The sequence below is a fragment of the Antrostomus carolinensis genome, unplaced genomic scaffold, assembly GCF_000700745.2.
Source record: "Antrostomus carolinensis isolate BGI_N321 unplaced genomic scaffold, ASM70074v2 scaffold6657, whole genome shotgun sequence".
NCBI classification, from domain to species: Eukaryota; Metazoa; Chordata; class Aves; order Caprimulgiformes; family Caprimulgidae; genus Antrostomus; species Antrostomus carolinensis.
In genome coordinates, this window is record NW_010326516.1 from 1 (window position 1) to 58,827 (window position 58,827).

Consider the following 58,827-nt stretch of genomic DNA (forward strand, 5'->3'; position numbering starts at 1 on the left):
AGCCCCCAGTGCTGCCCACTCCGTGCCCCTCGCGGCCTTGGTCCCGGCTCTCATCCCGGCCCAAACAGGAGTTACAGGTTGGATGCAAAAGCTGCTGAGGAGGTTATTAGTGTGTTGAATAAAACAACTCAAAGTGAAAGATCACACTAGACAGTGGTAGTGGTTCCCGCTGCTCTTAAGATCTGTGAGTCAGCTCTGCTACAACACAGCTTTTAAACAATAAATAACTGTATTTCCTCATCCAGTAATAACCTCTGGAGTCTATCCAGTACATGTAGACCACAAAACCTTCCCTCACCACAAACTGTCTGAAGTAATAGCTGAGGACATTCAAGAGTTGACTGTCGGTGTAGATCAGATCATGCCGTTAACCATCAGTGTTTGAAAACCAGGCACAAGTGGAAAGGACAGGCAGTGTCCAAATAGTCAGTGTGTCCCTGCAGGAGCCACAGCTGCCATCTCCAGAGTTTCAGACTCCATGAACTGTTGGTTTGAAGGTAGATCACCCATCACTTGTGTAACTCTCCTTAAGGAGAACTTTGCCAAAATTCTTCCTTAAATTTTCCGAACTAGCTAGAAGTTGCTGTTTGTTCCAGAAGCACCCCCAAATAGGTACCTGGTGTGGAAACCAATATGAATGTGCAAAGATGTATAGTGAAGGCATGGGGATCCTAAAGCTATTTCAGCTGTGATAGCAGTCTGATTGACTCAGCAACCTGCTGACCGACATGGTGGGCTGTATCTGCTGATTAGCATACATTTGATGAAGAATGCGACTATATTATCTCTGAATAATTAGCAAGGTTACTTGTTAATTGGAACCTGCACTGATGTAATTTCCATGAGAGCTAGTAGTTGCTAGAGGATCTGACAAGAGAATGGAGGAGCAAAGTGTTTTTTGTTGTTGTGTTCATGCTTAACGTGTTAGTGCTGTATCTTGCCTGCATAGTTCAGCGCTGGATCCTTGCAGGTGTAAGGAAGATATATCATACTCCTGTCCAGCAAATGCAAAGTGGACTGCTGCTACAGGACAATGCTGGCAAATAGGTGTAGTATGCTGCTTGGAAAACTAGGTTGTGTAATGGTAGTTTTTGTTTTGGTTTGTTTTTTAATTTATCTTTAAGTTTAACTTTATCTGAATGTAAACACGTTATTATATTTGCAGTGTGTGTGCAAGGTAATTCTTACTGCGATAGAGAGTGCCCGTTTTCTTCCGGGTTATGTTGTCTGGGGAGGAGTTCATGCTCAAGTGAAAAAAAAATAATTTTAAAATCAGGTTTTCACATGGTGGATTAAGAAGCAGGAACTAATATAGAATAAACTTTAAAATATCTGGTGAAGAATAAGTAACTGGTAAAACTCTAACACAGTGCTAACAAAGCAGTGAAGTTTGACATAGCTTGAATTTTTGTAACAGAATATATTAAGTAGTTAGTGATAATACCATATTGGTTTTTTAAGGCACCTTTCAGCCAGTGTTGTAAAATCATTTAACAAGTTTACTCATGAATTCATCTCCTAATCCTACAGTGAGTTATGTTTCGGTCTCAGTTACCCTAATCTGTGCTGGCTCCATTCCCTCCCTTTTTCTTCCCTCCCCGGCCATACCACTCCTGCAAGTGATGAGTCAGATCAGGGAACCGATCCAGCTGAAAATTAACCAATTTTTTTTGTTGTTCTCGTTATGATCAGTTTGCTGACCTGAGTGATGAGATAGGAACACAACTGAAGACAAAGGCAAGCCTGTTTGCTTGTCTTAGTTACCTTTCACAGGCCCACCTCCTCCTGTGCCATGCACCCCATTAGGATTTGTGGACCAGCAGTAGGACAGTTCTCCCAATACAGGGAAATTCGGGGTTGATGAGGCTCATTAGAAATTTTTAAAAATGGGTTTGGTTTTTTTTTTGTGGTGTTATTGCAGTATGTGTATAGAAATGTCAATACTGTAAGTAGTGCTTAAGCATGTCAAAGGTTTTAGGAAGTGATTTTAAATGATTTTGTTATAAGTGTCAGTTTTCTGATGCATATGCATGAGGAAACACGTTTTTGCTATGCCTACACATGGATTAGCAGAAAATAGATACAATTTGGTGTCACCCTAAGAATGGGGACACTTTCGTGTCTGTCCTTGCAGAGACAGACATTGCTCCAAGAACTGACTTCTGAAGCTGATGAAAAGGGGTCAGAGCTGAACTGGAGATGGAGATTGGGCTGGACTGGACTAGACATGACAGGTCACAGTCCAAATGAGTGTGGGAGAAGAGACAGTCTTCTGTTAGAAGACACAGTTACACAAGTGTCACACATTTTTCCTTGTATCTCGTGCAGTTTGTGGGAGTATCTGAACCTTTCACAATATTGCTCTGCCCGTGTTTTTAAGTGGATGAGAGTGTCAAACAATTGCAGTTGTTGAGCGTACAGGGTCGTTCTCTGCTGCGTGAGGTAGAGATGCTGCTTTGATTGTCTTGATCAGTGGAGTAATGCTAGAATAGCTTAAGAGGAGATGGAGTATTTATGTGTATACGTTTGAAAAATTAATCTTTAAGTGTATAGCACATGCAGCAAGGTGAGGACATTTTAAACCAGCATGTTTTCTTAGGTCTGGCAAAACCCAGTGAAACCGAAATGAGTCCAGGTTTACTTAATGGGCTCAGCACAATGACTTTTAGAATGAGGGTTATTTAAAAAAAAAACCCCTCTGTGTAGCCTGTTCGCATGAAAAAAATCTTACTGCTAGTTGCTTATGTTTAAGTGAAGAAAAAAATGCTACCATATTACATGTTATAGAAATTACACTTCAAAAGACAGACTCTGCAAAAGCGTTGCAAAGTTAAGCTCTCCAAAGTCAGGGAATTTCAAAACACAGGTTTTCCAAAACACGTTTTGCCCTTCAGCATTGCTCCTTTTCTCTTCCTACAGCTCCAAATCCTTTCCATTTTTTCTGTGAAACCAGCTGCTTCCTTCTCCTCTGTCATCCTGGGCACTGCTGTTGTGGTTACAGGTGCTCAGGTTTTCCAGCAACCAAGTGCTTTTTTTCAGGTGGGAAGAGGACCGGAGAGGAAAGCGGTGTGTAGTGTTGAGATGCCACAGAGACCGTGGCTGATGAATGCTGACAGGCTGCACATGCAAAGAGGATGAGTGTTGGAGATGTCTTGGCCGAATGGGTAGATTTCATGGCAGTGAGAAAATGTTGAGGGCAACTTTGCCACTTCCTTGAGAAATTTCAAATACAGGCTCTAAAAGGTGGAGGGAGCTAGGACAGAGTGTGTATTCTCCCAACTCACTTCTTAAGAAAAATAACCTCTAAAAAAAAAATCAGTCTTAGCTGCCAAGCGAAATGATGCTCTGAGAAAAAAGAGCTAGTAGAGATTATTTTGTTTTTTTAGCCTTGGCAAAGGGTTAATTTCAGAGGTTATGAGTGGCACGTTGGAGGCAGGTAAGAGACTATCAGATTTTTTTGCCATTACAGAGGGAGCTTTTTAAAAAATTCTTCTTTAATAAGAAAGGTGTCTTCTGAGATATGAAGTGTGCATATGTTTAAAACAAAATAAAAAAGGCAGCACCACTTCACTGCTGCTAAAAGACCTTTCAGTTTTTTCATTTTTTTTTTTCTCCTTCTCAAGAATCATCATTTCTGTAGGATATGTACTGCTGTAAAATGTGTACTGTTATTGCTCTTCAAAATGGTCAGTATTTCACTGGAAAAGTCACAAGGAAAAAGGACACAATTAGAGGGTTTTCTGTCTTTTCTTTCTGAATTATACATGTTTTCCTAAATCTTTTTCTGTGGGGATTTTTTTTTAGTGAAGGAACAGCTCTTCAGGTTGTAGTTAACTCCAAGAATTAGAGTTGAAAGTCCAACTCTGGTTTAAATTCTTCACAAAACTTACCTCATAATATCTAGCAGATTTCACTGTGTTTGTAGTCATAAATGGATGAGTTAAGAATACTAGGAGGAATGTTGCCCAGCAGTTCTATTGTTGAGGTTACCACCAAGATCCTTGCAGATACCATCTTCATGTGACGCCTATATGGAAACTGACTTAAAAAGCACTAATGAATTTAAGTTGGGAGTCCTCAAAGGGCTGTTGTCATGAAAATAAAAATAAGTAAACATTGCAGATTTAGTTGTCTTTTATCTAATATTTTTATTTAACCCTTTTATAAAGTAGTTAGGCTCTCTAAAATATTTTGTTTTTTAAATGTTTTATTTGGCTTAATTAAATTTATTGCTGGGATTATTCTTAACTATTTTTAAAAGGCTTTAAGCATGCCTTCTGTGCACGTGTGTTAAAATTAAATTGGTGTACTGTTAGTGTATTTTTACTGTTGTAACAGGAAAAGCATTCTGACTTTTTTTAAAATGAGCAATCATATGTATAATCAACTTGGTTAAAACTTCCTTCCTGGTGAGTGCAGCACTTCCTTTGCATCTGGATATGAGGGTGAGCAAGAAAAGCAGAACAGCTTAAACAAAGAAAATTTTTGTGTGAATTCTCTTCCTTTAAAAAAAATAGGAACTTCAGAAATTAAACAAATGAATCGTCTTCAGCAATTCAGCCTTTATTTTATAAGCAGGTAATATTTCCTTGTGCTTTGTCAGTTATAGAGGTGGTGTGTCTGCAGTCGTTGCTTCCGGAACTTGAAAAAATAATGTTAGTTAGCATGCTGTGTTGTTTCAGTTGAACCTTTTAGATTTTTATTTTCTTGTTTTGTTACCTGATAAGGCATTGTTACATTTGTTTTAGTTTTTCCACTAGTTAGAGAAAGATTTTACATGTCAAAAGCATTGTCTGGAAAAGAAGTTGAGTATGTTGATGTAACTTAGCTTGTGCGAGCGCGCTCAATCAACGCTGCCTTCCTCTTCCAAGCTCTCGGTGAATAATTTCCACTTTAATACTGTTCAATGGGGGTTAACTGTGAGCAACGGCATTTTTTGTTTACTGAAAGCTGTTTAGGTAGCCTACTTGTGTTCAAAGTTGTTTTACGGGTGTCTTAGGTGTGATTTGATGTATAGGGTAATACATCAGCATCAGTTTGGGAGTTTTTTCTTGGGTAACGAACTGATAGTTTATACTGGGCGTGTTTACTTTTGAAACGGATGGCTGTTGTCAGTCTGGTGAATGGATTTATTTAAAAGAAGCACATCTAAGGATACTAGACTTGAATTTAGATGCAAGTTAAAGGTCTGTCTTCAGAAGTAGTCCCTGACTTTTGAATCCTAAGTGCTTGTTTTGATCTAAGTCCTTCCTCATCACTAAAAAGAGAGGCAGAGGAAAATGGCAATAGGCTACCTCTATCCAGTCTGCAAATAAATTGCTTGTTTTGTTACTTTCTGTCATTCCTGGAGCTTGATGGGATTGCATTCTGTTCATACACAGCAGCATGTCTTTTGATTTCTATGAAAATCCACTTATGGTAATATCAGCAGCATCAAAACAGATGAGGCAGCAGAAGAATCAGTGCTTGATCAAATAGAAGCAAGAACAAATCAGTACGGAGTAAACATGTAGTCAGGCTGCTTATCCTCAGTGAAATCTGGGAGGGCTGTTTAAAAGTTCTATTTTAATTAATCACTGGAAGGTTGTTTGTTTTTTTATATATTTGGTACCTCTGAAGGGGTTTATGTAAGTCAAGTATTTATAACCAGCAGTTAAGGGGAAGGGGAAGTATAAAAAGCGTATACATAGCAGAATTCTGACTGGCCTGTGACTTTAATTAAGAAGTGTTAAAAAATAAGAGTAAAGAAAAATATAAATGAGAAAGTAATCAAGTATTTGTATGTTTTGCTAGATTTCTTCTGGCATGGAGTTGGGGGATTGTGAACAGCCCGTTGTTATGAGAGAGGAAAACAAACGAAGGAGAAGAAGAATGAAACCTCATTGTGCATCAAGTAATTTGTCGTCCATGGAACTGATATCCATTGAGTTCATTTTACCTACAAGCAATAAACATACTAAAGTACCAGAAATGATGTTACTCGAAATAGCTGGCAACTGTACAGTTGAGCAAATGAAAGCACAGATTTGGATGCGTGCAATAGAGATGAGTCAAACCACAGACTTCTACCACACGTTCACTCCAGATCAGTTTATTCTGCAGTATCAGAAGAAAGGGCAATGGTATGAAATTTATGATAAACATCAAGTCTTACAGACATTGGACTGCATACTGTACTGGAAAGTGTTACAGAAAAAGGTAGGCAAGATCTATGTTGTCCAGAAACAAAAACCATCAGAAGAGGTTCAGGAATTTCAGCAGCAACTTAACGATTTAATTGGTTACGATGTCACTGATGTAAGCAATGTGCACGATGATGAACTAGAATTTACGCGTCGCAGATTAGTCACTCCACGAATGATAGAGGTAGCCTGTAGAGATCCTAAATTGTATGCAATGCACCCATGGACTACATCTAAGCCACTCCCAGAATATTTATTTAAAAAGATCACTAATAATAACATTTTCATAATCATACATAGAGGAACAACTAGCCAAAAAATTAAAGTGTCAATAGATGACACTCCAGATACAATTCTCCACAGCTTTTTCACAAAAATGGCAAAGAAAAAGTCTTTGATGGATATTCCTGAAGATCATAGTGAACTGGATTTTGTTCTCAGGGTTTGTGGCAGAGATGAGTACATTACTGGAGAGACACCAATCAAAGATTTTCACTGGATAAGACAGTGCCTTAAGAATGGGGAGGAAATCCACCTTGTCTTAGACAATCCTCCTGACCCGAATGAGGATGAGGTTCAGAAGGAAGAGTGGCCCTTGGTGGATGACTGTACAGGAGTTACAGGATATCATGAGCAATTGACAATAGATGGAAAAGATCATGAGAGAGTCTTCACTATCTCTTTGTGGGACTGTAATAGGAAATTTAGGGTGAAAATAATTGGCATTGATATCCCAGTTTTACCGAGGAATACTGATCTTACTGTGTTTGTGGAGGCTAACATTCAACATGGGCAGCAGCTCCTTTCACAGAGGAGGACTTCATCAAAGCCTTTTACTGAGGAGGTTCTGTGGAATATTTGGTTGGAGTTTGATATCAAAATCAAGGATTTGCCTAAAGGAGCACTCCTGAATCTTCAGATATTCTGTGGCAAAGCACAGGGACTGTCCACAAAGACGAACCTTCAGTCACATGAATCCCCCAACTCTGATTCAAAATGCAAAACTCAGCTTCTCTATTATGTAAATCTTTTGTTGATAGATCACCGTTTCTTGCTACGAAGTGGGGAGTATGTGCTCCACATGTGGAAAATTCCAGGCAAAGGGGAAGAACAAGGAAGTATCAATGCAGACAAGCTCACCTCAGCAACAAACCCGGATAAAGAAAACTCAATGGCTATCTCTATTGTGCTGGACAGATATTGTCACCCAGTTGCCTTGCCCAAGCACAGGATGACATCAGACCCCCAAGGGGATAGGACACGAGCTGAAATGCCCAACCAGCTTCGCAAGCAACTTGAAGAGATCATAGCAACTGACCCACTTAACCCGCTTTCTCCTGAGGATAAAGAACTGTTGTGGCACTTTAGATATGAAAGCATAAAGCACCCCAAGGCGTATCCTAAGCTGCTTAGCTCTGTGAAATGGGGACAACAAGAAATAGTGGCCAAAACATACCAGTTGCTAGCTAAAAAGGAGGTTTGGGATCAAAGCACTTTAGATGTTGGACTCACGATGCAACTTTTGGACTGTAACTTTTCAGATGAAAATGTCAGAGCAATGGCAGTTCAAAAACTGGAAAGTTTAGAAGATGATGATGTTCTTCATTATCTTTTACAGCTTGTGCAGGTAAGGTGTATTTGCATTCTTGAACTCTACCTTCCGGGAATATTTGCATTTCTCCATCATCATTCCTATCTTAGTAGGTCTGGTTAGTAATCTCTGGTTTTGATGTCTTCAGTCAAAGCAGTGGTAGTAACGGAATTAACCCAAAACGTACTTTCTACGTTTTGCCTTTTGCCTATGTTGTTATTTTTATGTTACCTTTGCCTTGTGAATTTGCATCTTGCATTTACAGTGGTCGATTTTTCTGGAAATTGTCCAGACTAGCACAGCTATGATGGGAGCAAATCCTAGCTGTGCTGTCTCTAACTGTGTTCGTATCAGATCTGAATCACACAGCACTGAAGAATTGTTCATCGGCTTTACCAATAGATTGGAAAGAGTGTAGACAGAAAGAAAGTAAAGACAGATGTTAACACGGGCAAGGCCTGAAGGAAAATCTGGGGTTGGGTTTTAGGTCAAGAATAACAGTGTAGCTACATAGCATGTTGCAATGTCTTCAGTCTTGTACTGTTGAGGGGACTAAATTTATCTAGAAGCTTCCAAAAATTTTTAAAAAGTGAATAAAGGGTGGCTAGAACTCCATAAGATTAATTCATTCTGGGAAGTTGGGTGAAAAATTGTGTTTTTAATGGCAGTGAATCACCGCTGTATCGATTTGAAGCGCTTTGTGTGTGGATCTGCCAGCTGAAATGTGGGGAAGGTTTATATCAGTGATACAAGAAAATTGGTTTGTTTACATTTTCGCATTGCGGTGCTGGAGCTGGGCAGCTTGTCAGCGGCAGAGTCACGGCTGATGGCTGATGAAAGGTGTAACCCTGCGGTTCTTCCTGGTAAATGTGTCCCCTGAAGCAAGGCGGCTCCGCAGGCTTCCCACACCCAACAGGGCTCTGGTTCGTGTGGAAAGGCTGTCGCCCTGCTGAGCAGGAAATACTTTATTCAAAGAATCAGAGGACAAGATTGGCATTCAAAATCATTTTTAAATTTTTTTTTAAAAAAGGAACTGTTGCAGCCAGGGAAGCTGTGGGATGGGGCTTTTAATTTCTGTAGGTTCAGAGAAAGCCCAGGTTCCCAGGAAAATGAAGTTAGTATTTCAGATTTTGCTGCGCATCGGTAGTGCTTTGAACAAGGCCTTTTTAGCTTTGTCTTTGCTTGTCTGAAGATGAGGCTCCCCAGGCAGAATTTATGCACTTCTGCATTAGCCAGAGGAGTCGCTGCGGTTACTTCATTGGGCCTCCCACGTAGCTGCTGCTATATATATGCTTGTCTTGTGAGCTCTTGCTGTCTACATGTGGCTCAGCAATTTTATTCACTTTTGTATCCAAACTAGAGGTTTGGGATGGTGATTGGTTGATATCAAATTGCCTGAGAGAATGGGGGAAATACTGGGGTTTTTCCACTTGTTTTTGAAATTATTTGTCTCCAGGAAGTACAAATCTGGAGTGTTTTAAAAAGAATAAATTTCTCTAACAGTGAATTAAATTACTGTTGCATAAAATCATAGTAGTTTAACTTCACTGTGTCAATTTTAGTAACAGATGTAGTAAGAAATTAAAAATTTGCCATCCCCAAAAAGGAAAAAAATACTAGATTCTGACTTTTACCTCTTTGCTGCTTCCTTGTCTTTCCTTCCTTGGTTAACAACAGAGCATAGGCCGTCAGCATCCTGCAGCAAAGTATTGGTACCACAGGGTATTTGAAAATCTGCATTTTCCTTAGGGTGAATGTCAGCCATTCCTCTGCCCTGATGAACACATCCAAGATGCCTGTCCTGCAAATGGTCATCACTTTTCACATGCATGCCTTCATGAAAGCTTTATGGCTTACTTCAGTCTGCACAGGATATTCCAATTTACCCCCCAGAAAAGTCAAAAATCAAACAAACATTTTTATTTCCCTCCAGGTTTATCCCAAATAGAAGCAGCCATGCCAAACCTAATGAACTTCATATATAGGTCTGTTGTTCTCTGTGCAGTTGATAAAACATGGATAAGATAGCTAAAATACAACAAAATCCACTGTAAAACAAATGCCAGCGGCTGTGCTGCTTGTATATGGCAGTGAGTAAAGCTTTTCTCCTGCTGAATTGACAAGGCAAAGGTACGTGCAGGGACCTGATGAAGTGCCAGCAGACCTTTTTTAATGGCTGGCTTTTATTGTTGCTATTCAAATGTTGATATTTGACTTTTTGAAGAAAAAAGAAAAATGGGATTAACTTTTTAAAATAATTATTTCTAAAACATAAGCATAAGAAGGATGTTTATAAACATTTTTCTAATATTCTTTTATGTTAAAATGTATTTGCAACCTTAATATAAGGAGGTTTTGTTTAGAAGCAATGGCTGGTTGTTTGGCTGTATTTCATTCTTAAATTGTTTTTTTCAGGGATATGCACTGAGAACATTCAGCAAACTGTATACTAGAATGAGGTTTTTAATAGGCTTTCTTGGAACTGTAAGCAAATCCATTTGAATTTGTGTAATACTTACTGCTTTTGGGTGTCTTATTGCAGTGAAAATTAATTTTTATTAAAAAAACCTCATAATCTCATACACAAGGTAAAAGGATCCATATATTTTAAAATCAGTTTACATTTGTGAGTTCTCATTATGTTTCCTAAATAAAATGGTGTTGCTTGTGGAAATAAAACAGTATTGCAGAGAGGGTCAGGACAGCTCTTGCAGAATTATGGTGCTGTAGAAGGGCAAGTCTGGTGCTTGGCTTTCTTGTCTGTCTTAGCCAGCAGCTGGAGAGAACAGGTCTTTGTAGCATTTTTATAAGTTGGTTCATTCTAGAAGCTTGACTGAAAAAGCTCTATTTTTTTTTCTGTTGAATGAACCCACAGGACTATTTACATTTCAGAAATAGTGTTGATATTTTAATAATAAAAAAATACAACTGTGTGCTGCAGTACTTCTGAGAGTTTATAAAACCCTGTGATTTGTTTGATGAATTTAGTAGACCTCTGCTCATGGCTTGGTGGCTTCTTTGCAAGCTGCAGACCACAGTGATCTTGAAAGAGCCATTATATTCTGTTGAATAACTATCGCTAGAGGTTGGCATACTTTGTTGCTTCTGAAAGCCGAGGGTACTATGTGCTCCCGGCTCTCGGCACATCGCTTTGTTTTCCCTCAAGCTCCCTATATGTCTGTGATAGTTTCCTGGCTCTCTTATTTCCAGAACCTGAAGCCATTCACCAAGCCCCCTCAGTCCATGACACATTTTGTGACTCTATTCTAGAGACTGTGTGCTGCTTATTTCTTTTTTCTTGCCATGGGATATACATGCCTCTCTTTCCACCCCCCTCTCCCCGCCATTGATCTTCATACAAACCTCCTATAAACTTGAGTCCCTCAAGCAACAGGAAAGAAGCTGCTGGAATAACCACTTGAAGTAGGCAAGTTCCCTGTCACAGCCCAGTACCTGGAAGTGTGATAGTTTTCTGGTAGACCAATTCACTTGCTTTTGGGATGGGCAGGGAGAATAACAGCAAAAAATTTCCAATCCTGACACTTCAAAAAAGTCGTTTACTTTTTGTTTCCACCCTTTTTTGGCAGTAGCTGGGAAATATCTGTTGGCTTGGGTGGAGGGGAGTGGCTGTTGGAAGAGGAAACTACATCTGTGCTCACAGGGTTATTAAAAGAAAAAAGCAAAAAGCTCTGGTGAAGTCTTCCTCTTAATTGTGCTCCATTAATACAGGATATGCATCAGAGCCTTTATTCTATTTTGTGGTTCATTTAGGGGATAAAGGCCAGAATGCCTGAGGTAAGGTACTCTGAAAAGCTACTCCTGTATCCCATCCTTGCTGGGGAGACAGACAGTGAACTGGTGCCTCAGTCCTGAAGTGGTGGATGTTGTCAAAAACCAGTGCTTTATTATTGAAAATTTTAATTAAAGAATAATTGCAAATACATAATTTCATTTGTCAGTAATAATTTCAAGCCTTGTCTGTGTCAGTTGGACTGCAGACTGTTTTCTGATCTTGTGGGGTTTTGCTACAGCCCGAGAATGATGTTGGTTTGTTCACGTGCCTTCATGAGCTCCGATCGGTCTCACTGGTTAGCTACTGCCTGTATTGCTTTACTTGTCGCATTAATAACAGACCTGAAAATAACCTGTTCCGCGTAAAAAGTGCTTCTTGAATCAAACACAGAGAAGCTTTGCTTTGTTTTTTTTCAACTTTGTTTCCTCAATCGACCTGTTTTGTTACACATTTTCTCTTCTTGCAGTAACACGCTCTCTAGATGTCATCAGTAAAGTGCAGCAGGATCTTAAATATGCTAATAACATGTCTTCTATGTTTGTATTCCTCAGGCTGTGAAATTTGAGCCATATCATGACAGTGCATTAGCCAGATTTCTGCTAAAACGGGGTTTAAGAGTAAGTATTTCAAAATACAGCCAACTTATGCTAAAATTACTGGCATTATTAAAACCCTTTGTCAAGAAATGCATGCTGATTTTAGTTTTGGTGGTTTTTTTTTTTCATCTCTAGAACAAAAGAATTGGCCACTTCTTGTTTTGGTTCTTAAGAAGCGAGATTGCCCAGTCTATGCATTACCAACAGAGGTTTGCGGTCATCCTAGAAGCCTATCTCAGGGGCTGTGGAAAAGCAATGCTACATGATTTCATAAAGCAGGTTCAAGTAATTGAGTTGCTGCATAAAGTTACGATGGAGATAAAATCAGTTTCTGCAGAAAAGTATGATGTCACTTCTCAAGGTATTTGCTAACGGGCATTTCTTTGTAATAATACTGTTTTTTCTCTTTGGGTGTGAAAATCTAGGTAGCAAATTGTTGTGTTTATTTTGAAAATTCATGGATAAATTACTGTGAAAGGGCATCATTATTACTTCTTTAAAAATGCAGCGTAAGTTGATAGTGATTGAACCAATAATACATTTATTTGCTTGTTCCATCCCAAAAGGGGAAGGATACCAATGTCATAGACACACAATACATTACTGTGCTTTGGCTTATCTTCTTGAACATCACACCACGCAACTGGGAAACAGCTAAGTTCTTGTACATAACCCTTAGCTGAATGCCAGCACTGAAGAAAGAAAACAACCCAGGACACAAATATTAACTGGAAATAAAGAGAAAAAGTGACATGTGCCAGGAAACACAGCCTTACCCTAAGCAGTCACTAAAAGACTCTTGGCAAGAAAACTGGAGAGGAGTCCAGTACAGCCTCTCCTAGGCCATGAAAGTAGCTGGTGGATCAGCAGTGAATATACAGAGCACATCTCTGGGGCTTTGTGATGTCCTGAATAGGAGTTCTGTGAGGCACAGATGTGGTATTGTTATTTCTAGTTCCTGTAAGCACTGCTTTGGAAACCACAGTGGGGTTATGCAATGCCTGTTTACCTCTGGATTTTGCCTACTTTTTTTTTTTTTTTTTTCCCCTCTCCTCTGACTTCCTTAAAAGCCTGTTTGTCATCATTCCTGTTAGTTGCTTGGTTGGTATTGGGAGTAATTGTGAGAAGACATACGCCAGTATCCAAATTCTAAAAGCTGTAGAGAGACCAGCTCTTCCTGCGTGTTCAGCCTGGTATGTTCCAGGCCAGGAAGTCCTTGGTTCCGAGTCTTTCCATTCTGGTTATGTAGAAGTGGTTGTGGTGGTGTTTCAAAAGAAACGTGAAGGAAATCTGCATTTATTCTTCAATATGTAATGTAATATCAGTTACCACATAGTGTGAGTTAGGGGACTTACTGAACCCCCATATAAAATATTGTTTCTGAACAACTTTCTAAAATTTATCTTAAAATGCTCTATAACCTAAATATATTTTATCAGAATCCCCTGTTTTGGAAATAAACTTTACAGCCTTGCAGATGTACCTGTCTGTAACAGCCGTGGTTTCCATAATACATTATCTTTGAAGGGTATGTAGGCAAAGAAGTTTCAAGAGAAAGCAATCACATTAACACCCACCAGGTTTTGAAGTTAAAGAATCTTTGTATGTAATGTACAGCAGAACATTAAAAGATTACTTATATAATTGACATTTTCACTGAACAAGGCTTCCTGAAGCTGTGGAGTGTCCTACTAATGCTATATCTAATTTAATTTATTCTCAGATTATTCGGGATATGATTTTTCCTACAGGCACTCTGTACTTCTTAGACTTTAAAAAATGTATAGCCTATAATTTCTTCTTAGGTTTGGTTTGGTTTTTTTTTTTGCCCCATTATTTCTAGTGTTCATAGTTGCTAATGCCTGGATGTTTCAAATGGTTTGATTTCATTCTGTCATGCAACCTCATCTAATTCTTGTATATATTTTTCTTCCTCCAGTATTTGTGGATTTTTTTAAAGAATAAATTCCTTCCTGTTAGGTCCATACTAGTCTAATAGCAATCATGCTGTCAAACTGTTTCTTTCACTTTTCATTTAGTCTCTTTGCTTATATTTGAACATAGTGAGTAATACTAAGTAAATAAATTCTTAAGATCATAATATTACAGCTTGCATAGGATTATCTGTTTTCATCGCCACTTTATTAGATGATTTGTCTCCCAATAATGTGTCTATGCAGCTGTTTCTTCTCTTAAAATGAAGAGCACTTTGCTCTTAAGCCAGATCAACTTGAAATTGTTTTAGCAAATGCCTTCAGTCGCATTTTAAATCTGCTAATTCCTGATCTTTTCTGGCTTCAATTGGTTGGCATAAAATTTTCATATTACATTGCATTACAATGAGGAAATTTACTGAAATCAAGCTACAGTAGTCTAGAAAATCAGTATTTACATTTTAGAAAGCTGTTTCATGACCCATGTTACTACAACCTAGGGGTTTTTTTTGTTCTGTTTTGTTTGTTTGTTTTAAAGATGTCTAATTATAAAGTCCACTTATAAGCTCCTGTGTCTTGCTGTCAGATTTATTTATTTTTTAACAAAGGAGATACCACATTGGTCGTCTGGCACTGCTATGTAGTTCTTTTCTGAAAACCTTTAGGGTAAACATTTGTGTTCTGTGAGTACTCAGGTAGTTCTTTTGGCTTGACTTTCTTAATTTGATAGCAGCTTTTGAAGTGTCTTTGTTTTATGGACATGAACCGCCCATGCACGCTCACGACCCGAAAGGCCAACCATATCCTGGGCTGCATCAAAAGCAATGTGGCCAGGAGGTTGAGGGAGGTGATTCTGCCCCTCTACTCCACCCTGGTGAGACCCCACCTGGAGTGCTGTGTTCAGCTCTGGAGTCCTCAGCACAGGAAAGATAGGGACCCGTTGGAGCAGGTCCAGAGGAGGCCACAAAAATGATCAGAGGGATGGAACATCCCTCCTGTGAAGAAAGGCTGAGAGAGTTGGGGTTGTTCAGCCTGGAGATGAGAAGGCTCCACATAGACCTTATTGTGGCCTAAGAAAGGTGGGGACAGACTCTTTGGCAGGACCTGTAGCGATAGGACAAGAGGCAACAGTTTTAAACTAGAATGAGGTATGTTTCGACTAGATAGAAGGAAGAAGTTTTTTACAATGAGAGCAGTGAAACTCTGGAACAGGTTTCCCAGAGCGGTGGTAGAAGCCCCATCCCTGGAAACATTCAAGGTCAGGCTGGACGGGGCTCTGAGCAACCTGATCTAGTTGAAGATGTCCCTGCTGATTGCAGAGGGTTTGGACTAGATGACCTTTAAAGGTCCCTTCCAAACAAAATAATTCTATAATTGTATGATGTTATGATTTTGTATATTAAGTATCCAGGTTCATGTCTAGCTTTTGCATTACAAATTTTTTTGCTCTTTAATTTTTATCTCCAAAATGACTTGAACATGTATGTGCAGCCTCTGCTGTGTAGCTGCAGTTTTTTTAGAACAGTGTTCAGGTCTTTGACTTAACCAGGGGTAATACCCAGTGTATTGCTTATGCTGCTGACACTTGCTAGCTGAGATTAACAAAGTGCATCATATGTCACATAATGCCTGCTGTTCTAAGCTGAAGATTCAGAAGCTTGAGGTTTTATGAATGAAAAGATTCAGTTTATATATGAACATTAAAATTCTTGATCATATAAATTTACAGCAAAGTTTCTTCTTACTGGAATGTGAGATTAACAAGGCTCCACTATGAAACCAGTTTTATGAGGATAGGAAATTCAGTATCTGTGTAGTTGGAGTCCTTATGATTACAGTGTAATTGACTTCCAAGAATTCAAAAGCCATGAGTCTGTCCGTGAGAGCAATGAGGTAGGTCAAAATGATACTGGAAAATGTGAGGTGCTTTTAAATGCCTCCTCCTTCTCAACCTTTGGGGTAGATAATTCAACATTTCCTTGACAGTTATTAGAGCAAAATAGTTTTTGGTGTGTTATGCTTTGTTTTGTTTTGTTTTTTTAAATGAAAGGTGATATTTTAATGTAATCTGAGTCTTTCGAAGAACACCAAGCACTGTGCAGTGCTTCTCACACCGTGTAAAGGGCACATGACTTGTGAGGTGCTTGAAGACTTTAGGTATCTGAAATAGCCCTGACTGTTAATAGTGCAAGTTAAAATGTCTTTCTCCATTCCTCAAATCAGGAGATCCTTGAGGAAAGCAATTTAAAAAGTAGCTAAATGAAGGAGGTTTGTAGCTAAATCATGGTGCTTAACAAGTTTGATTACTTATAACTTTTTTGCCTTCCAACTTTTAATTTTGTTGGGTTTTCTTACTTTTAATTGCAGTTATTGCACAGCTGAGACAAAAGCTTGAAAAACTACAGGGCAGCAAACTTCCAGAAAGTTTTAGAGTTCCATATGATCCTGGGCTAAGAGCAGGATCCCTGGTGGTAAGTATATTCTGAGTTTCTACAAATCCTTTTTGGAAAAAAAATCTCCTATTTGCAAGTATGTGTCATTTGGTAAAATTTTTTTCTAATATGTCTAAAGGTCTTATTTCATTGTGAATATGATGAAATTTCATAGACTCAGTAGGTTTTTGTTTCCAAAGCTATTAGCATTTTTCTAAATGTAATGACATGCCACCATGCACTAAAAGAGTGCGACAACCCATAAAATCCTAATCATTAAATGGCAATTATGATTTTTCCATTAGTTTAATCCAGGATTTAACTACATAACTGACATTTTTTACATTAAATACCTGTATAAAACTTCTATCTGGCTTAAGGGACTTTGGGGTATTCAGTTTCTGTTCTTCCAGTTACTTTCTCTATCTTACTATGTTTCATATCTGTTATTAAGGTTTAGGTCCAGACCTTCATCTTACTAACAAAAATACCTACCGTAGCTATTTCTGTTTTTTCAATATCTCTATGTTGCTTTTATTAGAAAATACATTAAGATTTTGTTAGAAATACAGTAAGAAGCACCTGAGTGTTTCTGTGTTGCTGCCTCCAGTTTTGTGGAGAGATTGCAGTGGTTTACGTCGACTCAGAGATTTAAACGAGATTAATAAATCAGCAGATGTGTAGTGAGAGGGAATTGGCTCACGCATCTACTGTGCAATGTGAGGTTTGGATAAAGAAGCACAGTGAAGATCCTTAGATTCACTTGATGTGCAGCAAGGAGCCTACAAGAAAACAATCCCTTGATTTTTCTTTTAGCTAAGGACAGACAAACCATCCAGCCTAAGGAATTGCCAAATAGTAGGGTCCTCATTTGGATAGCTGGTATTAGTTGTCTAGATCTGGCATGCTTCTGTTAAATAAACCTGTGCCTTGATAGACAGGCTATAAGCTAGTCTGTCTTCAAGCTGAGAGATTTAAACACCTCCCACTTGGGCATGACTGAGGTACTGTCAGTACAGACGTCAGTTAAAACAGTTTACTCAGAAATAAAGAACTTGTGCTTTCTTAAATATTGTTTTCTTGATTGTATTTCTTTCTGTTTAGTCTTTGGTGTACAGAAATCACCAACTGCATGACAAAAAGTGGATTTCAAAATAAAATATCTTTCTGGATCTTCTAATTTTCCTTCACTTAGGAAGTATGCAGCCCTACCAGGACCTTCCTAGATGAAGGAAGCAATAGATTTACAAGGGAATGTAGCTATGTCCAAAAATAGATGGGTTAGAGCCTTTTATTTTTTTCCCAAACTATATGAACAAAAATATTTGATACAACAAACTGTATGGGTAAGCTTTCATTTAATTTCAATTCTAGCAAGTGCTACCTGTCCATAATCTTCAAACCCTGACATTTGACTAGTCTGAACCAAATATTAGAAGCAAAATGAGTGTTTCTAGTAAGGTCAAGGTTTTAACAACTTCTTTCCTTTTTAAAAATAAGAATGGTAAAAACTGTTTTGTTTTAAACTACCAGCTTTGAACCTCAGTCTATGAAACATGAATATTCCAAAATACTCTTCTCTAATGTCATCAGTTCTATCACCTCTTAAACACTAGTTTGCAATTGCTTTTATTATTTTAGATGGCTTTATTGTATTTAGTAATGTTCAACAATGAACCAGGAATTCCAGACTAGAAAGTACTACATGCTACAGTTGTATTAGATGTAATTAGTTGAGAAAACATTTGAAATAATGCCATTTCAGTAGTTTCAGTGCTGAATTTCTCAAGATTAGAAATATAATAAAACTAAATAGGGAATGTATTATTTATTTTATAAAGGATTATGTTTAATTAGTTTCACAAATGCCATTTTCCCTATGAATCTGAACGATTTGCCGAGGGAATTGAATCAAGCAATCTGGAATAACTGAAGTTGCTATAAGTCACAAGGATGGATGATGTGGTAAATTGCATTGGACAGTGATTACATTCTGGTTTTGCAGAGTACCTGTCAGAGTGCTGTTGCGAGGGTCCATTATTTGCCAGTTTTGTCAGAATCTCTTATTTGTGGTTTAAAAGGGTTTTTTTTCTGTCTGAAGCATATTTCCAAGTTAAATCCAGTTTCAGGGAGTCAAAGCATGCTTTTTCCTTTATCGTGGGCAGTGTTAAAAGTTGTGCAGATTCAGTGAGGCTTTATGTGGCAATTGAGTATCCTTCCTTACATGTGTTTTCAGTATGTTTCTTGTGATACAACTGGTTGGAAGTTGGTAAACTACTCTGTAGCTGGTGTGTAAAAAGGCTAGTTGTGTTGATATTGGAGTATAATGGCTAGCAATAAATGTGCCTTTCACAGATAGAAAAATGTAAAGTAATGGCATCTAAGAAGAAACCCCTCTGGCTTGAGTTTAAATGTGCAGATCCAACAGCTCTATCAAATGAAACCATTGGCATAATCTTCAAACATGGAGATGACCTCCGTCAGGACATGCTTATTTTACAGGTATGATAGCTAAAATGTATAACATTAATGATGTAAATTTAAAAAAATATTTTTAAATTGTTTTACTTTTCAGAAGTGTGTATACCTTATCTTTACTGTCCATGTGAAATAGGAGGTTGTTCTTTGTCTTTTAAATTGTGTATGCCAAGGCTGGCATCAAAACTGGATCTTCTTTCTTGTACTACATTTTTTTTGTGTTACTGTGTTTCGGGTTAACCCCAATGGGATGGGGAAAGAGGGAAAGGAAGAGTAAAAGCAAAGAAAACTTGTAGGTTAAGATAAAAATTGTTCAATAAGCAAAGGAGAAGTGGAAGAAGAGAGAAAGAAAACAAAACAAGTGATGCAAAGGCAGTCACTCACCACATCCCATGGGTAGACCAATGCCCAGCCAGTTCCTGCACAATAGGTGGTTAACCTACCTAACCCCCGTCCTCTCTGTTTTGTTGCTGAGCACGACATCATTCAGCATGGAATATTTCTTTGGATAGTTTGGGTCATCTGCCTGGTTGTGTCCCCTCCCAACCTCTTGTCCACCCCTAATCTATTCACAGTGAGGCAGAGTGAGAAACAGAGGCGGCCTTGACACTCTGCAAACACTGTTCAGCAATAGCTGGAACATCAGTGTGTTACCAGCATTGCTTTGGCCACCAGCCTAAACCACAGCACCATATGAGCTGCTCTGAGGAAAATTAACTTCATCCCAACCAGACCCAGTACATACTGTTACCCTGTTTTATCCTGTCATGTGCCAAACATACTTCACATTTTTGTGTTCTAGAGAAGGAATCTAATTTAGTGCAAGATGGCCTGTTTTCTGATGAAGCATTTTTTATCATTTTTTAATGCAATGGGTGAAGTTACAAATGAAAAAGAAATGGGTAGGTAGCATTGCTCTAGTAATATTTCAATGATTGTTCTGCCAAAGTGCTTTGTTAGCACTTTTGGGGATATTTATGGGAGAAAATGGACATAGTTACTGATGTGTTCAATCTCAGCTCATGTAGAAATCATACAGTGTATTTATTAATACTTTATAAACAGTAGAGATTGTCTGGGCACAGGACATATGAGGAAATATAAACCCTGGTACTGTAACTGATAATCTTGAATGGCTGCACACTTTCTGTATTTATGTCTTAATCTGTAAAATAGACAAGTAGTTTAGCCCCATCTCAGGAGTCTGGGTAGTGTTATTTGTGTGGGGAACAAGTAAATAATGTCCAAATAATTTTAAATAACTTCGTATATACATTTGTTTTTACTAGATTCTTCGAATTATGGAGTCCATTTGGGAAGCAGAATCCTTGGACCTCTGTTTGTTACCGTATGGTTGTATTTCTACAGGGAACAAAATAGGTATGTGATCACACTTCCTGTAGTTAGAAATTCAAAATGCCATAGTTACAGAAGTTGCGTAGAGGGGAACTATTCTAGTATGCACTGTAATCCTGAGATAAACAGCAGTTTATTACACTTCTTGTGAGCAGCCTTCAGTTGCGTCTTAGCAATGGTTTCTACCCTTCTGATGGCTATCCTTCAACTGCAGCACTAGTTTCACTGACTGTGATTCCTGTGCAAGTCCAGCTGCTTGGGTCCTGCTGCAAGTTTCTCTTTAACAACAATATGTGGTATAAAAAAGCAGCGAAAGTGAGCGACTTATTTAAGATTTGTTTTAATGCGTTGACAAGAATAAAATTTAAAAAAAGAGTTAAAACAGCAAAATGTTTATGTTTTTCTCCTGGCCTAAAGCTTCATACCCTATACTACATAGCAGCAACATCATTACTCAACAGGATGCTCAGGCAGTATTTCTCACTGCATTAGTTCCTGCAGCACAGATGATCTATTTTCCAGAATTCTTAATGGGAGAAATCAAGTAGTTGCTTACAAAGCTGTTCTGGAGAACAGTGTGATGGTGTGTAGAGCAACATGATCAGCTCTGGAGGAGTCTGGTTGCATCCAGAAATGCCAGGCTTATGTAAAATTTATACATCCTGATGGCTCCAAACTGACTCTTTGTGGTTGGATATGCATATATTATGTACCCTGGCACATCTACATTGCACAGTTTCCTAGAATCCTGATAATACAGAATTGACTGTAGAGTCAGTTTCGCAGAGTAGTTCTTGAATGATTGGCTGGAGGAAAGCCTCCTCAGTGTAGAAAAATTGTCCATGCCCAAATTAAGCTGTTGTGCTGAGAAAAATGCTTTGGCTGGTATGAACAGTGTGTCAGTGAGGCACGTTAGCCAGTACAGCACTGCCATTTACTTAAAGCTTGAACGTGTGTAAAAATTAGCAAGTTTGTTAATTCCTGTCATTGGTGTAGCTGGCAGTGTGATAGTACCTGCTTGGATTGGTAAAATAATGATAATATAAATATTGCTATGTGTCTCCCATGATCTCCAGCTTGTTAGTTATTTTATTTTTCAGCAATATATTTTGATTTATAGATTGAAGAAAAATGAACTGAGTCCCAGTAAAATTAAGAACTCTTTTTAATATATATCTGTCATGTACTTCCTCTCCAAAATCCATTGCCCCATAAAATTTTTATCCTTTCTTTTGACTTTGAGGTATCTCAACAACGCAGAAAACTGAAACTCACCGATAAAATACTTGGTTGTATCACACAAAAAAAATTATTTTTTTCTAATATAAGTATTTTAAAGTTAAAGAAATTGTATTGATATAATTCTAATAATAGAAGAAATGGGACATTATATATCAAAATACAAACTAACTGTAAATATAAGGAGGGTTGCTTTTTTTCTTCTCCCTTAGGTATTTTATAACAAACCTAATTTTTTAGAGAGATGCTTAGGATTTAATTTAATTTTGTTTAAAATCATCTTAAGACAATGTAATATATTCAAATAATGGAGGAAGCTGAAGGAATTCTGCCAGTGCTCCTAGCATTCTTATATTCAAGTTACAGGCTTCCATTATTCTTTCATGAATTGACTCCCCGTTCTTTTATCTCAAGGAAATAATTGTTTATTTTCCTGTACGCATGGGGGAGATGTAAGAATTTACCACCCTTTCAGCACCACAGTAGGGGCGTGGTTGATCGCATAAAGACTCCTGTTCAGTTTGCTGAGAATACCTGCAGCCTGAATCGATAATACTCAGTGTGGGCCACTTTGATGTAGAGCTTAACACTTGTTTGGAACAAAACCATAGTGGCATGCAAATGCTCTTTCACAATATTTGTATGTGGTCTTCTTCCAAGCTTCTCCTTCCCTCCCTCTTAATATTTCCATGGAACTTGGGATGGTTTCTGTGTATTAACACAAGGACAATACCCCATTCTACACTGAGCACAAGGAAACAGCCAGGTGTCTTACACCTGGGGCTGCATCCCCTCCTGTGTAGAGCTTTCTCAGTCTGTTGAAGACATCTGCAGTCAGTGCAGTTTGCAGTTTTGGAAACACCCGTCCTCTCCGCTGTTGCTGCCAAATAGACCTCTGTAGGAGGAACTTTCTTTGCTATGTATTACTGGTAAAAGTTCATACCCTATTCTCTCTCCCTTTGCCGTGGCCATATGTTCCTGAAGCAGTTATCACTGCTTACTATGCTACTGCCAAAGAAGTTCAGGCTGGCACTCGGTATTAAGAGTCACTTGCTGTAGTACTGCAGATCACAAAACACATAGCATAGTGCATGTACTGCCATGCTTCTTCCCAAATGAATACAGCCCAGCTGAGATCCTCTCTCCCAGTTACCGAAGACTTCTCTAGGACTACCCGTACATACCGAGAGGCATGTCTGTATTTGGAAGGATTCGCCAGTAGAGCTCTACTATTCCAGCAGATAACTTTTTACCACGATACCTTTAAAGTATTTACTTGGGTAGAATAGGCTGCCCAGCATTCTGTGTAGGTTTTATACCACTCTCTTGGCAGTGCAGTGGAGAATGGTCAGTAAAGGGTTATCATTAGCAGCTGCTTTAAAATCTGGGGACTTTTCACACTAATAATTAACATAACTTTGCTGGGAGAAGTTTTAAATGCAAGGGGAAGCCAAAGATGCCTCCTGCAACAACTCTCCTCCCTTGGAATCAAGGAGCTGTTGGCCAGTAGAGGGAGATTTGTGAGCACAGGCAGGGGTAGGAGAAGCCTTTTCAACAGCTGGAACATGATCTGGAGCTTATTCCCAGGAGGAAAACAACAGCTTGACAAGCACAGACCAAAATGCAGCGCTTTTTAAATTGGTGGTGTTGGCAGTGGGTTTTGGAGGTCATATTTCCACAATAGTTTTATTACAAGCAAATCCGGGCCACTGTCAAGACAGAAGAACTACCTCCAAGGAGTATTCAGCCATGAATTCAGCCATGCGTGAAAGGCAAGGGCAGGAAGATGTTACTGCATTGTTACTCTGTTACTGAAAAAATTGCACGTAATTCAGTAACAGCAAAAGGAAGGGACTGTGAATAGATAGAAATTCATCTGTTCCAGAGAGAGAGTCAAACTGAAACCAAATCAGAAACTGCTTTGAATTGTTTTGGGGAGAAAGGGATATTTTTGTTTGGTTGCTTGTCTTTGAGCTGGAGCTGAAGCCAGGCTTCTACCTAGAAGACACTGTTGAACTTGAACCAGAGGAAGAAATGTAATATTGTCAGTTATCAAATAAGTTCAGCTAAAATCTGACCTTCCCCCGTACAGGCATGCCCAGTATGAGGGCAGACTGCATTTGCTGGTTTTGGCTACCGTGCAGAGTTGTGTTGCAGCCTCTGCTTCTGCTTTTCTCTCTAGCTTCCCCTTCGTTGCATGCCATGTTAGTATAAACAGTGCCAGTCCTTGTTTCTGCACCACATTGCTGTGATGTGCTGATTTGCCTTTGCGAGGATCTGTTCAGTTTAGGGACAGCCCCCTGGGCCCCAGCAGCCAGAGCTTTCCACCAGCAATCCCAGTGCTATATTTCATTGTGTACTGGTGTTTCTGAACCCTTCTGTGCATATGCACACTGGTGGGCCAGCTCAGTTCCTCTGCCACAGCTCTGGTGACACATGAGTCCCCAGGCTGCTGCACTGCTGCAGCTTCTCTTCAGCTCCTCAAATTCGTGAACTTGGAGAGAAGTTGCTGGGAATGTGAATCGTACCTGGGCTTCTGCAGAGGATCAGGACAGGGGGTAGTTCCTCTCCTTGGGAAAAGCTGTATACAGAGGGTCTCCACTCAGCGTGTGATTCTTTCCATTTTAAAAGGTTTTCCATTCTCATGGAGGAGGTTAAGATGCCAGGCTAGTTACAAGATCTGTCTGGTTTCAGCTGGGAATGAACAAGAACCACTCATGCTTGTAAAAGAAATTTCTGCTCACAATCTATGAAGTTCTGCAGCTGACTTAAAAACCACAATTTTAAATTGAATTTTGCATATTTTTATTAGACTTTGATATAAATTTAATAACTTCTTCTGATGTATTCCTTGTTTTCTCTAGGAATGATTGAAATTGTGAAAGATGCTACAACAATTGCCAAAATTCAACAGAGTACAGTTGGCAACACTGGTGCATTTAAGGATGAAATACTAAACCAGTGGCTCAAGGAAAGATGCACGATTGAAGAGAAGGTGAGTCCTTTGAATTTTTAAGTAGGATTTTCAAATACACCCTGCTAATTTAGGAGCACAGAGCCCGTATGGTTGTGTTTGTGTTACTTACATGAGTTTGAAAAATCCATTCATTTTCCCTTTACTCAGCCACGGGTGTCTGTGAAGGAGCTTTAGCATCCAGCTGATAGCCAAGCTCCTGAGAAACAAGGTGCTTTATAGAATCATAGAATGGTTTGGGTTGGAAGGGACTTTAAAGGGTCACCTAGTCCAACCCCCCTGCAGTGAGCAGGGACATAGACTCCTTTGTCAGTGGTATTTGGAAGTGATCCATGAAGAGCAAATTGGAAGGACATCTAAGAACACTGAAAGGCAGTGTGGTTTTAGATTTAAATACAGGTTTAGGGACTCACAACTCCTTTGCTTAGGTGGATGCACTGACCTACTAGAGTTTTCTGTCAGCTTCTTTTCTCAGAAAGCGCAGACAGCTATGCGCTTATGTTATTTGTGCCAAGGGATAGAGCTGGCTCTCGCAGTGCAGCGAGTGCAGTGCAGGGCTGCGAGCTTAAGCTCGGCTGTGCACCGGTGTATTTTATAAGACAGTGTGCCTAACTGTTGATAAATACATGTCAACAGAAAGGCATATGACTTTGAGAATGACTGAATTTAGTTTCTAGCGTTGAAGCATTTAACATCTCTAAGATTTATTTTTAGTTTCAGGCAGCTGTGGAAAGATTTGTTTATTCTTGTGCTGGATACTGTGTGGCAACCTTTGTACTTGGAATAGGAGACAGGCACAATGACAACATTATGATTACAGAAACAGGTGAGTTATTTTTTGAGAATTTCATAGAAGAAGTGGGGACTGTCTATACTTCACTAGATTTATCTTTCATTTTAATAAGTAATGCATTTAACAATGAATGAAGAGACACGATCCAGTTCTTTCAGCCTTGCTTACAGGTTAAGGTCCTCCTGTGACATTGAAATGTATTGTCACCCCTTTTGGCCTTCATATAGGCTCTAGATATTTATCATTAATAAAGCTATTCTTTTTCAAGGATGAGTTACAAACCAAGTAATGAGGAATGTAAAACGAATTTTTTTTCTACTGTCTAGATCTAAGATCTAAAAGCCAAAAAATTTTTAAAAGCAGACAGCTGTTCCCCTCTCTGAAGTGTGGATGTTTTCCTGACAGTGTTCAGTGGAACTGTTTCTGTGTGAGAATTCAGATGTTACTGGATTATTTTCACTTCCAAGGAATATAATTGTTTTATATACCTTTGTAGAAAATCCTAGAAAATAAGTGTACGTGGAGTGTATTGGTTTTGGTACTGAAGTCTGTGTGATCATTGCAATCCTCCTGAAAGAACTGCAATTTTTTTGTATTACAAACTTTGTGAATTATTTCTGTAGCTGCACATTGTTTCATCCTCAAAGTTACTTACCTATGGCAGCCCCAGAAAGGACCCCAGTATGAGCAGTACTTACAGAGGAGTCTTAAGAAATTCGCTTCCAGTTTCATGATCCTCTTGCTTCACAATTAGTCTTTACATAATTCTAAGAGACTGAAAATACTTTTGGGCTTAGTTAGATGGCTGTATATTTAATATTAATCATATTATAGTTAAAGTTTTACTGGTTGAAGACTAGAGAGAAGTAGTACCCTGAAGGCAGAAATGAGCTAATTGAAGACAATAGTAAAAAAGTTCACCAGAAGTCCTTGAGGAAAAGAAGACAAAGAACTGCTTTAATTTCAACATTATATATAATATAATCCAATGTTAGTGCCCATTGGCAGAAAATGAGGGACAGGTCAGCAGAAAGGGAAACAGAGGAAGAAATGTTATTCTGTTGTGGTCAGGAGCAAGTTTGCCGTAGAGTATTTAACAGGAGCTGTCTTGAGCAACAGAAGCCAGAAGGATGTCAGTCTGAGAGGTCTGCAGAGAGTGTAAGATTTGGTAGGTTGGGAGGACTGGGAAACTGGCTGAAATGCTGGAACATCTGAGGACGTTCCACCTATGGATCACTGCTCAGTGTCATCTTAGATCCTTTGATGTTTTGTCTCTTTTTATACATGTACCACTATTACAAATCTATGTTTTTAAGTAACCATACTCTTTGATCCTTACATCTTGTCTGCCAGTGAAAATAATAAAGTAATCTGAAGAGCAGCAGCACAGACTCCAGTCCTGTAGGTGTAGCAGTCCTTAAAAAGGGAGTTTTTTGTTGCATTCCTGGGAACTGATACCCTACTACAATCTCAACGTTATTGGAAGTATGACAATGCAAACTTATTCTGCGCAGTACAGCGTGGTTTAGAAATGGTTAAGGAAGAAGCATGTGTGAGGAAGAAGCGTGTTCTAGTGAATGACATTAGCCAAGGAGCTGGATAGTGACAGGATCCCATGGGTATTTGAAACATAATCCATAAGCCTTTTCCATGTAGTGATGTGCTGGGAGCTGATCGTTATGGATCTGAGGCACAAGCTTTCCTTGGATGATTTTTGAAAAGCTGTGAGTATGTTTAGAAAATACAGCAGTTCTGCCAGGCTTTTAACAACTGCCAAAGATAAAAAGTAACTTTGCAAAGAGGACAGAATTTTATATTTTAAAAAAAGAGAGAAAATAGTCTTTTCTGCTGATCAAGAGAGTGATTATATATACTGCAAAAAATAAGTTTTACAATTACTGTGAATACAAGTAAGTGTTCTTGGCAGTTTATTGTATTTGAGCCTAACTATGACAACAACTTCTTCTCTTTATGAAGGTAACCTTTTCCATATTGATTTTGGCCATATTCTTGGGAATTATAAAAGCTTCCTTGGAATTAATAAGGAAAGAGTTCCTTTTGTGCTGACTCCAGATTTTCTGTTTGTCATGGGGACTTCCGGAAAGAAGACAAGTCTCCATTTCCATAAATTTCAGGTAAAGTGTGAATATCTAGCTGCAAATAAATTAAACAATGTTTTTTACCCTCTGAAATGAACATTAGTTCCTTAGTTTTCAAAGACATAGGCTCCTGAGTACTGTGGTAATAAAATTTACTAAATCGTAATACAATTCTGGGATATTTTAGGCTCAACTAATAGCAAAAATGATGCATAGGATTATGGGAACCAGAATTCAAACATCTACAAAGCCACATTGAAAGGCTTCAGTTAGCAGCAGACCAGACAGGCAGTCCCTTCTTTGTTTCTTGTTCCTGCTTGAAAGTACTTTGTAGAGGGTTTCAGTATTTGTGCAATTAGAGGAAACTCATAGCACTAAGCAGGGCTTTCTGCTTAGCACGAGCGGGTGTGAGGCATTCCTCAGATGGCTTTGCCAGTGTTATTCCCTCCTGATTCTGCCCTCCTGTTCTGGGGCTGGGACTTCTGCACCTGAATAGAAATCTGCAGTGGCCCATAAGCAATGTCAGATTCTGGTTTTGTGAAGTGAATGGACTTAAAGCTCTGAAAAAAAAAGAATGGTGTTAAAAATCTATTCCATTGTAGCTTCCATTTGAAATTGAGTCCCTCTGAAAAAATTGTGATTTTTTTCAAGCTTGTGTAGGACCTGGGCGAGGAGGGGAAAAGCAAAATTCTGTTTAGTATGTTTAATGAAATGGCTGAGAGCATGGCTAAGCAGAAGTAAATGGATGTCTGGAGAGTTATTCCTGTGCTCATCTTTAGGGAAAGTGCCTGATTTAGAAAGCAGGCTCCTTATAATATCAAAACAAAAAGTCTCATCCAGAGAGAGTCAAAGCAAAAGCCTAACTTAGATGTTCTGGATTCCTTGTGGGTGAACCAGTCTCTCTGTCCTGGTAAGGAGTCTGGGTTTCTACCCTGAGTACCTAAGTAAGGTTTTTATTGTTGCATAGTGAATGTGTCCCTTTGAACATATACACTGTACAGCAAATAACAAGGCTGTTGTCATCCTTGAGCCCAGACTTCTGAAAATAACTAAAGAACCAGATGCGACTTTTGAATCTTTGTTTTGCAGAAGGACTGGCTTTCTCACGGTGCAGGTGTGTTGAAGGGGGCTTGTAGCTCAAAAGATGTAAGAGCAGAGTGGGTTTTGCTATGGGAAGGGAACGCTGAGCCTATGCCCTCAGAGAAGCCTGTGAGCTGGGCTGCACACAGGAAAGACGCTGTTGCCACAGCTGTAAGCCATGTGCAAGTGTGGGGCTGAAACACCTATGGACTTTTGTACTCCATGGTCAGAGTACAAAAATAAACAAAATTCTAGCCTCACTTTTCATCTGGCTCATTTCATCGTGTTTTCTAATATTGAGGGATTCATTTAGCGTGCCTGCTGACTCATTCATGTATTAATGGAAAGTCTCAGCATTTATCCTTCATTAATTTTTAAGAGCATCTCTCATTAATTTGTACTTCAACTACATTAAAATAGATTGTACTTTAGAGGAATCCTTTGGTTTTTACAGACTTTGGTGTTTTTAATATTTTAAAATATCTACTTTAAAAAAAAAATTGTATTTCTTTGTCACCTATAGGATACAGTCCATACAGATGTGTTAGCCATAGCTCATTATGCAGGTGACAGTGGAGGTTAATTAAACAAATAAATTAACTGCAACAGAGTATAGTTTGTTATTAGTGAACTTCTAAAGCTGTCACTGGACTGGCAACTTCTCTGGAACTAGCAATAAAGCTGATTGTTATTAGCTCTTAATCTAAATTTTGCTTCCCTTTTTGTTTGCGTTCCTTATGATGATTTAATGAAAATTAGAGGCCAGAAGTTACTAATGACATTATAGAAATGCTTAGGAGGAAGCAGTATTTGATCTTTTGTCCTAATCACAAAAATGTATTTAAGCATGACTTAATCTGAGAAGACAAGTGTTTTTCTGTTCCATCTACGAATATGTGGTGGCATTTCCTTTCCAGCCTTTGGCTGAAAACCATGCAACTCTTTTATTCCTACGTGCATGCACCTTTTTCACTTCTTACTTGCCTCATCTAATATCTTTGTAGTCTTTTGAGCTTTGTACACCTACCTATTATTAGTTTGCCTAAAATTATCTTTGCTAGTTTTTGCATTAAATTTTGAGTGCATTTTTATTCAGAATATTTATTTAAGTCATTATTTTTTCATTACTCTGCTGACTTGATAATACAGAAATCTGTATTTTCAGTACTCATCAAATACTTCTTTAGCATTTGTTTACAAAATCTTATATATTTGATTCCCAAATAAAGGTGACAGAAAGCAGGAAAGTGTACAGTTCATCACTGAAAAATACTTATTAGTAGTATACTCAACAGGGAAGGGATGGCCCATGTAACAGAACTCGGACGCTATACTATAAAAATGCCTGACCTTTAGGATCCTAATACTTTGGACAGTTTCAAGCTCTCAAAATAATTATTGTCTATAGGACAACATAATTTTGGTTTCTCCTCAGCTCCTCTCATTTTGCCTATGGCTTTAGATTTGTTGGTAGTTTTCTTCTGAATCCCATGGTAAACATCTACATATCCTTGACGCATACGTATGTGTTATTTTTGGTTCTCTCTGCCTCTCTCAGAAGTGTAAAAAGTAGTTTTCTTGGAAGATTAATTCAAGATGCCATTCAGTTCCTGTCTGAATAAATAACTGTAAGAGGCAGATACAGATTTTTTAAATCTCCTGAATTCCTGGAAGGACTGCCTTTGAGATGCAGTGATGCCAGGTTCTTGACTGCATAATTGTTTCTCTGTCTCAGACACCCGCAGTAGTGAGATGCATCATCCATAGATACAGAAATGTAAAATTTCCTTTGATATAACTACAAAGAGTTTTCATCTCTTTCAAGGGAACAAAACACACACTAACTCTTGCGACAAGATTTCCCTGTTTGAAGTTGATAATACATAAGTAGAATTTCTTCTTTTTTTTTTTTTTTTTTTTTTCCCCTCCCTGGTGTCATGGAGAGAAACTAATGCTTGCGATAAGATGATGCTGTTTTCTGTTGTAAATTGTGCTTTGTGTATTGCAATTTATCTTCTGCTTTGCTAGAGCTAAACTAACATTAGAGTTTGTAAGTATGATCTTATTTCAGGACAGAATTTATCTGGAAACAGAGTGAAAGACTTAAGGGTGCAGGAAACAGGAAAAAAGAAACCCTACAGACAAGAGCTTCATCATATCATCTTCCTTCCTTAGTATCTTCCTAACCTGTCTGGTTGGTTGACCTGGTGTTGCTGATGTGAACAGTGATAGATGTTAAGATCAGCTGTACACTTCTTACTGCTTCTAAGGAAAAAAAAACACATACACCTTGTCAAAAATAAATGGTGGTCTGGAGGGCTGATGAGATTTGGTGGAATTTTACATTAAAATATTTGTATTTCTTAAGGATTCTTTAATAATTTCATATACATTTGTGGAAAGGTTAAATTGAATATTTAATTGGGTAAAAAATTAGCATTGCTTCAGCTTTGGTTTTAATAGCAACAACCTTACTGGAAATATTTTTCATCTTTTTACGTTACTGCATTGCAGGCTTAATTTAACTTTCTAACTTCTTCATTGCATTGTCTTCCTTAAGATGTTATTTGTAAAAGTAAATGTGTAATAAATTTAATATAAGAAATAATCATTTCAGTTTATGTATTAGTCACTTAGCATTAAATATTCTTTTGAGAAGCACTGCATGTTTTTCCAGGCTGCAGAAATTTAATTCTTTTAAAGGTTATGTTGTTAAGTGTGAATTACTTATATATGGAAGTGAAAAAACTATATATAAAAAAAATAATCTACAGAATCCAGTGTGACAGTACATAAACATAGAAGTCCTACAGCAAGGCAGTGTGCCTGAAAACTAGAGCTGTCAGCTGGAAAAAATTCTCAGAACACCAAGCCTGAAAAATCTTCTCTATTAAATAAGCTGTCACCTCGGCAAGCTAATAGGCGTATATATAAAATGAAGAACAGTCCCCTGGAGGCACGGCTTTATTCAGTATCACTTGCCAGCCGTGGTCTTTAAATGGGAAGGTACCAGTTGGAAAGGAAGACAATGAATTATTGCTGTCTCTTTTAACAGCCACAGAAAGAGATTATCCGACAGGGAAATTAATTTGAAATCTTCGTTGAAGCTAAGGTTTTATGCTTTAGTAATTAATATAATATTATCCAAAAGAACCTTTACTTTGTACACCAAAACAGTGCTTGTTGCCCCAAGGTGTGGTGGTAAATAAAGTAATATCGAGCAACAGATGCAGAATTTTGCTTCACGTTTCTGCTCAGGTGAATGAATGGCTCTGTTGGGTCTCCTCGCTCTGACGCACGCGAGTGATGGAATAGCTTTGGTTAATGAGAGTCCTGTGAAATTCCTACGCCGTGCCTCTCCGTTCACCTCATCAATTAACAAAAAATTCTTCTCTTCTAGGACGTATGTGTGAAGGCTTATTTAGCTCTTCGACATCACACAAACCTGCTGATCATCCTGTTCTCCATGATGCTCATGACTGGAATGCCCCAGTTAACCAGCAAAGAGGATATTGAATATATCCGGGATGCACTGACAGTAGGGAAAAGCGAAGAAGATGCCAAAAGGCATTTTCTTGATCAGATAGAGGTTTGCAGAGATAAGGGCTGGACTGTGCAGTTTAACTGGTTTTTACATCTTGTGCTTGGAATCAAACAAGGAGTAGAAAAGCATTCTGCTTAATATTTTATGTAAATTAACTGTGGGTGTGAATAGGAGGTTAGTCAATGTACACGTTATTTATGAATTCTGAATAAATGAGCAGTCAGAATTGCCTTTACTTTGCTGGCAGCTTAAAGGGATCTTCTAAAAAGGCAAGGACTTGTGCTCTGCCCCTGCAGAAGATCTTCCTGCAGTTAAGTTTGGTTTGGTTTTTTTTTTAATATCTAATGACATTTCAAGTTGCTGGATTCTTTTAACTAGTTGCTTTGCTGATGTGGCCTGCATTGTTCTTGTTTTCTTTAGTAATAATTTCAGATAAATATGAAGGAGGAATTTGAGTAAGATGATAACTTGCAAATTCAGATAGAAATCCCCTCTGACACTGCCTTAGTTGTTCATGAGGTCAGGCCCTTCAAAAGCGAAAAATCTATTTAAAATCTATGGTTATACTGAAATCCCTGTAGGCTATTCACTTCTTTCTCAGGATGGCTTACACTCAACGTGTTCTTCACCCACATCCTTCTCTTTTGTCCCTCCCTTAACACTGTGTCCTTTTTGGATTTTTAGTATGTTGTCAGTAGCAAACAGCTTTGGCTCTCTACCACTAGGCTCTACCTTACTATTATCGTAGCCTCTGACACAGACAGCTGAGCTTGACTGTCCTGACAGGAAAACTTTGTAGTTACCTGGAAGTTCCTCAGGTTTGAACCTAAAATTATGAAGGTTTAATTTTGAAAGTTTTTTTACTGTACTTTTTAATGGGGAATATCCATATTATGTTACAGATTATATTCCTAATGTAAAGTTACTAAAATTCAACCTGTATAGTAAAAGCTTTGTAGAAAAAGCAATGGTACTTCCTTATTCTTCAGAGAAAACTCCTTATGTAAGAGTAATTGACATTTTACCAAATATTTGAGAAACCCAAAGTATTTATTCTTTGGTGATATATTTTTCAGGATATACCTAGAAGGAATTACATGTAATCTTTGAAATTGTGTATATTTTGCTATTTATTTTTAAATTCCTTAAGAGACTATACTACTGAAAAGCTATTTATGAAAGAAAAAAAATCCTTATCTTTAATTTCAATATTTAAACTTAAAAGAGGAAAAAATGGGCAGTGTTAAGTAAAATTTTAACTTCTCTGCTGTAGGATGTCTGCAAATCATCAAATCTGCCTATGGTAGGAAAGGAAAAAATACATAGCATGAATTAGTCTTTGACTTGAATTATTATGGTATACTTCCTGCTAATTGATTTTTACCAAAGAGAGAAGATGGCTTACAATATTGCTTTTTTTGCACTTGTGCCTGTGTAATTTCTTCTTTCATTGTAGTGTTACATGGGGTTTAATTTACATATAAATGATTAACAGAATTTTTAAAATTCTGTTATCATTTGCTTTGATCATTTCACGGAACTGTTAAGATTTTAACTACTGCTACCACTGTTACTACTGAGTGTATTTTTGAAGGATTTTTAATAAATGTACTGTAATTGGTGTCTCATTTATGAGATACAGCCAATCTATTCTTGAAATTTAGATGTTTAACTGATTACTGTGCACAACTATTTTTGATGTATATGGTAGACTCTAGTTAAGGAAATATAAAAAGTTAAAATGTAGACTATTTTGTTGTTCTGTTACATTATTATTCTGTGCAAGATATGCTTAAGCCCGTACTAAAATATGAACTAAATCGTGAACATTGTCTGTAAAATGATATTTTTAGATTTGTATTTTATAAATCTGAAATAAATTCACATTCAATTCATTTGGTTATCATTCATGAATATGCAGCTTAGCCCAAAATACACATAAATATTTTTTATCCAGTTACTCACAAGACTGTGTAATCTTAGTAAGAAATTAGATTCAAAGTCTCACTCGGAGGAATTGTTTTAGTTCTATATTAACAACTCTATACGTTGTCAGATAACTTAAATTTTAATAGTGTATAGTATTGGAATTGCAATTATTATAATTGAAAAATGTGAATAGAATATTACTGCTTGCTAAGAGCACCGTATTCATTCCTCGTTTGTTCTATAAATAAAAATCTGAAGATTTTAGTAAGTTCCTAGTTTTAAAAAGTAATTAAATCTTCTAAATTTAACTCCAGCATGGGGAAATACATGCTAATCACAACTTCAAAGGGAAATGGCACTCTTGAAGCAGCCTCCATTTGTGGAAAGAGGTCTATGAGAGATTTGCACTCAGAGGAAAGCAGTTTAGTCCTGCACTAAACTTAGACTGATGCCTTTTTTCAGCAGTTTACAATGTGCTATTGTAATATTCTATACACATATACAATGTGAATTGTATACGACGTTTGTTACAGACATCTGAAACACCTCTGTGCTGAGCTAATTAGACTTAGTTCGTTGCTTTCCTTGCCCATGAAGCCTGCGGTTGGGCTGCCTGGGCAGTGCTAAGCTGCCTTGTGTCTGTCTTCCTTTGAACACCTCTCTGCGTCAGGCATTGGGTGTTTGCCAGACTGACTTTGGGAGATAAAAAGTAGCTGCCATGTCTCCTTTTTACCTACAGAACAAGCTGTGAGGCAGCTTACTGGCACTTTATATATAAATAGCTGTGCTTTCATAAAGCTGATTTTCTGTTGGCTTTCATGTGCCTCTGGAAACCTCCACCCACAACTGACTTGGTTTTTCTGGCAAGCCCTGACACACGGAAGGACAGCATGGAGATGTGGTTTGAGGCAGTCCAGCTTCAAGGTGCAGTGGAATTGCTTTTCAGGTGCAGAGGTGGGCAGGAGTACACATCTGCCCATCCCAGTGCAGAATATAGCCACTGCTTTCTGCAGTGACAGCCACGTACCCAAGGCCTTGAAAGCTGGAGATTCAGCACCGCTGCCACTGCCGGAGCAGGAAGCTGAACCACATCCTGCGTTTGGGCCTGATGTCTTCCAGTGTGTAAACACACCAGCCCTTCAGAATAGCTGGTTTATAGCGGCTATAAAACAGGAAATGTAAATTAGTCACTAACCACATTTTTCACAGGCTCTAACACAGCATGCAGAGAGAGAAAAGTACTAGATTTTCTGAGTAGGTCTCAGTTGCCATCCTTGTCCCCTGTTAGCCTTAAGATGATTTTTTTATTATTATTTTTAAGGGCAACTTTTTCTTTAAGATGTATTATATTTTCTTGGTAATCTGAATTCACATTACTACTGCACCTGACGGTGAAAATTTGAATCTATTCTTCGAGTCAGTGCCTCAGACTCGATTGTGACTTGACATATACTTTGATTCCAGCAAGATCATTGAGATGTTGGTTAGCAATGAGTGTGTCCCCAAGGCTCCAGCCTAATTATATTCCGGGACAGGAAGAGAAGTTGAAAGGGAGCTAAGGTGTACAGCGTGATTCTATTTAGATCTTCATTGAATACACTGTTTGCACTTGTTACAGGTATTTAATCTGTCATTAGCAGAATATTTAGCCTTATTTAACACGTATTTAGCAGAATTTCCTCTAAAATGTGACCAATGATACAGAAATACAGATATGAATAACTGACAAGAGAAAGATATCAATGGAAATTTTAACTCTTTTAGGGTCTTTTTTCATTACAAAGCTTCTTCACTGTCTACTAGCAGCATTCTGCAAATCCTCGGTAGTCCCAAGGATTTTATGTAGGTCACAGATTCAGTGCTGATGACATTCAAACACAGTTTGTGTAAAGAAGCCTTGAAAATAAGAATTTATTAAAATTAAAACCTAGGGTATCAAACCATCTGCAGGGTCTGGTGGGCCCTTTGACTATCCCAGTAACACTGAAGTATTTGAAAAATGCTGATGTGCTTAAATGAATCTTCTAATTGCAGTTTACACAATATAAGTTGAAAACAGCACTCCAGAAATCATCTCTTCTCCTGGACAGAGGTCTGCAGGAAGAGGTTCCTGCCATGCTCACCCCACTCTGCATTTTGGAGGTGGAATTGGCCAGAAAAAGTACTAATATATTTTTAAACTTTGTGTCACATTTACAGAACATAAGATTGATGCTGGAGAAGAGAAAGTAGTTTGTCTGCAGTTGCACTGTTAATAATAAGGACTGAGATACAAATGAATGGTTATAACCCTGTGAGGTTCATACATTGTTATGTCATTAGAGAAAAGAGGCATTGGTGACCCATTCTAGTATGATACAGGGAGATGGTCAGAAGGACATGGCTTTTCCCAGCTTTTTGAGCATCAGTGGGTCTCTCCTACCCAGCAAGAGAGAGGCTGGTGTCCTGCCTGTTGATAATGAGCAAGTGGGCACTTGACAGGAAAAACTCTTTCCTTCCTATTCCTGGGTTGGGGGTTTGTTGTTTCAGGGGGGGCACAGCAGCACTTGACATGGCAAGAGCCCTCCACAGGCTGGGGAAGGCAAGTAGGCAGCGTTTAGAAAAAGATGTACCATTTCTCAGGTGATCTCCTGGGGATGCAAAAGAAGAAGCTGTCACTTTGGAAACAGCAGCAGTGCGGTGCCAGAAACAGATACCAGTTAATTTTAGCTAACAAAAGAGACCTGCTTATGGCAGAAATGCTATATCTAGTAAGTACAAGCACATCCCACACTTGAGTGCAATCTCTCTGGTGTTCAGCATTAGGAGTCACGGTTTGCAAGTGCTGGTCATGCTCTCAAAGCTGTAGTGTCTCTGGTCAGAGTTTATCACTGATCCATTTTTCAAGTGCATGAAGAAACAAATGGAAAATAATAATCTGTGGATAGCAGCATTTATTGAAAAGATAAAAATTGAGTAGGTAGATACACAAAGAAAGGTCACATCTAATGTAATGAAGAATAACCAGGCAAGATCCCTGAAAGGAGAAGGAGAAAGAAAATAGAAATATTAGTGGCCCATAGTACAAAATAGTTTTAAAACTACAGCTCAGACTTTGTACCAGATCCTCCTTTGCCTTTGAATATATCTTTCTTTATCAAGACTAATTATCCTGCAAAAAGCTATGAGGGCTGTGCCTGTTTAATAACCCAAGAAGTCTGCTGCCACAATGCAGTTCTGTGATAAGAGTTCATTAACAATTCAGAATTTTGCTCAGAATATTTAGTGTTAAATTACCTGAGGGTTTGGGGTTTGTTTTTTTTTTTAAAAAGGCAAAGAGACAATTAGTCTTGTGCTTCTTCCCTAGACTGACCAGCAAGTGTCTGAGATTGGCATTAAACTCATCACATGGGGAAGTTGTTTCCCATCATGATGGAAATGCATTTTTCTCTGAAGCATTTGGAGCTGGCCCCTGTTGGGGACAGGATACCGGCCTGGACAGACTCTGGTCTGATGCAGGATGGCAGCTCTTCTGCTCAGCTGTCAAATGTCTCTGCACAAACGAATCTCGGTGAGATAAACAGGTCTCCTCAGGAAATGCTCTCCCTCCAGCCAAAGTTATCCTTCATTTTGATGAACTTCATGACAACATCTTTGTTTTACAAACCTGCTTCTTTCCCACAGAATATGTAGTATTTTCCACACTTTATGAAACAGTAATTCTGCCTGCCTGGAGAGAAAAATACCCAGAGATCTCAGTAACTTTAAAGCAGTCTGAAACCAAAACACTCTAAGCAGGGACCTTTCAGTTCGAGGTGATGCCTCGTGCAAAGGCAGGCAATTATTCTTCATACCACACAGACCTTGTGTTCTAGGAAGATACTAATTAGCTAAACATTAATTTTTCAGAGGACCATTTTTGAGTATCTGTCATTGCAACAGCACAACCAAAGCGAGGGTAAACAGTACCTTCTAATAAGACCAGAGACTTGAAGGTCCTGTGGAAACCGAGACCAACTTCGTGGGAAGTAGGTGGCCATTGGGTGCAGCTGCATCTTTCCCAGAGCAACGGGGACCCAGTGGCAGTAGCCCTGGCAAAGGCTGGGTGTAGAAGTCAGGGTTTAAGTGCCAGGGTGAGCTGTGTGCTCTGGGTCTTCCAGGCAAGGGTAAGCACGTTGCACTGTAGGCCAGACCAAAAGCCATTTGATGACAGATTCTGCTTCCACCACTCAGCTTTTCTGAAAAAGGAAAGGCAGACCCCTGACACTCCGTCTGAGGAAGGAACAGCACCGCTCACCCTCCTTGAGGGCTCTGAGTGCACAGCCAGCACCGCCAGCAGGGTTTAGACCTCAGCAGATAAGGTACATTACTGAAAGGACGCTTTCACAGGATTCAACTGCTGTGCACAACTTTTAGATTGGATATGAGGAAGAAATTCTTTACTGAAAGTGCCCAGGCCAGTGGTGGAGTCTCCATCCCTGGAGGGATTTAAGACTCAAGTAGACATAGTGCTGAGGGACATGGTTTAGTCAGGGACTTGTCAGTGTGAGGTTAATGCTTGGACTTGATGATCTTAAAGGTCTTTTCCAATCCAGGCAATTCTGTGTGATTCTGTGTGAACTGTAGTTCGTTAACTCAATGTTAGTTAAGTGTCCCTCTCAGGGATTTGAGGAATGTATCTCTTGGAAGACTTTTCCCTAAAGTCTTATGTATTCTCACTATCCTTTTCTTATGCTCCCCCTGCGTTCTTCTGTAAATGCTAACGTGAACTCTTTCAAGATTAGTGTGTGCTTAAAAATCGTTATTTATCCTTATATAAAAGCTCGTTTAGTTTACCCTGTCCTGTGGAGTTCCATATTCCCACAAGCCATCTAAACATAGACAACAATGTATAGCATTAGGATTTTAAAAAAGAGCAAGAGAACTGTTTTCACGATGTTAGCACCAGAAAAAAGGAACCAACTGTCTTCAAGGGGGCTGACAAGACAAACACAAGACCCTCACCCCAAATTTGAGATTAAAAAAAAACCCCTAACTCATCAAGTGTATTTTGAGAGTGTTGACTTTTTTCAGTCCCTTCTTTTCCTCTGTCCCCATGTACACACAATCATCTTCTGAAAACCAGCTGTAGATGCGCAAATAAATACACGCCTCTCCATGGCTGCTCCCATGGTGTCTCCTCTAACCCTCCATCACCCCTCCAAGAAGCTGACCACCATTCATTCCCTGCTCTCTCTTATTTCTCTGTTGGACTGCTTTCCCATAGGGCTTCATAGTCCTTTTCTATACGAGGCCTACAAAGTGCACCTGGAAAAAGAACAATGAACATCCAAGAAAAATAAAGCATTCTTCTTCTACCTTATGTTTCCCAGTAACAATTTACATAAGCTGCAGAGGTCTGTATGTGGAATATTCTTACAGTACCAGCCACTCACATAAACGCTGGGAAAAACCCAACCTATGCAGAGTGGTCTTTAGTTACAGAAAACTTATCCTAACAGTCCTTAGGTACTAGGTGTTATCAGGACTATTCAATGAGAATAAAGACAGTTTTTAAAATAAAAATAAAAACTTGCGCTTTTTTTTTCTTTTTTTTTTGTAATTAGTAGGTAAAAGCATAATGTGAATGATTATTCCCTGCTGCTGCTCAGGATCTTCACCTCAGTTCCTCAATTCTATTCTCTTGTTGCTGATGCTTGGACTGCAAAATCTAAAACCAGAACAGTCCGTCCACTTCTTATAGCCACAAAATGCACAGCTGAATGTTAGCAAAAGAACCAAGTGTCGAAAATACAGGTAACTAGAAACGCTGTCAACACCTGCACCAGGAGAAAGTTGCTAAAACTCCTCCTGACTGAATCTCTTTAGAAAAGGAATCTAACAGCAAAAGAAATCAGGAAAAGCTGTGCACATACGCTTTGAGGTGCAAAGCACTGGAAGACCAAGCTTTCCCAAGTGTAACGCTCTGTGTTCACCCTCCTGACTACCATTACCAATGGGCTCAAGGTGGAAAAGGAAGTTTATAGTGAATACACATTTGACTGGAAAAGTGGAGAAATCTTAATGCAGTTAGTGCAGTAGTAACAAATACAACCCTTCTCCAGAATGACCAAGACTCAAAAAAAGCAATAATATGGGGCCACCACAGTCTAGTTATCCCAGCTGATGTCATGTATGCTTCCTATCCAAAACTGTGATCAATCTAGCTAGAGGCATCAGCAACTGGACCTGTTGAGAAGCAAGTTAGCTACTTTCAGTACTCCTTATAAAGCAATACTTCAGAGACTGCCCTTTAGTGTACAATTTTCAGAAGAGATAGGCCAATGAAAAAGACATATGGAAGTCTTTATCATAATTGCAATGTCCTAATTTACAACAGCATCAAAGACAAAGCACAAGAAATATCTGTTAGTGCTATTTACTAGATCAAGAGAATATAACCTGAAACTGAATCACAGGAAAGCAATTAAAAGCACCGTTTAATCAAAAAGACGTAAAAACCACAGTACAGATGGTAACAACCTGCCAGGGGTTGTTTAAATACAGCAGATATCACATAGTTCACAGCAAGACCTCCCAAAAACTTAAAGGCTACCACAACCCTTGAAACACAACTTAAGCACCACTAGAAGCAGACAACTCGCTGGCACCAGTTCGATGAGAACAGCACTGTTACAGGGAGAAGCTACCTGAGCGCAGAGGAGGGCACAAGCATCCATATAGCAACGTTTCCGTTCAAACAGGGAAAGGAAATATTTGTAGATGTCAGAAATTTCACACATCCACAGAGCATGATTTAAAAGACATGTGGCATGAAAACATGTAGAAGGCTATTTAAAAAAAACCCTGACAGAAGGCTGAAGAAAACCCCAACATTTAGAGAAACACAAACAGATAATTCCCCCAAACTGCTAAGTGCCTACTAGAAATGAAGATAAAATGAGACCAATGAGACAATGAATCTTTTAGGACAATCAGTCCTTTAGGAGAACTTAAGAAATCTGGTTAACTTGCAGAACAAAGTATTATTTGCTACCAAAGACTTTTGTAAGGAAGAAACAAAGTTAACTCTAGAGTACGGACTCTGCAGAAACAGAGTACCTAGTCATTACAACTAAAATACCTCCATGGCTGTGAAAAAATATATTCAGGAGACCTTTGAGAATGGCACACACAGCGAAAGATGGGCTGTGCACTTCCCAGCAAGAATGATCAAAAATAGACTGTTTCCTTTGTTCAAAACACCAGAACCAGAACTCAAGGAGCTTGACAGCAATGCCCAACGCACGCAACAGAGCGCAGCAGGAGTTGGCAGCTGCACTTTCTTAGCTCAGAGGAAACCATTACCTGCTGGTAGCTGATTACTATGGTAATTTTTTTGAACCAAATCAAACTTGGGAGCTGACAATACAGCAAATTATGCTGTGACAGAGTCCTGCGTAGCTCCCAGGCTGTGAGGGGAGAGGTATACAATGCAAGAAACTTTGATCTTCAATATATTTTCATGTCTATGAATCCCCTTTAGTCTCTACAAATTGCTGGGATCAAGATGTTTCTTGTTAATTTGCTGTGTACTTTTTCCTAAACTCTATGGTTTACAAAGCTTTATACCAAGAAAAAGCAACCACCTGGCACAGAATGGGTGAGAGTAGGAAGCCTTACGTCAGCCCAGTGGAAGAACCCAGCCCCCAGTAAAGCACATGGGCTTTATTGGTGTCACTGGAAGCCTGGCTGCCTGATTGAGAAAACAACCTGCAAAATGTTTTTCTGACACTTTTACCAGCACCAAACATTAACACAGTGACTTGTTGAACTGAGTATGAGTAAGTGCAAGAAAGAAAAGGAAGGTGCTATCTGCCACTTGTCTCAAAATTTTACAGCAGGATCTAGTCCAGGAATCCATCTGTGCTCAATGAATTTCTTGATAAAAAAGGTCTGTAAAAAATGGACAGTTAACAGTGGAGATGCAATAAGACAAATTCTTGCTAGAGTCTGCTTTCACTCCAAACGACAGCAAGGCCCTGAAACCTGAGAGCTGGTCTGAAAATCCCTTGCTGTAACTTAGTTTCTTGACTGTTTTGCCCAAATAAAAGCATATTTTCCTTAATGCTGACCAGGAAATCTGTAAGGAAAATGTCAGAAGTGTTCCTGTAAAAGCAGGAGTGTGCATTAGCTTACTCTCGAGTGCCTACCCTCCAACAACTGGTTTGTGGCTTGCACTTTTCTTAATGCTACTTTATTTACGGCAAAAGGGCTCCATTGGAAGATGCAAGCAAATACCTTCCTGGCAGATAAGTGGCCCAGGGATGGTTTATGACTTGGAGAATGTTCATACCCATAAGTCACCATGTGGCAGTGTTTGCTAGATAAGTGATCTGCAGTGAGCTTATTCAAGTAACAGTCAACAACAAACATCTGAGGGATTTAACAGATCTGTACAGAATGGATGTTTCAGACATGCACAACCCGCTCTCTGTATTATCCTTGGCCCAATGGACAGAAAGCTGAGAAAGACACAAAAATAGTCAATCAGCTACTAATCAAAGCAAATGAAGGTTGTCAAGACCTTCCCTCAGTTTACTGAACTACTGAAAATAAGCAAAAGCTGTGAGTTGTTTCTAAAGCCAAGAGTTATTAATTAACATTTGTTCACTGGAAGATGAGCTAAAAATTGTACTGTGACAAAAAGTGTTAAATCACTTACAACTTCCACAAGAAATGTCAGTATTGTGACAGGAACCCTAAGAAGAGGACCTGTCCTCACAGTAATTAAATCAGCAGAACAACCTAATTTTTATGCACAAAGAAGGGAAAAAGGAAACTCCTTGCTCTTAGTCGTGCAACAACCTGCCGGCAATACTGAAATCATGGAATCACAGAATGTTAGGGATTGGAAGGGACCTCGAAACATCATCTAGTCCAACCCCCCTGCCAGAGCAGGATCACCTACAATAGGTCACACAGGAACACATCCAGGTGGGTTCTGAATGTCTCCAGAGAAGGAGACTCCCCAACCTCTCTGGGCAGCCTGTTCCAGTGCTCTGCCACTCTCACAGTGAAAAAGTTTTTCGTTATGTTTACATGGAACCTCCTGTGCTCCAGCTTGCACCCACTGCCCCTTGTCCTACCATTGAACATCATTGAGAAGAGCCTGGCTCCATCCTCCTGACATTCGCCCTTTACATATTTATGAACACTATTGAGGTCACCCCTCAGTCTTCTCCAAACTAAAGAGACCCAGCTCCCTCAGCCTTTCCTCATAAGGGAGACATTCCACTCTCTTTGTGACTCTGCACTGGACTCTTTCAAGCAGTTCCCTGTCCTTCTTGAACTGCGGGGCCCACAACTGGACACAACAGCAAATGAAGAGAAAATTCATGCAATATTAGCAAGCCCCAGGAATATCCTGCTTAGAAGAAGAAAGTCCAATGCAGCCAACTCAAGCACAGCTTATTTTTCATGTTTTGGCTATAGCTACAAGAGCCAAAAGCAACACTTGCTTCAGATGGAAGAAAAGATTTAAATGCCCAAGCAAAGGATTATGGTACATTTTTACAATGTTTTTAAGAATATCTCAAAAATTCTTTTGCTTATGAGGATATGTGACAAGACACAAGCAAATAGTAGCATGGATTTTTTAAGCAGGGAACAGGAAAATAGAATCCTCCTTAATCTTATTTCATGTGCCTTGAGCTGAGTTGTTCTGAGCAGAGCATGTGTTTGAAAAGTTTTGTTAATAAAAAGCCTGATTAGTTTAGCTCATCACATATGGATCTCCATTCCTTCACACAGCCTGAATGAAGGCAATAAAATCATGTTTACATTGGGATATTTGCCTTTTTTTTTCTTCAAGAGGTAATTTCTTTCACAGTCCTGCTAACATTGCTATATATGCAAAGCTTAGGTACAGAGTAAATTTCCAGTTGAGAATGTAACTTAAATACAAACAGTAGATGACCAAGACCATCATTCCCATAGGCAAGGCCTTCTGGGCGAAGGAACCTTGGATGATCTTGTTGAACAGTGGATGTTCCTGTGGCCAATTTGAGGTAGAAGTAAGATAACTCCATGGTATTACTCCACTTCTTTGGGAGGTTCCTGATGCTGCTGTTTCACAGGGGGAAAGACAGAGGAGGTGAAATTCCCACAGTGAGTGTCAGGGCTCATACTGCCTTTGATCTCAGAATCAAAGGTTTTGAATTGTACATAAGCCATGTGCCCATTGCAGATGACAGGCAAAGAGGGTTTTGATGAGAACAATTGCTGTTGCTTTCTGGATCTCTACTCTCAGCACATCTGGGAGTATATGTGCTTTAGGTAGCCAGGACAGGACATGTCACCAGGGTAGCAGGAAAGGAGGCAGCTGCACCTGGGGTTCAACAGAACAAGGAGACCAAAGTTTTGGGTACCAAGCTATATATTAAAATAGCCAGCTTGGTAGGAATCCCACCAATGCCAAATCATAGTAAATGAGCTCTAGTTCGAGCTGCAACAGCGCAGGCCTGGGCTTGGGAGCAGGATGTACTGTATCCAGAGAAAATAGGAACAGCAAGATTCAGAGCTGGAAATTCAAAGCCCACTTCAACCACGTCTTCTTCAGCTCTTGGAAAACAGCCTCGGTAAATCTCTAGTCACATCATCATGACAATTTTCCCAGCTTGTTGGCTAAACAGTGCCAGTACTAAATATAGACCTCTCTGGCATGCCAGCAGGAGCTTGCCAAACATGAAGGAGAGCAATTTGTCCTTCCTGAGAAGACACATGCCACCATCAGGCATACGGTAACAAGCCAGAAACAATTCACCCTAGAATGGCAAACAGCCCACTACCACCCTCAGCCTGATGTATTCTCACACTGCCATGTTATCGTACTTGTAACATGGAAGATAATTAGGACATTTGAGGGCAGTATTTTTTTTCCCAGGTAAGAGTCACTCTTGTAAGAGAACTCACTGAAGTGCAAATTTAAAAAGTAATGTTTGAAAAATCAGTGAGTAATCTAGTGAATCCTCACACCATGTTTTAAGGTTCTAAACCCACAAATGAGACTGCTCCACCTCCAGCTACTTTTAATATATAAACTGATATGGACTAAGGTCTGTGACAAACAGATTGTCACAGCTGTCAGAGTGGGTCACACAGAAATGAGCTGCATTTGAGAGGGAATTGGCTTATCCTTTAAAGAACAGGCCTGCAAATAAAAAATAAACTGTGGAAGACCTATTCAATGTAATATATGGGTTTACTTTGCTCAGAAAATGAGCTAATCCTGGGGAAAAAACAAAAACCAAAACCAAAACCAGCAGTTTATTTGTGAATCTCTTCTGATGGATTATATCCTAGTAAACTCAGACAGTCTGGTCCAGTTTTTAGTAGTTTACTCATCAACAAGGTCCGAGAACAGACTTTAATCTAACACAAAGATGTGACATTTCTATTTTTGCAGGACCCCTGATCTTTCCCCCAAGAAAACTAATCAGTTGCAGTCTTACACTGGAAATGGATTATTTATAAAAATACTTCTGAGAAATAAAATGTTAGACTTCCCTCCAACAGTGAAAGTTACTCAGGCACAAAGGTCCATAGGCACACATCTACTTACAAGATCATGACCTAGAAGAACAGAGGAAACCAGTGAGATCTGGAGAAGGTAATTGCTCTGTTATTCCAAATACAACAAATCTGTTCAGAGATAACCACAACTAAGGAAGGAAACCAGCACTGACTAAAAGTAGGTCTATACATACATAAGAGGAAGGCTCTTACAGAGTTTCCCATGTAAGGAGCTAAAATAGGTATGTTCAAAGAACCATTGTTTCCAGTTGAAAAGGTTGAGGAGAAGGAGAATCAAGTGCACTGGAACAATAGGAAGGGTTTTTGTATTGCCCATTAACTTCTCCATGAGGGAACCACCAAGATGTGCTAAGCAAAGAGCTTTGCACTGGAGAATTTTCATTTCCAACCTATAGCTAGGGAGTATCTGCCACAAACAACAGATAAGAAGCAAGTTAGGAAGTTAATTAATGATTCATGGAATCATCTTTCAGAAGGAAAATCAGAAATGTCACAAAAGGAGCACAGGGCAATGGGACCAGCAATTCAAAAGTGTAGATGCCCTTTTGCAGGCTGAGAACTACTAGTTGCAATTACAGTAGCTGAGATGTTTGAAGGATTCAGAATTATGGATCTTCCTCTGTGGTAAATACCTTTGGGTACAAACAGCCTTGAAACTGGCCAGGTGTGGCAGAGACCTCATGCAGGGTCTGGTGACACCAATTGAACTGTCTTTGAATCCTGGAAGTGGGGTGCTGCCTCTTCTAGCAAACTTAAGTTGAAGATCAGCAGAGAGATGCTCAGAACCAGGGAAGTTGGTGTGCTAGGTAGAAAAGGGCCAGAGAAGAGATTTATGGGTTTGGGGGAGAATTTTCACCCTTCAGTTGCAGTAGTGAAAGAACAGACAGATTTCTACGGCCTCTTTCAATATTCTTTAATCACTGTTGAGCTGTGAGTAATGTTACCCTTTAAAACCTCCTTGACATGTACCCTGGTTTTTAGCTGAGTGCTCTTTGTCTGGAAAACAGCCATGAGGCACTCACCCTTATCTCAAGAGTGAGACAATCAGTATTGTGGTGTCATGATGTGTTCATTCTCTTTAGGTTTCATATGTACGAGCTGGATTTCTTGGAATAAAAGTGGTTTTACTGCCCTACCGTGTTAGAAATAAAGATAGTTCTGACATAACAATTTTTTTCAAGGATAAGGTCATCTTACTGTGCCAAGGAAACTCTTTTTAAGGCCACAGAATGAAGTTATTCCAAAAATGCACTGATTTTTATTTATGTTAAAACACAGTTTTCAAGCTTTCTATCTAGCCCAAGGCATTGTTAATATTGACATGAATACATACTTGGCTTCCAAACAGGCCTGCAATCACTGTAGCTCATCTATATTAAATACAAAAACTCTAAAAAACCTCCCAGTTGTTAAGACATCACTGCAGTCTAACCACTTAGCAGGAGGTTCTCATCTGTTTTCAAAACAGATTTACAGTGGGTTTCAGCTGTGGTCACTTCTTTAAAAATCACAAACTTGTGCATTCCTGGTTGTCCTGTTTCATCAGAGAGTGAATAATCTTTTCCATGTTCGAGTTATTACCATTTTAGTAGAGGAGTTCAGCCTCATTTTGTAATTTCTGTTGGGTGAGTAATTCCTCCTCACCCAAGTGGTCCTATTTAGTTCCCATTTGAGCAACAACTTGCAAGATCAGGACCTTTCACCCTCAGCACTGCCCCTTTTTAGAGTGTAACTATTTTTATTCTGCAGCTTCCAGGAACAGAAATGTTGACATCTAAACAGAGGAATGCCAATGGTTGAGACACAAAAAGAAAATAAAAGCCATCAATTAAATTATGTTGACTTTTTTCAAGATGTCATACTTTTAAATAAGGATTTGTTTACACAATGGAGTAATTTTAAAATATCTACATGTTTTAAAAGTTAAAATCTTAAATGCTCCACATTTAAAATGAAATAATGTCTAATGCTTTACTAAGTAGCAGACATTTTAAAATAGTAGATAGTTTAGTAATAGATATTTCAGTAATAGATATTTCAAAATAAATTCTAGCATTTATTAGTCTGTCTCCAATAACATGTTTTTCCATGAGGATTTAGAAGAACTCTTCTTACATTTCAATATATCTACAAGCAGAAATTAAACCCTTCCAGGGACAAAATCCTTACCTCCTCCTTAAAAGAACTTGGGTAGATGTTAAACTGTACTTGTGAATAATGAAAATATGGAGGCCAGTCACTAGTCATGTACCCCAAGTGTCACCCTCTACTAGGGTGCCTCTATGTTAATGATCTGTGTGGTGGGACAGCGTGCACCTTCAGCAAGTTTGCAGAAAATACAAAACTGGGAGAAGTGGTTGATACATCAGATGGCTGTGATGTATCGGTTGTGTACATAAAACACTGACAGGACAGGAAAGGTTTTCACCGCTTGTAAAATGTAGCTATAATCAAAGCCTGCTATTTTCTGTGAACACAAATCAGAAGGCTCCCCAGTACAAGAGAGACATGGAGATACGACAGGAAAGGTTTTCACCGCTTGTAAAATGTAGCTATAATCAAAGCCTGCTATTTTCTGTGAACACAAATCAGAAGGCTCCCCAGTACAAGAGAGACATGGAGATACCACAGTGAGTCCAGCCAAGGGCCACTACCATTAATTAAGGGCTTGTAGCACCTGGCATACAGGGAGAGGGTGAGAGAGCTGGGACTGCTCAGCCTGGAGATGGTGCCAGACTGTTCGGTGATGCGCAGTGGCAGGGCAATAGGCAACTGGCCACAGGCAACTGACCTGAAATATACAATGTAGACAATTTCCAGAGGTCCCTGCCAGCCTCAGCTGCTCTGCAATTCTGTGATTTTTCCCTGTACTTTAAAGACTATGAGACATTGTTCTTATGCCTTTTTCACCTCTAATTAAGTTACTATTTCACAGGAGAAAATAATATTAATCCAATAGGACCTCACCCCAACATCTTCTGCAGTCGGCAGCAGCTTTCAACCAACTTCAGTGAGCTCTGTATCGGTTGTGTACATAAAACACTGACAGGACATGAAAGGTTTTCACCACTTGTAAAATGCAGCTATAATCAAAGCCTGCTATTTTCTGTGAACACAAATGAGTTTTACTATGATACAGTCAATACTGGGTCCACACTGCCCTCCATCATTTAGGAGTGTTGAGCCACTTCCATGGCAGAAAGGACAATGCCCAGCTGCACACCAAAGCTTCCCCTCACAAAGGGAGGGCTGCCTGGGAATGCAGAAGCCTGCAATGCTGCACTCCCCTTGCTTGCCAGCTTTCACTGAGGGCACCTCCACTGCCCAAAGTTCACTGCTCTTACTTTGGCGATCAAACACTGAAAATCTCAGTTGCTAAGAAACCCAAATTTACTTGGCAACTGGGCACATTAGAGCCCACGACATGATGAGTTGCAATTCTCCTGGATGGCCTCTGAAAGGATACAATGCCTTTCAGTCCCAGGAGAGTCAGTATGCTGCTGTCTGCCTGCCCTGCTCTGCCTTCCCTTCCCATTCCTTTCCTCCTGTATTGCCACTCAGCTGGGCTGATGTCAAGCAGGGAACAGTGCTGCCTGCACCAGATATGTAAGAGCACACAGAGGTGCAGGTGGAGAACAGGTCTGCAAGGAGTCAGTCCTTCATCCTAGTATGTTATGGTACTCCCTTCTCTCTGCATCCCTGTGTTGAAAGGACAAGAAAGAAGGACAAGAAATGGTGGAGAATCACAAAGACATGTCTCACTTCTGGGAGCACACATCAGATTTGCAGAGGTGCCTGATCTGGACCTTCCCAGGACAGATGAGGAGACCAGTACAATCCCAACCCATGTTCCTTCCCTCCCACCCTAGCTGCAGTCATGACTGGGCTTATCTATGTATCTTAACCCATGCAAAATTGATTCTATGAGGAGGACCATGAAACTAGGTTAGCACTTTCTGGATTAAGGAAAAGATCTCAGCTTGGTGAGTATCACATTGGAAGCTGGCCAAGGCAGCAGTGTGGTACTGATCACACACTGAGAATCTATCTGTGCTCTCTATAATCATTATCCTATTCTACAATAAGATTAAGACCAGTTGGACCTTGCTGCCAGCTCCCACAGGACAATCTGGCTGCCTAGTGTTAGTAAAATAGGATATCTACTGCCTGCATCTTCCTCTTCTATTCCTGTTCAGGAAATGTGTGAAGCATCTGTATTGCAGTCTTTCCAGTCACACCTTGAGAAGGAGAAAAAGCTGAGGACTTACTCTGAAAAATGGCTGGTCCTGCCAGGGCTACAGTTGGTCAAGGGGAATTTTGTCACCAACAGATCCCTACACTTCTTTGCTTGCATTCCGGCTGCATTCCTTCTTCATCACCTTCAAAAAAAGATAAAAACAAGCATCTAATTATCGCAGACCACCAAAGACAGAGAGATTCTCCATGAGTGATTCTTATCTTTCAAAGTGACTGGGGCAATTTCACTCCCCTTTCTTTCTTCTGGAAAAGGCAGACAGGCTATGTGTTGAAGTCTCTGCTAGTGTTTCCACCCCAGTGGCCTGTCCTAGGACCCTTAAGAGTGGGGCTACCAAGAGAGATTTGGATCTTTCAAACACATGCATTCAGGAGAAGGAGGGGATATGGTTTTGAGAAGCGGGAAGATCCATATGGACTTTGGAAGCTGTGCTGTCTGCACAGACCCATTTGAGCTCAGAGGTCCTAGGATGCCTTAGTTGACTGCTCATGACAATCTATACAAACTATGAAAAAAAAGACTTGTCTTATTCTCAGAGCCAGGTCTCTTAATAGGCACCATCCTTTGAGGTATTCAGAGTCCAAAACTTAAAAATACCTGACAGGCCAGAGATGTTTCCAGGGACAAGTTTACAGCCCTTGCAGCTCTTGATTATACTTATTTTTTTCCTTTTGTTTCCTTTCGTCTTTGTTTTGGGAGGAAAGAAGCAGTCTGCAGTCCATGCCTTGTGCAGATTTCTCTTGATCCATTGATTCAGTAGACCATCTTTGAAAACAGTCATTTTGAAGGCTGACTGGAAAGACAGCAGTGTACCTTTCCTTGGTGGGAGTTCATGGCTTTTCAGGGAGAGATACTTTGGTGCAATGAATTCTGTGGAAGGACCTGGTGTGGGAGGCTCCTCTTGACTTTGCCAGTTTAAGACGCTCCACTTCTATGCCACTTCATGGAAATCTGGCTCCCCACAGGTGCCAGATTTCAAAATATTTCTCCTCTTTCTTTCATGAGATATATGGCTTTGGAAGACTACAAGGTTGTCAGACCTTGAGAGGGCTGATTTTTGCCTGGTGCCTGTGTGAGTTAAAAGGTCTAAACAATGGTACCAGTTGAGGAAACTTGCTAAGGAAAAAGTGTATCATTTGCAGCCTTGCAGTCTTGCTTCCTGACTCATTGCCACAGCAATGGACCACAGTTTTGAGATGTAGTCATTAACTCAGACCCAAGGAGAACCTTCTCGCCTTCCCGCATCTCAATAGTCCATGTGCCTTGCCAGCTGCTACCAAACCCATCTGCTCTGGTCCAAGTCCCTATGGGACAAGGAAGCTGTGCTGTCATCTAGATGGCAGAAGGTTGATGGAGGCAAAGGTAGTGGGGCAAAGGGAGTACCCTGGCCCTGGATTCTTGCTATATGTGTTATGAGGGGAAGGGTATAACCCTCTCTGCAAACATTCAGGCCAAACTTCCAGGAACAAGCTCACATTTGAGCAACCAGGTATAAATCAAGGCAGACAGAAGAAGTAGGAAGGACTAATGACCTAAATATCTGGCCTCGAGACCACATTTCTTCCTTTCCCATTTGTTTGAAGGCTTTGCTAGACAATGCTGTGAGATAAGGGTAGGGCATTTATGAAGGATATAATTGTGCAGGTTCTGTGGTCCATGTACTGCAGATGAGACGGGGTTGGGGCAAGTATTAAAGTGTCTTTTACACAGCACGCTGCAAGGTAGTTTGGAAGAGGTCTTCTCCAGTGGTGCCCCATTTATATGCAGACTGGGCACACGTAGGGCACTTTGTAAAGGACTGTGCTGGAACTGCAACTATGTCTGAACACAAAAGACCTTGACTGGGCCTTATGGTAACCATATAACAGGATGGTTTGTATGGATGTAGGGACACTGTCAAATTGATTTTAACACATAAATAAACCCTTAAAGTAAATGAGAGAAAAAAGTCCATCAAGTGAAAGTGATCTTAGGACAGAAAATTATGCTGACCTGGAAAGCACCATGCAAATTTGAGTGGATATGTTGACTACGAACAATGTCCTTACTTAGGTAAGTTTTCCTTTTGGGGCAGGTTCCAAGGCCAAATATCCTCTCTTGTACAACAGATGCATTATCAGCTTGAACTTCTCCATACCTCCTTATGCAACTGTGATGTTGTAAATCAGTCTGAAGCCTGATGTGTGCTGGCTAGCCCCAGCTTATGGATGGTTTCTACGGATTAATCTGCTATCAATTTGGGCAGCCTCCAAATTGTCCTGCAATGTAGGCCCAGAGAGAGGGATTTCAGCAGAACATCACCATCTCCCCAACAACCGCTGGACTCTGTTGCACTCAGCAGAATCTGAACAAAGCAAAGATTCTGCCCCGTTGGCTCCAGATGCAGCTATGTGCACACAGTTGTTAGGTGGAGTGAGCATGAACAACAGCAGACCCTAAAAAAGGAAGAAGAACCAACTGTTACTGCCAGCGTGGGAGCCTTTTGCTAGCTTACATGGTCACTCTTCTAGCTCCACATACGAAACTGTTGTCCCCAGCAAAGGGGTTCAGTATCAGCAAGGATTACTTACACGATAAAACATGAAAAAGTACCATGGCAAAAGTACTTGAATCTGAAAAAAAGCACACTTGGAAATAAATAGGGGGCACTGGGAAATCACATTCTGGCAACTGCACAAAGTGTGTGCATTTCCCATAGAATTGAATAAAAATAGATTTTGTCGAAAACAACGATAAAAAACTCATGGGAATGCATGTCTGGCACTGTTTATATTCCGCTCCTGGGGCTAAAGTTGGAATATTGAAAGGCTGGTGCAATTATGAATTTTAGTTTAAAACTGTAAATATTTCTGTTTCTTAAAGAAGTATAAAAAATAATCACATACTTTCATTGTATGATCCATAAGTCTACATTAAATAGCCAGTCTTAACTCACTGCAAGTCAGTTAAGATACTTACATTGCATTTGTAGAGTTATTAATATGATGGGGTCTTTAGGTTCTGTCAAAATAGAACTAGTAATGCCATATACATATATGTGTATCTGTGTGTATTTATTTATACATGTACACACATACACTTATATGAGAGAGAGAGATAGAAAGACAGTCGTCCTGTTCCAGAATCTGTAAAGGTCATTAGATTTAGATTATTTTTTAATCAAATGCACATTTACAAATTCTTAAAAACAAACCATCCTGAGATAAACTGGAGACTTGGCACTTCAGTGCACAGCTCTGAAGCATCATTTGTCCTTTAAGGTCAGCTGGTTTGAATTAATGCTTGTCTCTTAAACACAGGCACGTGTCTTTCCTCACAGACCAGGCAATACCTGAACCCCTCTTGTCTGATGCCACACAAAAGTGTCTGTCATACAGCCCAGCACGTCCACCTACCCACCCAAGCTGTATGTAGGTGTGCAGAGACACCGAAATTGAGAAAGAAACACATCCTTCGTTAGGGTGAGAACGGTGCTTTTACTCACTAACACTAGTCTCAGTTTTCACCAGGATGAAAGTCTGCAGGAACATTACCACTGCCTTAAGGTTCAAACCCAGGAAAATATTTCAGGTGATGTTTATGTGTCCTTTTTAACTAATGCTTATGCAGATGCTTTATTCCTCCTGCCAAGAATAAATACTAATTTATTCAAGAAAATAATGAGTAACAATTACATCGGGGGGGGGAACAAACCTAAACCAAAACCCCAACAGTTAATATCCACTGAAAAAGTTGCCTCTTCCCTAGGAGAAGATGTCATTTAGACCGACAGACTCCACAGCCCTGAGCCCCTCCTTTTGGAAATTAGCTCCCAAGAAACCTAAGATAATTCTCATAATAGATTTGTTTTAAGGAACACTGGCAGTTAATGAGCCACGCAAGGCACAAAAATGTAGGGTTATTCTCCATCCAACAGCTACTTCTACTCCTTTCCTCCCTGTTTTTGTCACACAGCAGATGATTTGAAGATTTCAGATCTAAGCTCAGGATTTATAAGAAGAAAAGAGGGTTTGCAGAGAGAAAGTTCATTTTTCAAAAATAATCAGAATCCGCAGCTCCCTCAAGTAAAATGAAAAGCAAAACTATCCATTCACTATAGCTCTTCTGCATTTAAATAATACCCAAGCATCCACAGTGGTGACAGTAGGTTTTTAAAAGCATATTTGTACTATCATTTTCTCACTATTACTTCATATTTCATAAGATTTAGGAACTATTGTACCTTTTGGGATATTTGTGTGTTCCTCTAACACAGAGGTTTGACTTTCCAAGAGAGGATGTTGAGCAATATCTGACAAGCAAGACCAATACTATTCTTTGCCTTAAAGGGGCTAAGAAAGGAACACAAGACTATATAGACTGATGTCCTTCATCACATAGATCCTTCAGTATAAGCCTCTTCTACTGAGCATAACAACTGCTTAGATAAAGGCTGTGAACTCTGCCAGTCTTTTCACCTCAAGCCATTTCCTTCAGCTTACAAATAATTCCTGTGTCTCTTTTCTGCACATCTCCTATTTTTCCATATTCTTTTAAACATATGAACACCAAAACTGTAGGCCACACACTTTTACTGGTCTCAAGAGTGCTTTACAAAGGGAAGACGCCCCATTCCTATTTTCAGTCTCCCTCTTGAAACAACCAAGAATTTCATTAGCCCCTTTCTCTACAGAATTACCCTGGGAATTCAAGTCGAGCTGTTTCTCTGTTTTGATCCCTGAACTCTTTTAGAAGCACTGTTTTCCAAGATAAAGTCCTTCCATCCTGTAGAAACATCTTTCTCACTTTCTTCTGAAGTCAATGACTTAATAGGTAGCTGTGTAAAGAAAGATTTTATTTAAATGGACAAGTTATCCAGACTGTTCCACACTTTCCTGAGCTCACCAACATCGCTGTTCTGACTGCATCTTGTGTCATCTGGAAATCATATCAGCAACATTTATACTTGCTCCTGAGAGATTGCAGGAGGTGTTGAATAGAAGCAGTCTACTGTCAATTCCTGGGGAGCTTCTCCATATGATGATGATTTTCTGTTGTCAGCTACTTGGAGAGATGTCTCTGTTAGCCATTTAACAGGTTGTGTTGACAGTGTACAATGCCATTTTTATAAACAGAGTAGGACATTGTATGAAATAAGATCCTCAAAATAGCCGAAGTCTACTACATCTACACTGTCAGTTTATCTCATTACTTTTAAAATGAGAAGGTTTACTTTTAATGGCAAATTCAACACTCACTAAATTGACTTTAAAAAATTCTAGTCAATTTTTTCTGAAATTACAGGTGATTGTGAGTGCCATTCCAGATTTATGCTAGGCAGGGGAAGAGTTAAGTGTTTTGAATCCACAGAACAATAAGCAAGGGCAGAGAAAAGGGTATGAGATGGAGAACAGGAGACTAAAGTAAAAGAAAGAGTCATGAGGAATATGTTCAAATTTGATCCCTGAACTACAGGCACTGGTTTCTTATATTGTTGTTAGAACTGAACCTTTTTCTGATATATAGATCTGAGTTTGGTAATGGATTTGGTAAAATAATATTAGTGACATATCATTCTAATGAGAAAAATAGAAAAGCAGAAGCAATGGATATGCACAGCTGCAAGTTTTGATATTGCTGAAAAATCTATGGCTGAATGATTGCCATTAAAAACTGTTAGCAAGAAAACTCTGTGAGCAAGATTTGCCTAGTAAGCTAGCATGAGCTGAGAAGAAGAAAAAAAGTCAATATACATGACATTTTAAAGGCATTTTGGAAGATCAGAAATTGGTATGTGATTATTCCTATCAGTTGTGGTTGTTCAAAATTTACAAACCAGCTATTTCTTGATCAAGAGCCAACAAGGAAAAACATTGCCATACAGCTAAAGGGGTTTTGAAGTAAATATAAAACATGAAGGGATTTGCAGGTTGCTTGTCAGCAGCAGCTTTTAATCATGCAGTATGCAAACTGTGTCTGCATTTAAAATTTCAAAAGCCAGCACAAAAGATTTAAGACAACACAAACCAAAAATCTTTAAAACACAGGAAATACAGAGAGTAACATCTCCCACACTGAAATGTCAGTCTTTTCCTGCTACACTGCAATAAGTCCAGGGCCAGGTTTTGTCCTGTGTTTTCTCCAGTACAGTATGAACTCTCTTTCCATTGAGAGTCACCGTTGGAAGTTGCCAACTTAGGAGAGAGACCACTAGAGATGAAGAGATCAGTCTCTTCTTGTTGAGCTAGCTGTGCAGTTGGTCCAGACACGTGATATATAACAGTCCCTCTTGCCTCCAAGAAGGTAACTAAGGTGGGGTTGAAAAAGCCAATACTCCACTACTGTACTTGCTGAAGTTACCTTCCACTCAAGAGAAAAGGCTTTACCCAGCCGTACGCTTAATGACATGCACGCTTCTGCCCCCGCTGTATGGCATGTATTGCACTGCAGGCCGTAGCCAGGGTTCATCAGAAGATGGTTGTTTGAGAGAATGTCTTTGGAAGGACTGGGGAAGGACGTTCCTATCAGGCAAAAAGTTGAAACTGGCAGAAAAAGGCTTGTACCTGGCTGTTGGATGGACTTTGTTAGCTCAAGTTTACTAAATTTACTAAATTTGCATTTACCCTGGTAAAGACAAGGCTGTTGCTCCTTTCTTCTGCACTCTGTTAATTGTCCTCTACATGATGAGAAAAGATCTCATTCTCCGATCTGTGACCAAAGCAGTTCCAACCACTGTCTGAAGTATGCTGTCTGGAATTGTTGCGTGGGAGACACAGTCCTTGCTATTTCTCAGCTGCTAGCTGTAGTCTCCTAGGTTTTCACAGCCTTGAACCAGGTGAAGGGACAGATGGATCTGCAAAGCTGGTAAGCAGTGTATTATAAAGAGTGCATCTGTTAGCTAGGAGGAAAGGAGACAACGTAAGTCTTTAGGTTGTTTCATTGTTAATTGTGAGGGGAATGTTCGGCCCTATCCCTTTTCAGTACAGAAGAATTTTTGAAGGTTTTATATTCTCTTTCATGTCAAGGTGATGTTCACAGCTAAACTAGAATGACACACAAAAATTGGTAGCAACTAATAAAACTCATTGGAGAGATGTGAACTGATACTCCCATTACTTATCTGTTCACTCTGCTAGACATAACATATTTTGGGACAGCCGTCTTCCTTGTGAGGATTTAAAAGCAATTTAAATGGCAATGCAAGCTCTTTGGAACAGAAAGTATCTAAGGAAACTAGATTACACCAATTTGAACTACAAAGTTCACTGCCATCCTTTGAGATACAACAACACTCTTAAGATAAGTCTCACTAGACACAAACGTTTTGGGCTGTTTTGAAAATTTTAAAAAAGAAACATTCTTTAGAGTGCCACCACTTAGGAATCTCTTATTCAAATTATCCCAGTTTTGCATACAAACATCAGAGACTGGCTCTTGAGGATGTCCTCAGAGAAGCAATCTTCTTTCACATCTGGGAGGATGGGAGGCTCTGGCAAGCTAGCGAAGTCCTTGATTAGATGTCAAAAGACACTATGCTGCTGGTAAATTCCTAGAATAATAGAGTGCCTTGTCTGGCCAAGAGAAAACCTCAGGGATGACAATCCTTTTAGCCGTGGAAAACTCCAGTAAATGGAATACTGTATGCTCACAAAACATCTAGTGCCTGGAAGGCACTAATTACCAACACTTTCCTTTCTGGAGGTTTAGCTTGACCTTGAAGGTGTTCCTCAGGATGGCCAATACTAAACACTGGTGAATTTAACTTCAAGTAAGTACTTCATAATGGCTAGCTGTAGGCTTTTCCTGCAGAGAGAAATGAAGCCACAAGATGTTGCTCAAACGTATTCCACAATTCCATTGGCAGAGGTGTCTCCTGCCTGCTACAGGGCAGCAATATCACCCACACATGCATGGATCACTCACTTCACTAATTTGTCTGGTCTATAACACTTTGAAGATCCAACCTGTGAACCAAGCTCCATTTGAAAACGCATATACAGGGAGCATTGGGTTTCACTTGGAAACTAATTCAATTAAAAATGGCTTTGAGATCCAGATCTGCATGAAAATCATCATAGGGATTGCTGTATTTTGTTGGAACACTACTTTCTTGAAGTCAAGTCTTTCAGTATCTTGCTACTACAAACTCAAAGTTTGACTGCTTATCTTACCCTAAGCCCCTATGAAATATATTTCAAGGCAATTTGAGTAATCCTGAATGTTCAGTGAAATCAACTATCAAACAGCCAAGTAGTCCCAACCTTAGACTTTTTAGCAGTTAATTTGCTTGGTGCATAACAATAAGACTCTAACAGATCTTTCTAGAAACCCAAAATGTTGGCCAAACATTCAGACATGATTATAGATGAGGAGGTGATGCAGGTTTCATGCATTCCCAGGAACTCATTTTCAAGAAGCGTTTAGTCAAGCCTTATGAAAAACATGGCACCTGTAATTGCTATTTACTTACCTAAAACATTTAAGCTTCCTGGTGATGACAAGCGGCACCTACTTACCACTGTGATAAGCAGTCTCTCCAGCATGACTTGGGCGAGTGTCTATGCTGACCACTGGCACTCAGAAATGTTTAAATTGGACTGTTTTCCCCTCAACAATTTTTTTTTTAAAGTTAAAGCTAACTTTTCCATGGACCTTAGACAACCAGCTGACAAACAGGATGCGTTTTCCAGCGCCACCTCACCCCTCTCATCCTAAATAACACAGATGAATATAAATAGATAGCATACCGATGTTCATGAATGATGTGGGGAATATCTTTATGGTGGTGCATGGCCGTGAAAAAGCACAGCGGTAATTAGCCCTGAAACACAACATCCACTGTGGTCCTTCTCTGAGCAGGTACATGTATGTCCGCTCACGAGGAATCCCCGCCGATCACCAGCGCCGATGCCTGGATCCACCACAGGGGAAGAGCACCCAAAGCCCAGGGGACCGCGGGAGCCACGGGGTGCCCGGGAAACGGGAAGCCGCGGTGCAGGGAGGCGGCGGCCCGGCAGGGC

At 39.5% G+C, this 58,827-nt stretch overlaps 1 protein-coding gene across 1 annotated transcript; it reads left to right on the forward strand.

Annotated features, from left to right (window-relative positions):
- Positions 1-5,757: 5,757 nt before the first annotated feature.
- Positions 5,758-32,229, forward strand: PIK3CG (phosphatidylinositol-4,5-bisphosphate 3-kinase catalytic subunit gamma). Its single transcript, XM_010171587.2, has 10 exons — positions 5,758-7,809; positions 12,118-12,183; positions 12,298-12,523; positions 16,464-16,567; positions 18,884-19,030; positions 20,296-20,386; positions 24,466-24,596; positions 25,290-25,401; positions 27,346-27,503; positions 31,948-32,229. The coding sequence occupies exons 1-10, from the start codon at positions 5,806-5,808 to the stop codon at positions 32,227-32,229; spliced, it is 3,321 nt and encodes a 1,106-aa protein (XP_010169889.1). The 5' UTR covers positions 5,758-5,805.
- Positions 32,230-58,827: the final 26,598 nt, after the last annotated feature.

Coding starts and splice junctions, on each gene's coding strand:
- PIK3CG (XM_010171587.2), top strand. CDS start 5,806: ATGGAGTTGGGGGATTGTGAACAGCCCGTTGTTATGAGAGAGGAAAAC. Junction 7,810..12,117: donor ATCTTTTACAGCTTGTGCAG/GTAAGGTGTATT, acceptor TGTATTCCTCAG/GCTGTGAAATTTGAGCCATA. Junction 19,031..20,295: donor AGGACATGCTTATTTTACAG/GTATGATAGCTA, acceptor TGTTTTTACTAG/ATTCTTCGAATTATGGAGTC.